This window comes from Pseudophryne corroboree (genome assembly GCF_028390025.1).
Source record: "Pseudophryne corroboree isolate aPseCor3 chromosome 3 unlocalized genomic scaffold, aPseCor3.hap2 SUPER_3_unloc_2, whole genome shotgun sequence".
NCBI classification, from domain to species: domain Eukaryota; kingdom Metazoa; phylum Chordata; class Amphibia; order Anura; family Myobatrachidae; genus Pseudophryne; species Pseudophryne corroboree.
The window spans coordinates 1644697-1716785 of record NW_026967508.1 but is presented as its reverse complement, the minus strand read 5'-3'; the positions used below and the strand labels follow the sequence as shown (position 1 = coordinate 1716785).

Genomic DNA, 72089 nt, shown 5'->3' with positions numbered 1-72089 from the left:
TCTGCGATCAGTTCAGTGCTTGTCGTTCCAGGTTTGACGTCACAAACACACCCAGCGTTCGGCCAGACACTCCTCCTTTTCTCCGGCCACTCCCGCGTTTTTCCCAGAAACGGTAGCGTTTTTTCGCACACGCCCATAAAACGACCAGTTTCCGCCCAGAAACACCCACTTCCTGTCAATCACATTACGATCACCAGAACGAAGAAAAAAACCTCGTAATGCTGTGAGTAAATTACCTATCAGCATAGCAAATTTACTTGGTGCAGTCGCACTGCGGACATTGCGCATGCGCATTAGCGGCTAATCACTCCGTTGCGAGAAAAAAATAATGAGCGAACAACTCGGAATGACCACCAATGTGTTTTATTTGTTCCTGTCGGGTGCCAATGTGGTGTTCTTTCTTTCTTGTGCAATGTTTTTTGCGTCTAGGTTGTACTGCGAATGCTCTTGATGGTGTTTACACAGAGCCACAGTACAGTTACAGACGCACATAACAGTGTACAAGGAATTTGTTGGGCAGTCCTAGGTGATTACAGGAGGTTGGCTTATCAGACGCAGATATGATGTAGTATGGGCATGTAGCTGAAAGTTGTTGATTATAAAGATGGTGTACTGCTCGCATTAGAGGATGATCTGCACCCATCATAGGGCCAGTGAAAGTTTCAGTGGGGTGAAAGTGGGCACCTCAGTCCATGCACATTCACATGCACGGATGTACACCATGGAAGGGCAGTGGAGCAGCATTAACATAAGGTCACAAACAGCAAAAGATGCAAGGACTCCACAACCGAGTCCAACTCAGAATCAAGTCCTATCAAGGGGGTACCGCCCCCTTAGCAGACCACACCCCCTCAGACCCCACCCCCACTAGGGCTGCTTCCAGATATTTCCCAGGCTGGTTTTCCATCACAATCCGCCCCTGCGTGAAGGATATCTTGAGGAGAAAGAAACCTTTCTATGCATATAGGGTCTATTGACCCAGGTGAGTGTTGTTCCATATGAGAAAAGTGTATTATGAACAAATTGAATATCAAGTAAAGATACCTTTATGTGCACGTATCTCACTGCTTAACGGTGAGTTTAAAAGTCTGCCTCTGGAAAGATTGGAGCCGATATTTAGTATTGGATATTATGTGGTGTGGTGATCTCTCCTTATATATACCCACAGAACTTTGCCTACAAGGCTAGGTTGAGAATATCTAGCAGCGCTCGAGGACCGCTCTCCTGTGTTTTTTAAGTATATGTCGAGTAAAGAAGTGGTGTTCTTGTGAGCAGGACTGAGCTGCAGTAGGAAGGCGAAAGTTGCTCTACTCTGTTTTTTCTGTTTGAAGAAAGTGACCGGACGGACCAGGGTCGGATCTTTCTGGCGTTTAGGCGGCATGACACCGGGATGTATACCACACCGCAGTAGTCATTAACGAGAAACCGGAAACAGGAGAATAAATCAACCTATGTCAGCTTGATATAAGCTAAGGGCAGAATCACAGCATCAGGAGTGACGGGGAATTCCAGACATCACTTGGTCGGGTACATCACTACGGGTTGGAGAGAGGAGGATCTCCCCGCTGTCCCCCAGCAATCGAGTGCAGTGCAGTGAAGGGGGGACAATCAGGCAAAAATGAATGAATGAAAAAGGAAGGCAAGCACCTTGGATTTCAAATAGTGATGTCCTCTCTTGAAGACAGTAGAGCAGTTACCCAGGGGTGAAGGGGTAAAGGAGATGCCTCATATGAAGAAGATAAGCACCTGCAACTGAGGAGCTGGGCAGGGATGGGTGAACTGGGCTGTGGAAGAGCCAGACGTCTCCGATGAGCAGCTGCACCTTATACTGCCCGTTTGCCAGGAACCAAAATGGCACCGTCGAGCTCCAGTCCCAGGCCTCAGCACCTCCTAGATCATTGGTGGTGTTAGTGGAGTGGGGCCAGGCAGCTCCGGGGCCTCCGCAGCTCGCCGTAAAGGAGACCGAGAGTCTTAGGCTGGGGGGCGGGCAGCAGCGTCCGCCGCGGTAAGAACGGACGGCGCAGCCATGCACCCACTCTCCTGTTTCCGCGGACCTCTCAGTGGGCACTGCAGCCAGCGACGGGGATGCCGCACCAGGCAGGCCGGCACCCAGCAGGCGAGGGGGCCGCAGGGGAGGAAAACAAGCAAGTTACCGCCCTCTGCCGTCCCAGGGAAGGACCCGCCGCGTCACTTCCGGTCCGGGCGATTTTCAAACTCGAGTCCCCGGCTTCTACCAGGCAGGTAGGCAGCAACCCGCACGGGCACAGGGGGCAACCGCCAGCTCCGCAACCCATCTAGCCCAGTGCAGTGGGGTCCCTATGACCAGATGACGGTAGTCAAGAGCAGGATAAGAGGCAGGGAGGGCTATAAAGACAGTCAGATGGAGGAGCTCGGGCCCAACACAACCACCTCTTTTCACAGCTAGGCCACGCCCCCACAATAATTTTTTTTTAAAGTAAATTTATGACCAGTGCATTGGATGGAAATGTTACCTCACAAAAGGGGAGGTGGTTGTTAGGTATTTAAAAGGTCAACATGAAAAAGGTCACACATATGGTTGACACTTTTTTAGGGTTTTGCTATCAATGTCACAAACGATTACCTTTACTAATCTTGTGGCAAGCAAAGCGAGTCATCCTGCCCACAGTGTGGTGAGTCAATTTGGGGTGAAATGTGTTTAAAAACACAAAATAGCATTGACTTTTTTGGTGTGACCTTTTCATGTCAACCTTTTGACCACTGACCTTTTGACTGTTAACTCTATGATGTCGACCTCCTGTCTATCTAACAGACCACACCCTCACAAAGGACCTTATTGGGGCCTACAAGGCACACACTTGCTTATGTCAAACACTAAATTAATTGGGGGCTTCAGAGAAGTCTGGTGCAGGTGCTGATGATGTGTTGGAGCCAACATTGTGCTACTTCAGCCTATTATCATTGGTAAAGGATCAGGAAGGACCAAGACCATCAGTGAGGAACCTGAGTGCTGGGCCATCCGCATCATGGTGGTCATTCCGAGTTGTTCGCTTGGAAAAAAATTTCGCATCGCAGCGATTATCCGCTTAGTGCGCATGCGCAATGTCCGCAGTGCGACTGCGCCAAGTAAATTTGCTATGCAGTTAGGAATTTTACTCACGTTTTTTTCTTCGTTCCGGTGATCGTAATGTGATTGACAGGAAGTGGGTGTTTCTGAGCGGAAACAGGCCGTTTTATGGGTGTGTGTGAAAAAACGCTACCGTTTCTGGGAAAAACGCGGGAGTGGCTGGAGAAACGGAGGAGTGTCTGGGCGAACGCTGGGTGTGTTTGTGACGTCAAACCAGGAACGACAAGCACTGAACTGATCGCAGATGCCGAGTAAGTCTCGAGCTACTCAGAAACTGCAGAGAGATGTCTTTTCGCAATATTGCGAATCTTTCGTTCGCAATTTTAAGAAGCTAAGATTCACTCCCAGTAGGCGGCGGCTTAGCGTGTGTAAAGCTGCTAAAAGCAGCTTGCGAGCGAACAACTCGGAATGAGGGCCTATATTGTGGAGAAATGGAAGACATCCCAACCGGTGGAACAGTAATTGTGCACAAAAACACACACACCCTGAAACACAATGTTTTATACATTTTATTTTGAAACATGTATTATGTAAATTTGTGTGAGTGTTTCAGCCGATTGGTGAGTAGGGAGGATTGGATGTAGAATCTGTGAGTAGGATTGTATAAACAGTCTGATCTGCTGAGGACTGGACAAGTGTGTGCCCAGCATAAGGCAAACGGTAGACACATCATTCATCAGGCAGAGTCCCAGAGAATGACTCTGTACAGAGGGTTATGGGCTGCTCAGTCGCTCTGATAAGGAAGTTATAATGGATGGTTTTCCACTGATTCTGTGGCTCCAGATTGTTCTGAGAGAATTTGGTACTCAGGGGTACTATACATGGTGCTCAGTGAAGTGGGTTTCCATGTAAACAGGACTGGTCTATCTATGGATCAGTGTCATCGTGGATTGGTTTAGTTTGTGACATGTCTGACGCCAAGTTCCTAGAGGAAACCAGCAGTGGTGTCAGAGGATCTTACAGCCTGGAAATGTGATATCTCATTATGGTATAAGAGGTTTGTTTTCGCCACCCTTGTCAGAGTTTCATAGATAGACACTTATAGGCACACAGTGTAAGATACCTGTGAGGTGTATATATCTGTATATGGATAATTATGAGATTTATGGTAAGAGCTTACCTTTGTTAAAACTCTGATGTACACTGGTTTCCACAGGGAATAACATCGGGGGTTTAGAGTAGGATCTTGATCCGTGGCAACAACAGGCTAAAAAATTTGACTGTTCCCAAGATGCACAGCGCTGCCTCCTCTATAACCCCGCCTCCGTGCACAGAAGCTCAGTTTTGTTAACCAGTCCAATGCAGTAGCAAGTAGAAATGAGACAACAACAGTTAGTAGCCACACAGAACCACATTCTCACGACAGGAGAAGGTACCAGCGGCTAATGCCATACAAACCCAAAGAAGCTAAGTGCGTCAGGGTGGGCGCCCTGTGGAATCCAGTGTACCTCACGGAAAGAGATTTAACAAAGGCAAGTTCTTACCATAAATCTCCTTTTCTGCAGCGGGGTACACTGTAATCCACAGGGAATAACATCGGGGATGTCCTAAAGCAGTTCCTCATGGGAGGGGATGCACTGTAGCGGGCACAAGAACACAGCGTCCAAAGGAAGCATCCTGGGAGGCGAAAGTATCAAAGGCATAGAACCTTATGAACGTGTTCACTGAGGACCATGTAGCCGCCTTGCACAATTGTTCAAGGGTCGCACCACCCAAGAAGGTCCAACAGACCAAGTAGAATGGGCTTTAATGGTATCAGGAGCTGGATGGCCAGCCTGTACATAAGCATGTGCAATCACCATTTTAATCCATCTGGCCAAGTTCTGCTTATTAGCAAGCAAGCCACGTTTGTGAAAACCAAAAAAGAACAGTCAGATTTCCGAACTGACTCCGTTCTTTTCACATAAATACGGAGAGCCCGTACCATATCCAAAGACTTCTCTTTGGATGACAAACCTGGAGAAGTAAATGCCGGAACCACAATTTCTTGGTTAAGGTGGAAAGAAGACACCACCTTAGGCAGATAACCAGGGCGGGTCCTAAGAACCACCCGATCACGGTGAAAAATCAGGTAAGGTGACTGACAGGTTAGGACACCTAAATCTGAAACCCGTCAAGCAGAAGCAATAGCCAGCAAAAACAAGACCTTAAGAGTAAGCCATTTAAGGTGCACCGATGCCAGGGGTTCAAAAGGAGCCTCTTGTAAGGCATCCAGAACGACCGACAAATCCCAAGGAGCCACAGGAGGAACATAGGGAGGTTGAATTCGGAGAACACCCTGAGTGAAGGTATGAACATCAGGCAAAGTCGCAATCTTTCTCTGAAACCAAATTGACAAGGCCGAAATATGAACCTTGAGAGGGGCCAGACGCAAACCTAAGTCCAGGCCCTGTTGTAGAAAGGCCAACTGATTGGCAGTACTGAATTTGAATACATTAACATTCTTAGCAGCAACCATGTAAAATAAGAATTCCAGACCCTATAATCCGAGCCGAAGCCGGTTTACAGGCCTTCAACATAGTTTGAATGACCGCCTCAGAAAAACCCTTGGCCCTTAGGACGGAGGCTTCAAGAGCCACGCCGTCAAAGCCAGTCAGACCAAATCCTGGTAGACACAGGGGCCCTGAACAAGGAGGTCTGGGTGTTGTGGAAGTGTAAGAGGACGCTCTATTGAGAGACCCTGTAGGTCTGAGAAACAATGCCGTCTGGGCCACGCTGGAGCGAGTAGAAGTAGGATTCCTCTTTCTTGCTTGAACTTTCTGATTACCCTGGGCAGAAGTGACACTGGAGGGAACACGTACGGCAGCTGAAAGTTCCATGGAAATGCCAGGGCGTCCACGAACGCTGCTTGAGGATCCCTTGTTCTTGCTCCAAAGACTGGAACCTTGTGATTGTGTCCAGACGCCATCAGGTCTACATCTGGTAGGCCCCACTTGTCCACTAGGAGTTGAAATACTTCTGAATGAAGGCTCCACTCTCTGGTGTGTACGTCCTGATGACTGAGGAAGTCCACTTCCCAGTTCAGGACTCCCGGAATGAACACTGCCAATATGGCTGGCAGATGGCGTTCTGTCCATAGTATCCTTGACACTTCCCTCATTGCCATGCGGCTTCGAGTGCTGCCTTAATTTATGTACGCCACTGTGGTGGTGTTGTCTGACTGTACTTGAACAGGCCTGTTCTGCATCCAAGGCAGGTCTAGTGTCAGTGCATTGAACACTGCCCGCAATTCCAAAATGTTTATCGGGAGGAGTGACTCCCCCCTGGTCCACCGACCCTGAAGAGAGTGTTGCTCCAATACCGCGCCCCAGCCCCTCAGACTGGCATTTGTTAGCACGACCCAGTTGAGATCCAGAAGGGACGACCCCTGCTCAGTTGCTGGTCCTGTAGCCACCAGGACAGAGACAGGCGAACCTCCGGAGTTAGGGAGATCATGCGAGTCCTGATCTGGTGGGGTAAACCGTCCCATTTGGAGAAAATCAACTTCTTGAGAGGGCAGGAGTGAAATTGAGCGTACTCCACCATGTCGAAAAGCTGACATCATGAGGCCCAGTACTTGCATCGCCGAGTGTATGTATCGACACACGTGGGCGAGATAGGAAGTGCCTTATTTTGTCCTGAAGTTTCAGGACATTGTCCCGAGATAAAAACAACCGCTGTTTGTGTGTGTCTAACAACGCTCCTAGGTGCAGCATGCTCTGAGCAGGGACCAGGGATGATTTCTTCCAGTTGATGAGCCACCTGTGGGCTTGTAGGAACTGGACCGTGAGTTTCAGATGACGAAGGAGAACCTCTGGTGAGGTTGCAGAGGATCAACAGATCTGAAAGGAATGAAAGGAAGTATTCTTAGCCTTCGGAGCCGAAGGAGCAGTACTAGGTAGACAAGCAGTCTTAGCTGACACTAAATCAGCAACAATCTTGTCAAGATCTTCCCCAAAAAGTGTGTTCCCCTTAAAGGGTATCATCTCCAAGGTCTTTTTAGAGTCCAGGTCAACAGACCAGGAATGAAACCAGAGAATCCTGCAAGTCAGAATGAACGTAGTAGACGCCTTGGCCGCCAGGACACTGGCGTCAGAAGACACTGTCTAGCACTATCAGAAAAATTAGAAGGCAGTTCTGCTTCAACTTCCTGAACCCAATCTTCAGTAGCTTTCGCCGCCCAGGCAGCCGTTATAGTGGATCTATGCACAGCCCCTGCAAGAGTGTAAATGGACTTCAAGCAACCCTCCACGCGCTTATCCATCGGTCCCTTCAGGGAGGTGATGGTAGTGACAGGCAGAGCCGAGGACACCACCAGGCGTGCAACCTGAGAGTCCACTGGAAGTGGGGTTTCCCAATTTTTACTGATGAGGGGATAACGAGCCAGCATCTTTTTAAACAATGAAAATTTCGTACCTGGGGATTCCCAGGATTCCTGATGTATATGACAACCAGGTGGTCAGAATGAGGTAGAAGTAATTTAGTCACCTTCTGACATTTAAACTTATCTGGTTTCTTAGAGGTAGTAGGAGACATCCTCAATTTGAAGAATAAGCCTGATGGCCTCCAAAAGGTCAGGGACATCCACTTGAGTCAGAGTTTCCCCATCTGAAGTATCTGGATCAGTGTCAGTGGGGTCAGTGTAAGCGCCATCTTCATTGGAAGTATCCGGGACACGCGTGGATTGTGAGGAGGTAAAGGCCCATTTAGAGGACCCCTTGGTCTTAGGCGGGCGAGGGTTAGCTTTTTGTTTAACCAGAGACTGGTTTAATTGCAGTAACTGAGAAGACAGAGTATCTGCCCTTGGTGGATTAACTGCAGGGACAATATGTGGCTGTAATGGCACAGGAGGTCCCATAGGGGGCGTAAGCCTAGATACAAGCGCAGTCAAGCGTGATTTGTGTAACATTTTTTTATTTTAAGGGAGTTTTCACTGGTCACTCAGGAAATCTCCAATGACCAATATTTGCTGGGAAGGGTAAGTCACTTCCATATAATCTCAGTAAATAAAAGGTTATACAGGGGCCCTAAGTTGGATACTAACTTCGCTGACGACAGTATTCGCCAACGTGGGTGTGAGTGGGTGAAAGCACTCGTTGAACTTTCACCGTTGCCTTATAATTGAGTATTTTGGTTTTTTTTGTAGGAATTAGCTGAGAAAGCAATACCTGCAAAATATGGGGGCCAGTTGCTCAAGTAAGGGACGCTCAACCAGGGTTCAGGTTGAGATTCCGCAGCCCAGAGGGTCAGCGAGGTACATAATGTGTGAGAAATATGGATCACACACAGAGGTTTTATGCAATGAATAGGAACGTATGACTGCAGAAGATAGGGTACCATTCCCTAGGGTAGGCAGTTTTGAACCAGAGGTGTTGCAGAATCTAAGGATTAGGATATGTCTAATAAAATCCAGAAAACAAAAGGATTAGACATACAGATTGTTTACATTTATGGCAACAAGAGGGTGATATACAGAGGGAACTAGCTCACGCAGCCGGTTCTAAACCTAGCAGGAAACTGATGGCAACAGCACCACCACCACCGTATATTACAGGGGAGAAAGTGGCTACAGACAATGGCATACTGGTATATTATAAGAGTAAAGTTGATAAATGTATTAATGTTAACCTGTGCAAGTTGTACCCCCCGGTTTAAACTTCCCTCAGGACTACGAACAAGAAGATGAGCACAGCACGATATCGGCACTCTCTCTAGCAGCCACCATACAAGACACCCAAGTGGGCACGGCCCAACCAGTAAGAACAGTAACAAAAGGCTTCCAGCGGAGGGATAGGTGAGGTCGTGTCCACAGGTAAGTACGGTACTGTACATTATGCAGAGACAATAGCACCTCACATTGTAGAGTCAACACAAAACAATGTAATTGAACTAAATCCTGTCAGGGTGATCGCAGTCCCCAATGGGAAGACTGACGCTCAGGGAATCACTCCCATCAGAAACATTGCTATGCATTGTCCCTGGTCCCGGACAGAATTGAGAACAATTATGTCTGAATTTCCTGATCCCAGGAAGGATCTAGCCGCATGTCAGAGGTTTATTAGAGAATTAGGTAACGCCACCGAACCTACAAACAAAGATTGGCGGACAGTGCTAAGGACATGTTTACCCTCCAATATTGACCCCGTGAAATTTATTGCTGACTGTAAATTAGACGCAGAAGTACCTCTCACTGATGAATACACTCAGGAGAATGTGCGACAGATCAACCTGCAATTAGGAGTATATTTCCCTACTGTTGTCAAATGGAATAAAATCTTTTCTATTAGACAAAAAGAAGTTGAAACTGCATCTGAATATTTCCATCGAGCACTGCAGGAAATGGCTAGATACACTGGAGTCGAGGATATTAAGGAAAATGTACATCATAGGGAGGTAGCTGTGTCCGTATTAATGGACGGGTTAAAAGAAACATTAAGAACCAGGGTACAAACCACTCAGCCTAACTGGAGAGGTATCTCGGTGGCTGCCTTAAGAGAGTCCGCTATCGAGCACGATCGGAACATCATTAAACACAGGGAGTCACAGGGGGATAAGCTGATGACAGTAAGTATACAAGCCCTTACAACGAGGCCGCATCAGCCGAAACCCCAGACCCCTGATGGTAAGTTGTATGTAGTAAAATGTTATAACTGCCAGAAGGAAGGACATTTTGCACGAAATTGTAGATCTATAAGCACACATAAGGTATATCGACCCCCTAGACCAGAACACGAACCACACTATGATAAACGTAATTGGGATCAGGGATCGCAGAGAAGTTATGAACCGCATGCAGGGGAAACAAGGAGGTACCCACCAAAGAGGGACTGGCAGATCTCTGAAAAGTCTCAGTTACCCCCCTCACATATTGTAGCTGCCAGCGCGCTGCGGGAGGGTCACCATATACAATAGGGATGGGGCCACACCTGTAGTCTGCAGCCAGTGAAGTTAATTGCTAGCCTTGGTAGTGAACCTGAGGTCACAGTTGATATAGCTGGTAGATCACTACCTTTTCTTGTAGATACAGGGGCGGCCAGGTCAGTGTTAAATTCAACGGTAGCTATGAAAACCACGGGTAAAACAATTTCAGCAATAGGAGTAACAGGAATAGTGCAACACTACCCTTTAAGTAGACCAGCGGAGATTACAATAGGGCCTTTGCAGACCAAGCATTCCTTCTTGCTAGCTGCATCAGCTCCGACTAATCTACTTGGGAGAGATTTATTGTGTAAGATGAGGTGTGTCATATATTGTACTCCTGAGGGTGTTTTCTTAGATATACCCAAGAATCACGTTCAGGAAGTGCAGTATATGTTAGACTCCCCACAAAGGTTAATATCACACTCTGCTGTTATAGACAAGTGTCCATCCAAGGTAGATACCGGAATCCCTCTGGACCAAAGATGGACAAGACACTGGATTAATGGCAAATGTAGCTCCCGTAGAAGTGCAAGTAAAAGATGGTAGGGTAGCTCCAAAAATCCCACAGTATCCTCTGAAGCCAGAGGTGGAATTAGGAGTGTACCCAGTCAGAGTGCTTGCTACAACAGGGCATCTTAGTAAGGACGTCCAGCACTGCCAATAGTCCCATCTTCCCTGTGAAAAAGAGTGGGGGGAGGGGTTACAGGCTAGTGCAGGATCTAAGGGGGATAAACAAAATAGTTGAGAGCCAATTCCCCGTAGTGCCAAATCCAGCTGTCATCCTTATGCAAATCCCCCCTACTGCGACATTTTTCACTGTCATTGACCTCTGCTCCGCTTTCTTTTCAGTGCCTCTACACCCTGACAGCCAATATCTTTTTGCATTTACATACAGGGGAGTACAGTACACCTGGACTCGTCTCCCCCAAGGTTTCATTGACAGCCCAAGTATTTTCTCCCAGGCTTTGCATGACTGTTTACAGTCCTTTCAACCTGAGAGTGGATCAGTATTAATACAGTATGTAGATGACTTACTGCTGTGTTCTGATTCACTCGAATCGTCCTTGAAAGACACGAAACAGCTTCTGTTTCACCTTTCTGATACAGGACACAAAGTTTCAAAGGACAAGTTGCAGTTATGTCAGACCAAGGTAAAATATTTGGGACATTGCTTGACACAAGGACTCAGACACCTCACTGCTGATAGAATACAGGCGATTCGCAACATGACTCTGCCACAAACCCAGCAGCAGATCCGCACTTTCCTTGGAATGTGTGGGTACTGCTGAAACTGGATCCCAGGGTTCTCCATACTTGCTTTACCTTTACAGGAAATGGTCTCCTCGAACAAACCAGATCGGATCTCTCACACAGAGGAGTCCAAACTGGCATTTGAGAGACTTAAACAATGCTTATCACAGGCGCCTGCATTAGGCATGCCAGATTATGGGAAACCCTTGGAATTGTACGGTACGGAAAGTGCTGGGTGTGCGGCAGGTGTCTTAACCCAGAGACATGGTGATGCCAGCAGGCCGGTAGCCTACTACAGTGCACAGTTGGACACCGTAGCGCGGTCTCTCCCCACATGCTTGCGAAGTGTTGCAGCGATAGCTTTGCTAGTGAGTAAAAGCGAAGATGTAGTGTTAGGACACAACCTGACCATCCATACACCTCATGCAGTGTCAGCCTTACTGAATTCTGCCCAAACCAGACATGTCTCATCAGCACGGTTTACAAGGTGGGAATTAGCACTAATGGCCCCTGTAAACATCACTATAAAGAGATGCAGCGCACTAAATCCTGCAACTTACCTCCCAGGTGTGCCTGGACAGGCACAAAGGGTGGAGGATGAGAATGATGGTGCAGGAAGATTTAGTGCAGATACTGACACGCATGATTGTATGGAATATCTGAACCAAACTTTCACTGCAAGGCCCGACATTAGTGACAACCCACTAGAAGGCGTAGATTTTACTTTTTACACTGACGGTAGTTGCCACAGACAGACGGACTCGGGAGAGTTGTGTACTGGATACGCAGTCGTAGATGACAGAGGTACCATAGAAGCTGAACCCCTGGGCCCACCGCACTCAGCACAAGTTGCTGAGCTGGTCGCCCTAACTAGAGCGTGTGAATTGGCGAAGGGTAAGCCAGCCAATATATATATACAGATTCTAGGTATGCCTTTGGATTAGTGCATGATTTCAGGGCCCTATGGCACCTCAGAAATTTCATGACGGCAGCTGGCACACCTGTAGCACATGCATCCCACATAAAAAGGCTTCTAACAGCGATACAAGAACCTGACAGAGTGGCCGTTATCAAGTGCAAAGACCACACTTACAGTCAAGACCCAGTGTCACTTGGTAACAGCCGGGCAGACGAAGCTGCCAAATCAGCAGCCAGCACCCCCATACAAACAGAGATCACATCACTGATGGTATTCAATACACAAAAATTAAGTGAAATGCACAATTTGTGTTCTCCACAGGAAAAGGCAGTCTGGAGGTCAAAAGGGTATGGCCAGGAGTCCTCAGGACTCTGGACAGATGGACAAGGTAAGCCAGTAGCCCCCAGAGCATATCTTCCAAGCTTAGCTGAGGCGGCACACGGTCTGACTCATCTGGACAAAGAGGGTATGTGTAAGCTGGTGAGAGCCTACTGGTGTGCGCCAGGATTCTCTTCTCATGCGGGTAAGAGAGCAACGACACGTCTTATCTGCTTGAGGAAGAATATTGGAAAGTCAATACCAACAGAACCATCCCATATCCCGCCAACAGACGGCCCTTTTCAGGTAATACAGATTGATTTCATACAGTTACCACCCTGCAGAAATTTTAAATATGTGTCAAGTCTGTATTGATGTGTTTTCCAATTGGGTAGAAGCATTTCCGGCTGCCACAAATACTGCTACGTTTATGGCAAAGAAAATTGTGCAGGAATTTGTGTGCAGATATGGTATCCCTAGGATAATTGAAAGCGATAGGGGTACCCATTTTACAGGTGAAGTCTTTCAGGTTATGTGCAAACTGATGGGAATTAATAGCAAGCTGCATACTTCGTACCGCCCACAGGCGAGTGCGAAGGTGGAAAGAGTAAACAGCACTATTAAGAACAAGCTGAGCAAAGTGATGGCTGAGACTGGATTGTTGTGGCCAGAAGCTTTGCCGCTTGAATTGTACAGCATCAGAACCACTCCCAGGTCCCCCCTTAACCGATCACCTTTTGAGATTCTTTTTGGTCGACAACCCCATGTAATGATTGACCCCCAGGATAATTTGAAATGCAATAATGAAGTGACTGTAAAATATTTGGTTGGGATGAGCCAGCAGCTGAGGAATCAGAATAGAAATCTAAAGCTGGTGATTCCTGACCTACCGGACAGTAATTGTCATGACATTGAACCTGGGGATTATGTAATGATTCAAAATTTTCTACGCTCAGGTTGCCTCATTGACAGGTGGGAAGGACCGTACCAAGTCTTACTGACCAGCACAACAGCATTGAAGGTTGCCAAAAGAGAGACTTGGGTCCACTCGTCCCACTGTAAGAAGGTCGCTGACCCAGAGAGATCCCGTGACAAAGAGCAGACTGTAGAGGAAATCGTATCACTGGAGTGTCTGTTCCGGGAAGGTTGAGACGGCACCTGAGCACTGAGAACAATAAGACCAGAGGCGGTTGTCGCACCAGTTTTCTTTTTCCCTCTTATTATTTTCTCCAGCTCCCATTACTCTCCTTTCCTCCCCCTTCTTATTCTTTTCCTCTTCCCTTAACAAGATGGACTTACCCCAAGAGACTGCATTCCGGGTTTTCCTGTTGACCCTGTTGTTGACCAGAGCAGTCTGTTTCGGTGAGAGTACCAGAGAGGTCGAGAAAGGATCTGGAATGGGTTCTGATGGCAAGGACGGATTTGTAGAATTCCAAGAGCAACACAACCATCGAGCAAAGGCGAGTATCAGAAAACGATCTGGTAGTCATGAAACTAAGAGGCACTGTGAAGGGTTATTAGCTGAAGAAAATTGTATTTGTAGGAACTGTGAAAACAGTTGAGGACGGGTGCATACAGAGATGTCAGTCCAGCCTTAATATTAACATGGACCGTCATCCATTGAGTGATTACCACTCGTTAGTGGGTAAGGTCCTTAACCAGACAGAATGCTGGGTGTGTTCACAAGTACCTCAAGGTCAGAGCAAGTCAGGACTAGTACCACATCCTTTAGCAATAGATGAGGTACTCGAATTACGGGGTGGGAGACCGGTGGACAAGAAATTTAATATTTCTAAGCCCCCTAGTTTGAAGCTCCACCAATATCATGTGGATAGATCCTTAGTGTGTTGCAACATTTCCAATTCCCGAAAGCCGGGAAATTGGGATGTGACATTGAATAACCAAACCATGGTCTTTTCGCACAGAGCTGATAGGACACCCGTAGATTCTGAACTTATACGCCAGATAGCCAACAGTGGAAGGTATTTTCGGTATAGGTGTACTCTAGGAAGTAAGACCATGCGGGTTGGAGAAGTCTCTCCAGGGTACTGTGCGCATATCATACAGCCTGATACGTGTACTGAACAGATGAGAGAACTAGGGATAGGATTTTTCACTTGGAAAGTTTGCAATATGGTAATGTCATATTCTGTCCCATATGTTCTCCCCGATGATGCTTATTTTATATGCGGGAGGAAGGCGTATAAGTGGCTTGCCCCAAACTCAGAGGGATTGTGTTACATTGGAAGAGTGTTGCCAGAGGTTATGACCATAAGATGAAAGACGTTCACCGCAGTGCTCAAGCTCCTTATACTCATACTCATTATGAATACATCGTTAAAAGACACCTCATAGATAGGACAGAGCACGCGGCCTCTGATTTGATCCACGAATCCACAGGGATTCAATTCCTACTCGCGATAGATGTCGTCACCCGTACCGCCAGAGGAATTATAAATTATAGGTATATCCACGCGCTAGCGAACCTGATTGATAATATCACCGAGATGTATGATGACACTTTCAGGTATACAGGAAGGGAATTGCAAGCTTACAAAACAGAACTGATCCAACACAGGATGGTCCTCAATTATATCACAGCGGTGACAGGCGGGTACTGTGTCACTTTGGCAACTCAGTATGGTGTGAAGTGCTGTACGTATATTACTAACCGCACTGATGACCCAACCGAGGTCATAGATTAAAAGATGGACGATATCTTGCAGTTGAAGTGGGAGTTCCGAAGAAGACACAACCTTACCCTTACTACTGTGGGTAATGAGCTGACTGGCTGGGTCTCATGGCTGAACCCAAGCAATTGGTTCTCAGGCTTAGGAGAGTGGGCGCAAAATGTTATCATGAGCATAGGAAAGTTCCTCCTGTGTATTCTGGGAATCATCGTAATTATTGGCTTGATATTTAGGTGTGTTCGAATTTGACGCGGCGCAAGCACGGTACCAAAGTAATGAGTTTGAGGAGCGGGGGCATTGTTACTACAACTGATTTAATTCATGACCCATCAATAGAGACAATGTTGTGATAAGACGTGATTCCACGATCCGTTTCTTTCACCCGTTTCTCCTTTGTTTTCCCTCAAGCAAAAATACATCCATTCGGAAAAGACTTTGATGAACAATACATCCATCCAGAAAAGACTTTGATTAACACTTTCAGCAAAGATACACCCATCTAGACAAGACCTCAACCAACACCCAAGAATGATTGCACAAATGTTATGTGAATGTATTTGTGATACGGGTCTTATCTTCATCTCTACAACATTCAGGTAGTGTCACACATAGTCGATAGGTAATATCCATATTATATATATATATATATTAGCTTTCACATATGTTCCCCCTCCATGTATCATCAACTAAATGTGCACCCCATTTGTTGTAACCAGAAGCCGAAAAGAGCTCGGTAGAGTTTGTTAGCCCACTTACAGACCCTTAATACGGGATAAGAAGGATTTAATGTATACTTCGCAATACCTCGAAGCTTATTTAGAACATATACGGCACGATAATACATGCCCCTCAGACATGGATTCATACACACATGCTTTTCACTATCCCACTAGGTCATACATTTCCCACCTACACCTCTCCTCCTACTGTCCAATTATCTGTTGATAATTTGTATTGTATGTTTTTATCCAATCATCTGTAGATATTGTATTGCATATTTTTCTGTTTTCCGTTTAGATAGTGGCAGTTATTGTTGACTGCCAAAGGGTGGACTGTCAAAGTCGAAAAATATCGTATTACATACACTATGTACTAACCACTCACTCGTGCCCGCTGCGCGCGCACTCATCCTGCCGTGCGTGCACATATTCGCAATTTGCGTAAAGTAGCTCCCCACGGCCATGCGCCTTAGCGCGTGGTATGCGCATTTACAGTAGGGTTTGTGAGCGCATAGCGGGTTATTAGAACATTACATATTTAACCCAAATAGTACACTATTTAGGCATAGCTCCATTGCATCACATCAGCAAGTTAGAACAGTTTAAATGGTTCCAAGACAAAGGTATTCGTCTTTACATGATAGGAAGGGACAGACTAAGGTTAGAAGGTGATGTCTAGTATCCAGCTGTAGAGTATTTCAAGGGTAACATTCCAGTGTTGGTTAGAGAAATATCGCATGTTCCAGCGTATAGTTATATGCAAAAGTAGAATATAGGTTTAAAACTGTATTTATTGTATATTATGTATGCGGCGGGAATCCAGAGGATACCACCCCCAAGAGCAGTTAAGATAGACATCGCCCACCTTTTCAAATCAACCTATGACCTCTCCTGTAATGTAAAGATGCATCTCTGCGTCCAATGGACAATGCGATTACAGTAACCATTGTATTTTGTATGGAAGTTGTGTATAAAAAGCCTGTTGTTGCTGGGCCGGTCAGAAGACTCTGAACGCTTTCTACCTGATAGCGGAGGACTGTCCCAGGTTGCGCAAGCGAACGATTCTCACGTATGTACATTTTCTGTAGCCATTGTTCTGTTTTAGATTTCTTGTTAGCCTTGTAGAGTATAATCTGTATTGTTATCCCCTTTTTCTAATTAATCCACTGTGGCCTCAGAACCCAGCGGTTTCCAACATATCGGTGTGGTGTCCTCATTTCTCTGCTAAGGTTTAAAGTGTATTATATTGTCAAACTACATGAGGTTCTAACGTGTATTGGTAAAGTGTACGCACTGCGAGTACTTTGTACCGTCAGCGCTGCACGAGGTTTAAAGTGTTTCATTCATTGCAGTATTTTGCTGCATAAGGTTTACAGTATAAACATACCGTTGCATTTTATGACTAATAAGGTTTAAAATCTATCAACTGATTGTGTGCGCACGGTGTGTACTTTGTACTCCCGGCGCGGCGTCCTGTACGCTAAGTCCGCATACGTTAAGGGACTCTGTACGCAAATAGTGTACACAGTACTTAGCGTGTGTATTAAGTCTAGCGGCCGCAGCGGCTCTATGGTAAAAGTGTATTTAAAAGGTATAGCTTTGTGTTAAAGAAAATATTGACTTTATCAGCCCGTTCACAAAAATGCACATTCCACTTTAAAAAAAAAAAAAAGTCAGATCAGCATTGTCAAAAACGGGCAAAAACTTGTCAGAAATGCCCACAAATTGAACACTGAAGTGTCGGATCCTCTCCGGCGGAGAGGATCCAACACTAATTGAATAATGGGATTTTAATACCTACCAGTAAATCCTTTTCTCTTAGTCCGTACAGGATGCTGGGGACACTTCAAGAAGCATGGGGTATAGACAGGATCCGCAGGAGAAATGGGCACTTTAAGACTTTGAAGGGGTGTGAACTGGCTCCTCCCTCTATGCCCCTCCTCCAGACTCCAGTTATAGGAACTGTGCCCAGGGAGACGGACATTTCGAGGAAAAGGATTTATTGTTAAACTAAGGTGAGATACATACCAGCTCACACCACAAACACACCGTACAACATGGCATTAAACAAAATTCCAGTCAACAGCGTGAACCAGCAACAGGCTGACTATAACAGAAACACAACCTGTGTGTAAACATAACTAATAACTGCAGATAGAGTCCGCACTGGGACGGGCGCCCAGCATCCTCTACGAAAAATCCTATTTTCTCATACGTCCTAGAGGATGCTGGGGACACATCAAGAACCATGGGGTTTATACCAAAGCTCTAGAACGGGCGGGAGAGTGCAGATGACTCTGCAGCACCAATTGACTAAACATGAGGTCCTCATCAGCCAGGGTATCAAACTTGTAAAATTTCACAAAAGTGTTTGAACCCGACCAAGTAGCTGCTCGGCAGAGTTGTAATGCCGAGTCCTCCCGGGCAGCCGCCCAAGATAAGCCCACCTTTCTGGTAGAGTGGCCTTCACTGATTTCGGAAACGGCAATCCAGCCATAGAATGAGCATGCTGAATCGTATTACAGATCCAGCGCGCAATAGTCTGCTTGGAAGCAGGCGTCCCAATCTTGTTGGTAGCATACAGGACAAACAGAGTTTCCGTTTTCCTAAGTTGAGCCGTTCTGGTGACCTAAATCTTTAAGGCTCTGACAACATCAAGAGATTTTGACTCCGCGAAGGCGTCAGTAGCCACCGGTACCACAATAGGCTGGTTCATGTGGAACGATGAAACCACCTTCGGCAGAAATTGTTGACGAGTCCTCAACTCTGCTCTATCTTCATGGAAGATTAAATAAGGACTCTTGTGAGACAAAGCCGCTAACTCAGTCACCCGCCTTGCGGATGCTAAGGCCAATAGCATGACCACTTTCCAAGTGAGAAATTTCAACTCTACCTTCTGTAAAGGTTCAAACCAATGTGACTGAAGGAAATGCAACACCACGTTAAGATCCCATGGTGCCACTGGGGGCACAAATGGAGGTTGGATGTGCAAAACTCCTTTCACGAAAGTCTGAACTTCTGGAAGGGACGCCAATTCTTTTTGAAAGAAAACCGATAAGGCCGAAATTTGTACTTTAATCAAGCCTAACTTTAGGCCTGCATCCCCACCTGCTTGCAGGAAATGGAGAAAACGCCCTAGCTGAAATTCTTCCGTAAGAGCCTTCTTGGATTCACACCAAGACACATATTTTCTCCAAATACGGTGATAATGTTTAGACGTTACTCCTTTTATGGCCTGAAGAAGTGTGGGAATGACTTCACTGGGAAAACCCTTTTTGGCTAGGATCAACCGCCAAGCCGTCAAACGTAGCAGCGGTAAGTCGTGATATACGCACGGCCCCTGCTGTAACAGATCCTCTCATAGGGGAAGAGGCCAGGGATCTCTTATGAGTAATTCCTGAAGATCTGGATACCAAGCCCTCCTTGGCCAGTCCGGAACAATGAGGATCGCCTGAACCTTTGTTCTTCTTATGATCTTTAGCACCTTTGGAATGAGTGGAAGTGAAGGGAACACGTACACCGACTGAAACACCCCTGGTGTCACCAGCGCGTCCACTGCTATTGCTTGAGGGTCCCTCGACCTAGAACAATATCTCTGAAGCTTCTTGTTGAGGCGAGACGCCATCATGTCTATTTGAGGAATTCCCCAAAGACTTGTCACTTCTGTGAAGACCTCTTGATGAAGACCTCACTCTCCTGGATGGAGATCGTGTCGGCTGAGGAAGTCTGCTTCCCAGTTGTCCACTCCGGGAATGAAGATTGTTGACAGAGCGCTTGCATTTCTTTCCGCCCAGCGTAGAACTTTTGTGGCCTCCGCCATTGCCGCCCTGCTCTTTGTTCCGCCCTGGCGGTTTATGTGCGCTACTGCTGTTATATTGTCCGACTGTATTAGGATGGGCAGATTGCAAAGAAGACGTTCCACTTGAAGAAGGCCGTTGTAAATGGCCCTTAACTCCAGAACGTTTATGTGTAAACAAACTTCCTGGCTTGACCATTTTCCCTGGAAGGTTTCCCCCTGTGTGACTGCTCCCCAGCCTCGGAGACTCGCATCCGTGGTTACTAGAATCCAGTCCTGGATCCCGAACCTGCGTCCCTCTAGGAGGTGAGAGCTGTGCAGCCACCACAGGAGTGAGATTCTGGTCTTGGAGGACCGGACCACTTGTCCAATAGGTCCCACTGAAACACTGGCATGGAATCTGCCAAAATGAATGGCCTCGTAGGCCACCACCATCTTCCCGAGCAATCGAGTACATTGATGGATTGATACTCTTGCTGGTTTCAGAACTTGTTTGACCAAACTCTGAATTTCCAGAGCCTTCTCTTCTGGAAGAAAAACTCTCTGTAATTCCGTGTCCAGAATCATTCCCAAAAACGACAGCCGTTTCGTTGGATTTAACTGTGACTTCGGTCCATGTTGCTGCAGAACTGTCAGGGAGAGCGCAATGTCCTACTCCAGCTTACCTTTGGATCTCGCCTTTATCAGGAGATCGTTCAAGTAAGGGATAATTGTGACTCCTTGTTTGCGAAGGAGAACCATCATTTCCGCCATTACCTTGGTGAAAATCCTTGGAGCCGTGGACAGACCAAACGGCAACATCTGAAATTGGTAATGACAATCCTGAATAGCAAAGCTCAGGTAAGCCTGATGCAGAGGATATATGGGGACGTGTAAGTAGGCATCCTTTATGTTGACCAACACCATGAAATCCCCTTCCTCCAGACTGGAGATCACTGCTCGGAGAGATTCCATATTGAATTTGAATTTTCTTAGGTAAAGATTGAGGGACTTTAGGTTCAGAATTGGTCTAACCGAGCCGTACGGTTTCGGGACCACAAACAGGCTTGAATTAAAGCCTTCTCCCTGTTGTGACGGGGGAACCCTGATAATGACTTGATTTAGACACAACTTTTGTATTGCATCGCATACAACCTTCCTGTCCGGAAGAGAAGCTGGTAAGGCCGATTTGAAAAATTGGGGAGGGGGAAAGTCTTGAAACTCCAGTTTGTACCCCAGGGACACTATTTCCAAAACCCATGGGTCCAGGGCCGAACAAGCCCAGAATTGACTGAAGAGCTTGAGACGTGCCCCCACCGGTGCGGACTCCCGCAGAGGAGCCCCAGCGTCATGCGGTGGATTTGGCAGAAGCCGGGGAGGACTTCTGCTCCTGGGAACCTGCCACGGCGAAGATCTTTTACCTTTTCCTCTTCCCCTATTAGTAAGGAAGGAATAACCTCGCCCTTTTTTGTATTTATTCGGCCGAAAGGACTGCATCTGAAAGTGGTGAGCTTTCTTTTGTTGTGGAGGAACATAAGGCAAAAATGACGACTTACCGACGGTAGCCGTAGATACCAGATTAGTGAGACCCTCCCCAAACAAGACACTACCTTTATATGGGAGAGACTCCATAGCGTTCTTAGAGTCAGCATTCCATTGATGAATCCACAATGCCCTCCTAGCTGAAATCACCATGGCATTGGCTTTTGATCCCAAAATGCCAATATCTCTCGCCGCCTTCTTTAGGTAGGCCGCAGCGTCCTTGATATAACCCAGAGTTAACAGGATACTATCCCTATCTAGGTATCTATATCAGATGACAAGTTCTCTGCCCACTTTTCGATAGCACTACTCACCGACACAGATTTCTTCCATGCCTGGTTCTGAGAATCAGATCTATCTAATCTCTTATTAATAAGAGCTACATTAGCATTCAAGGCATTCAACACGTTTACCCAATCAGGAGTCGGCGGTGCCGACAGGGTCACTCCCACAGCCGTTTCTGTCCCTAACACAGTCTCCTCCTGGGTAGAGCACTCCGCCTCAGACATGCCGACACACACGTACAGACACACTGAGCAAAAAAGGGGACAGACCCACAGTAAAGCCTGTCAGAGAAACACAGAGGGAGTTTGCCAGCTATGAAACGTTAATATAAAGCTTCAGACCTGTAGCGCTTTTATATTACTTATATTTGCCCCAAATTAATGTACCCCCCCCCCCTGTTTTGCACCCCGTTACTTGTACAGCAGTGTTGAGAAAGGACCAGCATCTCTGCAGCTCAGTAAAGAGAGAATGGCGCTGAGGATAGCTGTGAAGGCTAAGCCCCGCCCCCTTAATGGGGCGCTTCAGCCCCGCTATTTTTTTTATATAATCACACTGGCGGAAGTTTGTGTCTAAACACTTAATTTCCACTTTGCCAGCGTTAATGAGGAGTTTTATGCTGCCCAGGGCGCCCCCGTCCCCGCACCCTGCAACCTGTAGTGCCGCTTGGTATGGGAGCATGGCGCGCAGCGCAATCGCTGTGCGGTACCTCAGAACAAGTCACTGCAGTCTTCTTTTCTTCTTCTACTCACCTGTCTTCTGACTTCTGACTCTGCAAGGGGGGTGACGGCGGGCTCTGGGAGTGAACCCTTAGGCGTACCTAGTGTTCCAAACCCTCAGGAGCTAATGGTGTCCTGTAGCCAAGAAGCAGAGCCTTAAACTCACTAGAAGTAGGTCTGACTTCTCTCCCCTAAGTCCCACGATGCAGGGAGACTGTTGCCAGCTGTCCTCCCTGAAAATAAAAAACCTAACATAAAGTCTTTTCAGAGAAACTCAGTAGAGCTCCTCCAAGTGCATCCAGTCTGCCTAGGCACAATTCTAAAACTGGAGTCTGGAGGAGGGGCATAGAGGGAGGAGCCAGTTCACACCCCTTCAAAGTCTTAAAGTGCCCATGTCTCCTGCGGATCCTGTCTATACCCTATGGTCCTTGAAGTGTCCCCAGCATCCACTAGGACGTATGAGAAATATACGTTAGTAGACAAAAACGATTGGACACTGACAGAAAATAGATCGAGATGTTATTGACGTCGGTACTTTGTAGGTCCACCCTGTGCAGTGATTACTGTAGACACTCTTCTTGCCAAACTGTCCACAAGTTCCTGGACAACAGCAGGCGGTATGTTTTGCCATTCCACCTTAAGTACATTGACCAAATGTGACAGTGAAGAAGGTCGAGTCGCTATGAATTTGTTCTGGAGGTTCTCAATTGAGATAAGATCTGGACTTTGAGCGGGCCAGTCCATCCGGGTTACCGAATTCTCTGTATACCAGTCCAGTGTCACCCTGCAAACATGACATTGCACAACCTACGATGATCCCCTTTTCATACTTGGTTAGCTCTTCCGGCAAGTCAATTCGTTAGCAAACAATCTAATCAGTGCCCCTCTACCAGTGTCATACCTTCGCAAACGCATGTCCTCTGCAGGAGCTCACCATTTAGCTTGCGCAGGGGTCCAATGACTTTCGTCTACATTACGTAGAATAATGAGCATATAGTAAAAAAAATAATAAATTATGCAAATTTCAGCCATAAAGCTTAAAGTGCAATTACAATTCAATTTCTCATCCTTCAGCTGCTGGAATTTGCTTTTCTTCATTGTGGAGTCTCTGATATTTAACAAGATGGGATCTTTACGTCAATCATTAGAAACACAATTACAACGTAGGTTTGTCCTCAAGTCTGTGGCTTCTCTGATGTGTAATAAGATTTGGTTGGAACCGAAAACGTTTCCCACAGTCAGAACAAGTAAATGGCATCTCACCTGTGTGAACTCTCTGATGCTTATTAAGACTTACTTGGAACCGAAAACATTTGCCACATTCAGAACATGCAAACGACTTACTAACTGTGTGAATTCGTTGATGGTAAGAAAGGCTTGATTTACAGGTAAAACATTTCCCACACTGAAAGCATAGGAACAGCTTCTCTACTGTGTGACTTCTCTGATGTTTGATAAGACACGATTGAAAACGGAAACCTCTCTCACACTCAGAACAGGTAAACGGCTTCTCGCCTGTGTGAGTTCGTTGATGGCAAATTAGACTAGGTTTACGTGTAAAACATTTCCCACACTCAGAACAGGGATACGGCTTCTCGCCTGTGTGAGTTCGCTGATGGCAAACAAGAGTTTGTTTGCGTGTAAAACATTTCCCACAGTCGGGACACGAAAACGGCTTCTCCCCTGTGTGAGTTCTCTGATGCTTAATAAGATCTGCATTCTGTTTAAAGCGTTTCCCGCAGTCAGAGCAGGGAAACGGTTTCTCCCCCGTGTGATTCCTCATATGTCTAGCAAGTTTGGATTGATGTGGAAAACAGGCCCCACACTCAGTGCATAGATATGACGTTTTATCTTTGTGAACTCTGTGATTGGGAATAAGGAAAGACTCGTAACATTTTCTGCATTCATAATAGGAGCATGGCTTTACACCTATGTGAGTTTTCCGATGCCTGACGAGACCCGATTTCTGTGTAAAACTCCTGCCACACACACACAACACCGGTATAGCTTAATAAGTGTTTCCTCTGTATTGTGTGTAACGGTATCCGATTTATCAGGGCATCCGTCACGACTGGATGGGTCGGCTGATGTAATTGCACTGTGAGGTACTGGATGTATACTGGAAGCAATGGGGATTTCTCCTGTAAAATCTTGCATCATGTCTTTATCTTCTAGTTTGCAATCTGGAGCAGTAAGGAGATGTTGCCATGAGTTATTCCTGCTGTTGTGTCCATCTGCCAATATTTCTGTAGAATATATATATACATTTTTTTAGAACAATAGGATTAAAATACATTTCCCCAACATTTACAGCCAATCAATGAAGGACATATGGTCACATGTGTACAAGGAGTACCGCAGGTACTGTCACAGGTTGCACTGTACAAGGAGTATCACTGGTATAATTCCTTTATGTACTCTAATTGGACAGTGCGGATCCCTTTTGGCACCATATAAACGATGATAATAATAATAATAATACTGTCACATGAGGTACTGTACAAGGAGGAGTACTGCAGTTACTGTAACAGGTGTCATTGTACAAGGAGTACCACATGTGGTAAAGTATCACGGGTACGGTCACATGTGATAATGTAGAAGAGCAAAACGGATGGTGTAATGGTTAGTATTACTGCCTCACAGCACTGAGGTCATGGGTTAAATGTCCACTATAACTGTGTGGAGTTTGTATATTCTCCCCAAGTTTGCGCGAGTTTCCTCCCACACTCCAAAAATATACAGGTAGGTTAATTAGCTCCAAACAAAATTAAGCCTAGCGTGTAAGTGTGTGCTTGTACATGTGGTAAGGAATACAGATTGTATGCTCCAATGGGGCACGGACTGATGTGAATGACCAAATATTCCTCATAAAGCGCTGCAGAATATTTGTGCGCTATAGAAATAACTGGTAATAAATAAATAATAAGGTGTAACACAGGTACTGTCATATGTGCTAATGTACAAGGAGTATCACAGGTACGGTCACATGTGGCAAAGTGCATGGAGTGTCATGAGTATTGTTACATAGGGTCTCTTCCCATTAGTCAGTGCTTGTATCTCTTAAATCACAGTTCTCTGAAAACAGATCAGACAGAAGCCTCTGTACTGGGAGACACCAGGAGGGAGGAGACTGGTCAGATCTCTGGGCTGGTAACACAGTGACATGATGTGAGGGGGAGAGCAGGAGTATAATAGGGGCTGATGGCTCCTGATGTATGAGATACACCAGAGAGTGTGGGGAGGAGACTGGTCAGATCTCTGGGCTGGTAACACACAGTGACATGATGTGAGGGGAAGAGCAGGAGTATAATAGGGGCTGATGGCTCCTGATGTATGAGATACACCAGAGAGTGTGGGGAGGAGACTGGTCAGATCTCTGGGCTGTGTAACACAGTGACATGATGTGAGAGGGAGAGTAGGAGTATAATAGGGGCTGATGGCTCCTGATGTATGAGATACACTAGAGAGTGTGGGGAGGAGACTGGTCATATCTCTGGCCTGGTAACACACAGTGACATGATGTGAGGGGGGAGAGCAGGAGTATAATAGGAGCGGATGTATCCTGATGTATGAGATACACCAGAGAGTGTGGGGAGGAGACTGGTCAGATCTCTGGGCTGGTAACACACCGTGACATGATGTGAGGGGGAGAGCAGGGGTATAATAGGGGCTGATGGCTCCTGATGTATGAGATACACCAGAGAGAGTGTGGGGAGGAGACTGGTCAGATCTCTGGGCTGGTAACACACCGTGACATGATGTGAGGGGGAGAGCAGGGGTATAATAGGGGCTGATGGCTCCTGATGTATGAGATACACCAGAGAGAGTGTGGGGAGGAGACTGGTCAGATCTCTGGGCTGGTAACACACAGTGACATGATGTGAGGGGGAGAGCAGGAGTATAATAGGGGCTGATGGCTCCTGATGTATGAGATACACCAGAGAGAGTGTGGGGAGGAGACTGGTCAGATCTCTGGACTGGGTAACACACAGTGACATGATGTGCAGAAGGAGTAAACTGGTACATTCTGCCGATATGTGGATCTGCTTCATCGCAACCCAGAGGTGATGCTGGTCCACACCATTAACAACTGCAGCCGGCAATGTAATACATCCACCTCTCTGTTCTGTAATGATTATTACTCACCTGTGATGATATATTTAGGGATTTCCTCCTCCTTACATTGCTGATCACCACACACATACGTCTCCTCTTCCTCTTTTATATCTTCTACTTTATAATCAGTCCGGTCCTCACCCTAAATTACCACAAAAATAGGATTTTAAAATACCTATCGGTAAATCCTTTTCTCGTTGTCCATAAGGGATACTGGGGACTTAATACGATGGGGTATAGACGGGGATCAAAGGAGCCGGTGCACTTTAAGTTTCTTCAATTGGGTGTGCTGGGCTCCTCCCCTCTATGCCCCCTCTCACAGGCAGTTATAGGTAAAATAGTGCCGAAGGAGACTGGACATACTTGAGAGAAGGAACATAACAAGTGGTGAGATTCACACACCAGCACACCACAACATAAACCGACCAGCAACGGCTGGCAACCAAACAGCAACAGCCGAACAGGTAAACTTATAAATAAGAAACAACCTGCAGAAAGTCAACGCACTGAGGCGGGTGCCCAGTATCCCTTATGGTCTACGAGAAAAGGATTTACCGGTAGGTATTTAAAATCCTATTTTCTTTAGCATTCATAAGGGATACTGGGGACTTCGTACGATGGGGACGTCCCAAAGCTTCCAGAACGGGCGGGAACGTGCGGAGACATCTGCAGTACCGCCGGCCCAAACTGGGTATCCTCTTTGGCCAGGGTATCAAACTTGTAGAACATCACAAAGGTATTCTTCCCCAACCAGGTAGCAGCTCAGCAAAGTTGCAAGGCCGAGACTCCACGGGCAGCCGCCCAGGAAGACCCCACTGATCTTGTACAGTGGGTCTTCAGAGATTGTGTAATAGGTAAGGCTGCCGACACATAGGCCTGTCGTATAGTCAACTTAAGCCAACAAGCAATAGACTGCTTAGAAGCAGGGCAACCCTTTTTCTCTTACACCCTAGAGCAGGGGTTCTCAAACTCGGTCCTCTGGGGCACACACAGTGCATGTTTTGCAGGTCTCCTCACAGAATCACAAGTGAAATAATTAGCTCCACCTGTGCACCTTTTAAAATGTGTCTGTGAGTAATTAATACACCCGTGCACCTGCTGGGTTACCTGCAAAACATGCACTGTGTGGGCTCCCGAGGACCGAGTTTGAGAACCCCTGTCCTAGAGGATGCTGAGGTTCCATTTAGTACCATGGGGATTAGACGGGTCCCTTGGGAGCCACTGGCACTTTAAGAGGTTAATAGTGTGGGCTGGCTCCTCCCTCTATGCCCCTCCTACCAGACTCAGTTTAGAAAACGTGCCCGGAGGAGACGGTCACAGCTAGGGGAGCTCCTAGGAGTTTTTCTAGTTTTATTATTTTCTGAGTTAGTTAGGTACAGGAAGGCTGCTGGCAACAGCCTCCCTGCTTTGTGGGACTTGGGGGGAGGGGTGGAACCAACTCTTGAAGTTAATGGTTCTCTATCTCCGCTGACAGGACACTGAGCTACTGAGGGTGCTGATCGCAAGCCCACGGAGGTGACCGCTCACTCCCGCCACCCCCTAACAGAGCCAGAAGAAAGAAGAGTGGTGAGTACAGCGCTGGCGGCCCGGGAAGCGGGTAGCCGGCGGGAATAGTGGCACAAGGGTGGGAGCGCAGCAGTCATCGCTCCGGAAGGCTCAGCGGCACTTGGTGTACGGCATTGTGAGGGGCGTCCTGGGCCAGCGCAAACACCTTATACTGGTCACAGAATGCTAATAGGGGCTAATCCTGCTGTTAGCAACAAAATACCTCAGGCCAGTATAATACAATTTGTGCGGGAAGACGCGCGCCATTACAGGTGGCGGGACTTCTCCTCAGAGCGGATCCAGCACTCACCAGCGCCATTTTCTCCCTGCAGAAGACGCTGACAGGAGGCGCTACCCTCCACATACACTGGGGAGTCTATACCATACTCAAAACTCAGGCTTCTGGGGCAGAACTCCCGGGGGTAGCCTCCATAAGGTGTACTATAACGTATATTTATTCAAATGTATCCCATACTGGAAAGGAGCCACAGTTTTGAGAAGTCTAGGGACACAGCAGTGACTCTCACCCCAACTACGGCCCTCATTCCGAGTTGTTCGCTCTCTAGCTGCTTTTAGCAGCATTGCACACGCTAAGCCGCCGCCCTCTGGGAGTGTATCTTAGTTTAGCAGAATTGCGAACGAAAGATTAGCAGAATTGCGAATAGAAATTTTTTAGCAGTTTCTGAGTAGCTCGAGACTTACTCCTACACTGCGATCAGTTCAGTCAGTTTCGTTCCTGGTTTGACGTCACAAACACACCCAGCGTTCGCCCAGACACTCCCCCGTTTCTTCAGACACTCCCGCGTTTTTCCCAGAAATGCCAGCGTTTTTTCGCACACACCCATAAAACGGACAGTTTCCGCCCAGAAATACCCACTTCCTGTCAATCACACTACGATCACCAGAACGAAGAAAAATCTTTGTTAGGCCGTGAGTAAATTACCAAACTTTTGTGCAGATTTACTTGGCGCAGGCGCACTGCGAACATTGCGCATGCGCAGTTTGCGACTAATCGCTCCGTTGCGAAAAAATCTAACGAGCGAACAACTCGGAATGACCCCCTATGTACCCTAAAAAGTGTACACTTGCCCACATAATGCATGATATATGAGCGGTGCAACATATGTTGAGACTATTAGGGATGAGGTATCTTATTTAAATGTAATAAAGGAACCCTCGGTTACCTTCCCAGCATTTAGGGAGTTAAACTCCTTATTTGGGAAAAACCTGAGTACACCCAGAGATATGATCCAAATCCCTAAAAAGTATCTAGATTGTCAAAGCTGGGGGTACAACCTCCATAAGGGATTCGGCTGATCGCAGATTGAGACTACTCTCTAATACTGTGCACTGCTACAGGTGTGACTCAGAGACCCACTATTGCGGAGATTTCTGGGTCTATAGTGACGTGGTCAGGCTCCTTACTTGATGATTTAGATTCTATGTGTAGGAGAGACATTTACTTGTTTCTATGTCACATACAGGATTCTGCAGGCTTCATGGCTGGAGGCCATGAAGAAGGAGATTGGCCTGCGTAATGCAGGGACCACTGCTCTGGCAGTTTAGAGACGCAGGGGATGGTGGCTACACCACTGGACTGCGGATACAGAATCCAAGACAGGTATGGAGAGTCCGCCCTTCATAGGTGAGGCCTGTTGGGACACACTGGATACGTGAAAATCCAAGCCAACTGCGGGTAAGTCGACATATCTTCCTTCCGCAGCTGCACAGACCAGAATTTCTACACCTACACGGCAATCCTTTCAAACCGCAAGGTTTAAACATAAATCCAAAGGTTCCTCCACTTCCTTTAGAGGACGTTGGGGAAAATCCAGAAAACCTGCATCGCCAGGTTCCCAGGAACGGATTTCGGGTTCTGCCTTCTCAAAACCTTCGTTTTGACGGTGGACCTCACTGCCTGGGGATCAGGCAGGTGGGAGCGAGACTAAAAAGATTTCAGTAATACATCTGGGCGATATCCTGCCTAGACACCTGGGAAAGGTTAGGTTGTCCAGGGGTGCAGACTGGAGTTTCTAGTAGTCCCGCCTCACAGATTCTTCAAATCATGCTTGCTAGCTGCTCAGGCAGAATGTACAATACCGCTGGAAGTTATGCAAACGTTTGACAACAAATGTCATTATTCCAGTTCCACCTCATCTACATAACAAGGGTTACTATTCAAGCCTAAGGTCATTGAACCCCTACTGGTGGGTGTTCAATTCAGGATGGAGTCTGAGAGTGGTCTCCAGGCCTATCGAAGGTTACACTACGACAATGTCACTTCCAGTTCCAGACACTGCACTTGGTTTCTCCAAGGCCATAGCAGCGATTATGCTCCTACTCCACAAACAGGAAGTGGACATAATTCCATATCTGAACGATCTTAACATCCTCCAGGGAGATGTTGTTACAGAGGGTTACTCTCTCGTATCAACTGTCCCCGGATCTTGGGGGGAGCCTGAATCTTCCAATTTCACATTTAGAGCCGACAAGGAGGCGTTCCTTCCTGGGGATGATTCTCGACATGGAAGTGCAGGGGGTGTTTCTACCAATGGAGAAAGCGTTGGTGATCCAATCAATGGTCCAGGATGTCCTGAGGCCAGCCTGGGCAGCAGTTCATCAGTGCATTTGCCTTCTGGGGAAGATGGTTGCCTCCTACGAGGTTAGACAGTACGGAAGTTTCCATGCAAGGTCTTTCCAACTGGATCTCCTGGACAAATGGTCGGGATCACATCTTCACATGCACCAGCAGATACGTCGGTCGCAGACAGCCAGAATTTCACTTCTCTGGTGGCTGCAAACCTCTCACCTTCTAAAGGGCCGTAAGTTCGGGATTCAGAATTGGATCCTTCTAACCACGGATGCATTCTCAGAGGTTGGGGAGCGGTCAACCAAGGGGAAAACTTCTGAGGAAAGTTGTCAAGTCTGGAAACCATCCTTCCAATAAACATTCTGGAACTAAGGGCCATATACAACGGCCTTCTACAGGCGGCACATCTTCTGCACAATCAAGCCAATCTTCTTCAGTCGGACAATGTCACAGCGGTGTCCTACATATACCGACAGGGCGGAATGAAGAGCAGAGCGGCAATGTCAGAGGTAACAAGAATCCTCCTCTGGGCAGAAATGCACGCGGTGGCACGGTCAGCAATCTTCATTCCGGGAGTGGACAACTGGGAAGCCGACTTCCTCAACAGACACGATCTCCATCTAGGAGAATGGGACCTCCACCCAGAGGTGTTCGCAAAGGTGTTGAGCCGATGGGGTGTCTCTCAGATAGCCACGATGGCCTCTCCCTTCAACAAGAAGCTTCGTAGGTACTGTTCCAGGTCGAGAGACCCACCAGCAGTGGCGGTGGACGCACTAGTACCTCTGTGGGTGTTCCACTCATCCCAAGGATTCTCAAACTAATAAAAAGAACATGAGTTCAAGCGATCCTCATTGCTCCGGACTGGCCAAGAAGGGCTTGGTACGCGGATCTGCTGGAATTACTCCTGGGGGATCCGAGGCCTCTTCCACTTCGCGAGGACCTTCTTCAACAGGAGCTGTTCGCTTATCAAGATTTGCTACGGCTACGTTTGACGGCATGGAGGTGAACGCCAGATCTTAGCTTGGAAGGGCATTCAGAAGAATGGTAATTCCTACACTAGTGTTCACTCTAGGCTGTTTCAGCAGGGCGCCGCGCCCTGCCCGTTTTTTGGCAGGCAAAACCCTCCCTGCCCCTTTTGCGGCGCCCTGCTAGAACAGCCGCCCGCTTCCAGCCCTCCCGGCGTGTATCCATTCACGCATTGGGAGAGAGCTGGGGGAAGCCCAGCACCGACAGAGGTGCTGGGCACGCCCCCAACAGTGACGTCGCCGGCCACAGACGCTCTCTATAGTAGCGTCTGTGGGCCGCCCCGCCCCCTAAAATGACGTAGGTGTGGCCACGCGCCCTAATTTGCGTGGCCGCGCCCCGTTTCGGGCGCGTGCCCATATGCCCCCGGAGTCCGGCGCCATGCCCCTTTTCACTCCTAGAGTGAACACTACCTACACGGATACAGGCTGGGAAGGGAGTAACTTCTAAACATTACCATCGGTTTTGGAAAATGTGTGTGTCTTGGTGTGAATCCAAGAAGTGTCCTACGGTGGTGTTTCAACTGGGACGGTTTTCTCCTCTTTCTACAAGCAGGTGTGGATGTGGGCCTACACTTGGGCTCCATAAAGGTCCAGATTTCGGCCTTGTCCATTTTCTTCCAGAAACATTTGGCTGCTCTCCCGGAGGTTCCGACATTCTTGAAAGGAGTTCTGCACATCCAACCACCCTTTGTGCCTCCTACGGCACCTTGCGATCTTCATATGGTGCTGCAGTTCCTGCGATCGGATTAGTTTGAGCCTTTACAGGAGGTGGACATAAGGTTTCTTACTTGGAAGGCTGTCCCACTGTTGGCATTGGCATCTGCAAGACGTGTATCAGTATTGGGGGCATTGTCGCACAAGAGCCCCTATTTGATTTTCCATGAGGATAGAGCTGAGCTCAGAACGCATCAGCAATTTCTTCCAAAGGTTGCGTCGGTTTCATATGTCAACCAACCTATTGTGGTGCCAGTGGCTACTGACACCTCAATTCCCTCAAAGTCCTTGGATGTTGTGTGGGCTTTGAGGGTATATGTGTAGAGAACTTCTCGTCACAGGTAGTTGAATGCACTGTTTGTCCTTTATGATCACAACAGGATTGGGTGTCCTGCTTCTATGCAGACGTTTTCTCGCTGGACCGGCTTGCTATCCAGCATGCTTATTCTACGGCAGGATTGCCAATTCCAAGATCGGTTCAGGCCCACTCTACTCGTAAAGTGGGTTCTTCCTAAGCGGCTGCCCGGGGTGTCTTGGCTTTACAGCTTTGTCGAGCAGCTACTTGGTCAGGGTCGAACGCGTTTGCTAAGTACTACAAGTTCGATACTTTGGCCTCTGGGGACCTAATGTTTGGTCAATCTGTTCTGCAGGAGCCTCAGCACTCTCCCTCCCATACTGGGAGCTTTGGTACATCCCCATGGTACTAAATGGAACCCCAGCATCCTCTAGGACAGAGGTGGCCAAACCGGTCCTCGAGATCTACCAACAGTTCACATTTTCCAGACCACCTAGCTGGTGCACAGGTGTAGGCATTACTAATGAAGATGTGCTGCATTCATTCCTAACTGACAATTCTACAGATCTCCAGGAGGTCTGGAAAACATGAACTGTTGGTAGATCTCGAGGACCGGTTTGGCCAGCCCTGCTCTAGGATGTAAGAGAAAATAAGATTTTAAATTACCTACCGGTAAATCCTTTTCTCGTAGTCCGTAGAGGATGCTGGGCGCCAGCCCGGTGCTTCGTTTTCCTGCATTATTACTTGGTTAAGTGTTGGTTCAGCTGTTGCTGTTCTTGTTTCATGCTGGTTAGCATGGTTTCTTCATGTTGCATGCTGGTTAGCATGGTTTCTTCATGCTGCATGCTGGTTAGCATGGTTTTTCAATTAGGTGTGAGCTGGTGTAAATCTCACCACTATCTGTGTATTTCCTTCTCTCAAAGTATGTCCATCTCCTCGGGCACAGTTTCTAGACTGAGTCTGGTAGGAGGGGCATAGAGGGAGGAGCCAGCCCACACTATTAAAAACTCTTAAAGTGCCCATAGCTCGCAAGCGACCAGTCTATACCCCATGGTACTAAATGGAACCCCAGCATCCTCTACGGACTACGAGAAAAGGATTTACCGGTAGGTAATTAAAATCCTATTTTCTTTGAATCATATAGCACAAACAGGGAATCAGTCTTTCTGATCCGAGCTGTCCTCTTGACATAGATCTTCAAGGCTCGCACAGCGTCCAAAGCCTCCGGAGGAGCAGAAGTGCCAGAACTAGACAGAACCACAATAGTTTGGTTTAAATGGAATGCAGATACAACCTTTGGCAGGAACTGCTGCAGAGTCCTGAGCTCTGCTCTGTCTTCGTAAAAGACCAAGTAAGGACTTTCAAACAATAAAAACCCCAATTCTGAGACACGTCTAGCAGAAGCCAGGGCCAATAACATTACAGTCTTCAATGTAAAGTACTTGACTTCTACTTTCATCAGTGTTTCAAACCAGGAGGATTGTAGAAAATCCGAAACCACATTCAAATCCCCGGGTGCCGTTGGTGGCACAAAGGGAGGCTGTAGGTGAAGCACTCCTTGCTAGAAGGTCTGAACTTCAGGCCATATTGCCAACTTCTTCTGGAAAAAAACAGAGAGGGCTGAAATCTGGACCTTAAGGGAGCCCAGACGTAAGCCCATATCCACACCAGCCTGCAGAAATCGTAAGAAACGTCCCAGGCTGAATTCCGTAGGAGGAAATTTGTGCTCCTCGCACCAAGAGACATATAATTTCCAGATATGATGATAGTGTTTTGACGTCACAGGTTTTCTGGCCTGAACCATTGTTGCAATAGCCTTTTTGTTAAGGCTTTTGTGAGCTAGGATGTTCCGCTCAACCACCATGCCGCCAAACGAAGTCGTCGTAAGCCTGGGTAGACGAACGGTCCTTGTTGAAGATCTCTTCTCATTGGCAGAGGCCAAGGGTCTTTTACGGACATGTCCAGAAGATCCGCGTACCATGCCCTTCGAGGCCAATCAGAATTGCCTGGACTCTTTGATTCCTGATTCGCTTCAGCAACCTCGGGAGCAGAGGAATCGGAGGAAACGGGTAGACCAGCCGGTAAGGCCAAGGCGTCGTCAGTGCATCTACTGTCCTCGCCTGAGGATCCCTGGTTCTCAAACAATACCATAGAAGCTTCTTCTTGAGCCGAGATGCCATCATGTCTATCTGTGGACAGCCCCACAGATTGATGATTTGTTGAAACACCTGCTGGTGTAGGCCCCACTCCCCCGAGTGGAGATCGTGATGACTGAGGAAGTCCGCCTCCCAGTTGTCCACCCCTGGTATGAAGACGGCCGACCTGGCTCTTGCATTTCTTTCCGCCCAGAGGAGTATCCGTGATACCTCTCGCGTGCAGGCTCTGCTTTTTGTCCCTCCTTGTCGATTGATACAAGCCACGGCCGTGGCGTTGTCCGACTGAACCTGAACAGCTCGATCCCGGAGTAGACAGTCCAAAGGGTAGCGCCTGGAACTGGTAGTGATCGTTCAGCAGGGCGAACTGCAGGTAATTGGAATATGGAGATAAGCGTCCTTTATATCTAGCGAGACCATGAACTTCTGTTCTTCCATACCCGCAATCACTGCTCGCAAAGATTCCGTCTTGAACTTGAAAACCTTCAGGTAAGGGTTCAAGAATTTTTTATTCAAAATGGGCGTTACCGAACCATCCGGTTTCGGTACCACAAACAGGTTGGAGTAGCAACCCTTTCCCTGTTGTTGCAGTGGCACTAGCACAATGACTTGGGATTGGACCAACTTTTGGATGGTCTGTTGCAGTGTAACTCGAGTATCCTCCAAAACTGGTAAGCTTGATTTGAAAAATCGTTGGGGAGGAGCACAGTCGAACTCCAGCTTGTAGCCCAGAGAAATTAGGTCCCTTACCCAGGAATCGTGGCAGGAGCTTTCCCAGACTCGGCTGAAGTGACGTAGTTGAGCTCCCACCTCGAGGTCCCCTCGGGCTGGGGAGGCACAGTCATGCTGAGGCCTTAGTGGAAGCTGAACTGGTGTTGTTTCTGAGAAACTGCGGCAGACGGTTTTCTGGTCTTACCTCTGGTGCCTCTCGCCGCGGTGAAGCCGCCAGAGGCGGCTCTTGATCTGAAGATGGTAGAGCGAAAGGACTGGGTAGGAACGCCTACCCGGCGGGGCCCCAGAGGGGAGGAACATGGATTTTGCCGCAGTAACCTTGGAAATCCACGTATCCAACCCAACCCTGAATAGCCAATCCCCTGAAAAAGGAAGAGACTCTACGCTGCGCTAGGACTCTGCGTCTGCTATCCACTGACGCAGCCACAAAGCTCTGCGCGCCGACACTGCCATAGCAGTGGTCCTAGCATTAATATTGCCTATCTCCTTGAGAGAGTCACACAGGACGTGCGAAGTGTCTCGAATGTGTTTTATGAGAGTCACCGTAGTGACCAGGGACATATCCCCCAAGAGTACCTCCTGAAATTTAGTAGCCCACGTATGAATGGCATGCATCATCCAGCAATTTGCTATGACCGGTCTTTGCGGTCCCCCTAGCGGGGCCCCCGGTTTGTACTCCCCACTCTTCTCACCTTCAGGCAATGTTAGGGGTGTGCGGCATGCTGTGATTGCGACCGCTAAGGCGCAGTGCCCCACTGTACAATATCCTCTCAGGACGGTGGTCCTGCTGCGGGGAAGCGGCTCTGACACCTGAAGAGACCGGAAACCGTCCCCTCCCTAACTCCCCCGGTGCAGGTATGCTGTTGCCCAAACAGCATACTGAAAATAACTAAGTTTTAAAATAAACTGAAGAAAACTCTCTGGAGCTGCAGAGATGTGCATCCTCTCCCGAGGGCACATTTTTCTAAACTGCCTGTGGGAGGGGGCATAGAGGGGAGGAGCCAGCACACCCAGTTGAAGAAATTTAAAGTACACTGGCTCATTTGGACACCGTCTATACCCCATCGTAATAAGTCCCCAGTATGCCTTGTTGATGCTAGAGAAACAATAAAATAACAGTGTAATAATGTGCGTGTGACTAGAGCCAGACATCAGCATCTCCTAAATGAAGGCTTAGCCCATTCTGGCCATGCCACCTGGGAAGAGTTATTACTGTACGATGTCCCTCTGTGGTTTATATGAGTAATAAGGAACATGGTTGTTGATGTTAAACGCTGTCAGGTGGGTGCTGAGTGGAAGGATAGTCTGACAGGTCACCAGAAGAGCCCATGAGGAAACACCAACACTGGATGATAAAGCCGCTCATGGGAGACCTCACACAGAGACAGGCACAGAGCGTATTACACCCCACTGCCTCAGTGGTTACCCTCCTTTCTTATACTCTGGGGCCTAGTAGAGGTTTGTGAGCAGGACTCAGCAGGGGATACTCTGGAGCAGGACACCTGGGGAAAGGGGCCCAGTATTGTGGAGAAACCAAGGCCCCCACTCCCATATTATATATATTATACACAGTGGGAGGAATGGGATAATGCAGATTAAATAAACAGAGATTAAATAAAATAATAACACTGCTACAGCATCACTACAGATCATACAATGAGGAGTCACTGATATTTTGGTGTTTCCACCTACCTGACCCTCCTGTGGGACACTGTGATTCTCCTCTGTGTGATCCTGGGAATACAGAGGACGGGGACATCTCTCTGGGGTATTCCCGTTACTGGCCCCATCTGTAGGAGACACACAGTGACTGAGTACATTGTATATATGGGATTATCAGATGATGTTTATCTAGGTGGTCCTGATACAAGTTATCAGGCGGATATGTTGCACCAGGGATATGGCTAGTGTAAGTGTGCATTAACAGCAATAAGGACTTTGTAATTCAGCTTACATACAAGGGTGGTGCAGATGAAGAGATACGTACATGGCTACATACGGGAGAATACACAGTGCAGGAGCAATTATGGGTACCTTGCGCACAACTCTGCATAAGCCCCTAAGTATCTGCTGGGAAACGGATTATATCATCCTTGAATTATATATTAACCAAGATAAAAGTCCTGTCAAATACACAACCTGTAGGCACTGGATTCCAAGAGACTCACAGACTTAGTAAAATTTCATGATCCTACATTCTCCCTTCCATCATCATCCTCATTCATGATTCTACATTCTCCCTTCCATCGTCATCCTCATTCATGATCCTACATTCTTCCTTCCATCGTCATCCTCATTCATGATCCTACATTCTCCCTTCCATAGTCATCCTCATTCATGATCCTACATTCTCCCTTCCATAGTCATCCTCATTCATGATCCTATATTCTCCCTTCCATAGTCATCCTCATTCATGATCCTACAGTCTCCCTTCCAACTTCATCCTCATTCATGATCCTACATTCTCCCTTCCATCATCATCCTCATTCATGATCCTACATTCTCCCTTCCATCGTCATCCTCATTCATGATCCTACATTCTTCCTTCCATCGTCATCCTCATTCATGATCCTACATTCTCCCTTTCATAGTCATCCTCATTCATGATCCTATATTCTCCCTTCCATAGTCATCCTCATTCATGATCCTACAGTCTCCTTTCCAACTCCATCCTCATTCATGATCCTACATTCTCCCTTCCATCGTCATCCTCATTCACGATCCTACATTCTCCCTTCCATAGTCATCCTCATTCATGTTCCTACATTATCCCTTCCATCGTCATCCTCATTCATGATCCTACATTCTACCTTCCATCGTCATCCTCATTCATGATCCTACATTCTCCCTTCCATCGTCATCCTCATTCATGATTCTACCTTCTCCCTTCCACCTTCATCCTCATTCATGATCTTACATTCTTCCCTCCATTGTCATCCTCATTCATGATCCTACATTCTCCCTTCCATCGTTATCCTCATTATGATCCTACAGTCTCCCCTCCATCATCACCTCATTCATGATCCTACATTCTCCCTTCCACCATCATCCTCATTCATGATCCTACATTCTCCCTTCCACCATCATCCTCATTCATGATCCTACATTCGCCCTTCCATCCATCACAGATCTACCTTCTCTTATTGAGAGACTTCAGTTTGTCCCTCATGACCCTCCTCTGAGGACTAAGCGGCTTGGCTGGTAGTGGTGCCTCTGACAGCTCCCACAGCCAATCAGTTCTTCCCTGATAGCCACCAGCACTAGGACACAATGTTTATAATTTATAAATGTGTTTAATAATATTTATTTTATGTATAAATGTGATTGGTTTCTGCACTACTCGCCTAATACATTCTACTTCTCCATTGTCCATGTAAGGGAACACTGAGATACATTGGGTGCAAAGGGCACTGTCCTGGAGAAGGTACCTCTGCCAACTACAGTTGTCTGCTGCCTCCTTCTCCATTTAGACCCCTCCACTATCTTCGACTAAAGGGATTTTGTTTGAAGTGCCCACAGAGAAGGGGATGATATATCTTACTGCTAATGCAGTTTTCTTTAACTTTTCTTTTGCAGTTGTGGAGTTCTCTGAACTCCAGGGGAGGGAGGTGGTCAGGGGAGAGCAGGAGTCTAACGTGGATTGATGGCTCGTGAATGCTGTTAGCGACAGAACATGGCTAATATGTGACTCTGTTCTGTACTTAGTGATTATTACTCACCTGTGCCGATATCTGTAGGGATTTCCACCTCCTTACACGGGTGATCACCCATCACATACATCTCCTCCTCTTCCTCTTTTAGATCTTCTACTTTAATACCAGTCAGGTCCTCACCCTAAATAACCATAGAGCAATAACTAAGAGTTTAAGAATGTCCGATTTAATGAAATGAGATAAACCCTTTATGGCTTGTGTTATACCTTCCTGATCAGACCAGATTTCCTATTTGCCATGTGTCCTTTATACATTAGTAACCTAGTGAAACAAGCGTAAGCATATACAGATGTGTCCTCATACACCTAACCTCAATACGCCATGCAGCAGCCTGGGCGTCTTTTTTGCTCAATATGAGTCTTAGTAACAACGTGATGTGACTAGGACGCACCAGGAGACTGTGCTGATATGTGACACAAATATCTGTATACGACTGAGTCTGTAACGAAGCACAACTGGAACTTGGTATGGAAAAAAGCTGGAGACGATGCATGGTAGCACTACGCATGCAGATTCAGAGACTCAGTCAAGAGGAACTATTTGGTGCCACTGCAGCAATAATGTATGAGAACACATCTGTACAGTAAGATGGAGGGAATAGCAAGTTATACATGATGGAAAGGGACCAGTGTAGCTCTATTACACAAGTATCACCTGTCCCCTCTATTCAGACATCTGTAGCTCCGCCCAGATCTTGATGGAAGTTGATAAAGGTCAGAAAGATCACACTGAGCTGCTGTGACATCACTGACCTGGTGTATGAAAGGACCAATCCACACAGTGCTTCTGTACAGCAAGCCTGCCAAGCTGTCACTCAGTCTCTGCCTGCTGACACAGAGAGGCTCCTCCTACCCAACATGCTACCCCGGAGAGCAAGAGAGAGCATGGTGACCATTTGTAATGTATGGATAAACACTACAGGTATTCTATGTACACTGTACAGCGGAAAGTCAATTAACTTGCTAATCAATCAGGGCTTATCCCAAATTAATTCAGAAAACAATGAAAATACCATTTGATAACGTCAGATTTAATTAACCGAGGTTAAATAATAGAATCTCAGGTTATAATACGGATACCAGGGCCGGACTGGGACTAAAAATAGGCCCTGGCATTTTTGAAGCACACAGGCCCACCTCTGTGACTCCTCCCCTTACTATCCCTGACTCCTCCCACTTATTAGTCTATGTTCTTACAAATATATTTAATATTCTAACAACATACAAGCGTATATCATTCTCTATTAAAATATACACAACCAGTGGTTGAAGTGGAAATTTTTAAGTGGAGGTATGGAATTGTGAGGTTTGTAATTAAGCGCGCGCTCCGGAAAAGGGGGCGTGGCCACTTAAAGGGGGCATGGTCACTCAAAAGGGGGCGTGGCCTTCAGTGTAGTTTACCACACCATACACCCCTTATACGCATTATGCACCACAATAGTAGGACCCCTTATACTATCTAGTACTGCTACCCCTTTCACATTATACCACACAGTATGAGCCAAAATTTACATTATATGCCCCCGATAGTGCAGTGCCAGGTATACAAATGCCCCCACAGTGCCAGGTATACAAATGCCCCCACAGTGCCAGGTATACAAATGCCCCCACAGTACCAGATCCACAAATGCCCCCACAGTGCCAGGTATACAAATGCCCCAACAGTGCCAGGTATACAAATGCCCCCACAGTGCCAGGTAAACAAATGCCCCCACAGTGCAAGGTATACAAATGCCCCAACAGTGCCAGGTATACAGATGCCCCCACAGTGCCAGGTATACAAATGCCCCCACAGTGCCAGATCCACAAATGCCCCCACAGTGCCAGGTATACAAATGCCCCCACAGTGCCAGATCCACAAATGCCCCCACAGTGCCAGGTATACAAATGCCCCCACAGTGCAAGGTATACAAATGCCCCCACAGTGCCAGGTATACAGATGCCCCCACAGTGCCATGTATACAGATGCCCCCCAGTGCCAGGTAAACAATTGCCCCCACAGTGCCAGGTATACAAATGCCCCACAGTGCCAACCAATTGCCCCCACAGTGCCAGGTATACAAATGCCCCACAGTGCCAACCAATTGCCCCCACAGTGCCAGGTATACAATTGCCCCCACAGCAGCCAGTGCTGCAGCTGCTTACCGCTGCTGCACTGCTGCTGCTGCTGCTGGTCCTCCTCCTCCGGGCTGTGAGGGACGGGGTGAGTGCGCCGGGGGTGAGAGGGCTGTGAGGGACGGAGGTGAGTGCGCCGGGGGTGAGAGCGCCGGGCGCCCGCCAGCGCAGCTGTGTCTGGCGCGGCGGCGTATAGCGTTCAAACCAGCCGCCGGTTCGTGAGCCAATCAGAGCTCGCGGACCGGCGGCTTCTGATTGGCTGCCGGTCCGCGAGCTCTGATTGGCTCACGAACCGGCGGCTGCTTTGAAGTCCGCTTTACGCGCCGCGCCAGACACAGCTGCGCTGGCGGGCGCCCGGCGTTCTCACCCCCGGCGCACTCACCCCCGTCCCTCACAGCCCTCTCACCCCCGGCGCACTCACCCCGTCCCTCACAGCCCGGCGGGCGCTCTCCAATCCTGATAGCTGAGACACGCTGCCGCCGGACTGAGCAGCAGCGCGTCTCAGTGACCGCTGGACCGGCCCACGTGGCCATCGGCCCTTCTGGCATTTGCCAGAAGTGCCAGATGGCCAGTCCGGCCCTGACGGATACAGTATCACTACAGATCATACAATAAGATATATTGGTGTCTCCACCTACCTGACCCTCCTGTGGAACACTGTGATTCTCCTCTGTATCATCCTGGGAATACAGAGGACGGGGACATCTCTCTGGGGTATTCCTGTTACTGGCTCCATCTGTAGGAGACACACAGTGACTGAGTACACTGTATATATGGGATTATCAGATGACGTGTATCTAGGTGGCCCCATAGCTGCTCTCTCCATTACACTACATGACAGTCTCCTCTTACCCAGTGATGTGAGGGGCCGGTGATTCTCCATCATCACGTCCTTGTACAGACCCCCGTGTTCCTCTATATACTCCCACTCCTCCATGGAGAAATAGACGGTGACATCCCCACACCTTATAGGAACCTGACACACACAATGATACAGTCAGTGAGGTGGAGGCACCGTTCTGAGGCTCTGGGTCCTGCTCAGTCCTCCTGACACATGGGTACAGCTATTTTTTTTACTGTTGTGTTATCCTATGTATCAAAAAGAGAAATAAGATCATTGCAAAAAGAGTAGACAGGCATCCCTTACTTACAGTTCCTGTACTTCTGGCCAATATACAGTTACAATTATATAGGTCAGGAATTCTTTAGTATTATAAACTCAGACAACGCTCAAGTACAACAAACATTAGAACAAGATGCACAGGAAGAACATAACCAGAGACCCCACTGCTTCATGCTGTAGAGACATCACTATCCCATAAGAACGCCACCCCACAATATACCGTAGCTGTGTAATAGGAGGATGTGGTAAAGCCATAAAGAGCAGATCAAATAGGTGTTATAGGAAGACTGTACGGAGTGTGACTGCATTACTCCTGCATTTCCTACACAGTGCCAGCCTTACAAGGAGACTCCCAGTAAGCCCTGGTAGGTGGAGGCGTTAATTATGTGGGATAGGTAGGTAGGAGGTTTAAATGATGTGAGATACGGCGGTGGACTGGGATTTAATTTGCGGGACCCCCTTACCTGCCTTCAATGCTGGCCACTCAGTCCTGGGGTGTTCCAAGCTGAGCGGTGCTAGGGTGCTGCTTGATTCCCGCCAGAAGCACCTGTGTAACAACGCAATGCTGTACACTGGGTTTGGCGCCAGCAGGGGTGATGGAATGGAAGTTAAAAAGTACAAAAAAAAAGAAAAAGAAAAAAAAAAGTATTAAATGAAAGCATGAGGCTGCTTAAAAGCAAACCCCTGTTCAGAGGTGCACCAGCTTCCTGCTGGCACCAAAAAGAAAACTGACTGGCCTGAGCCAGGAGGCGGGGTTATAGGGGGAAGGACCAAGCATTTGGGGAAATCTGAAAGCTTAACTGTTTGGTGCCCAGATCTGACCTCACACCTATAACCCGATGTTATCCCTGTGGAGCCCTATGTAACCCGAAGAAGAAATAACACTAAAGGGAATGAGGAGAAGTCTGGGATCTTGAACTATAAAGCATTGGATACTATCTAGTTATGTCCAGAATGATAACACCAACAACATATATAATGCTTAGATGACATCCTAGACCGGACACTTGTTGCTGCGTCATTTGTGTTACTTCCCCATCCTTTACACTGTAACATACTGTAATATACATTTATATTACTAGGCTCTTCTCATAACATATATCCTTCCAAGTCCCAGTGGTACTCCGTCACCATTCTTACTGGTCCCTGGTGAGGTTAGCTGCTCTTCACTCCTGGTAAATAGATGCCAACTGGCACTCCCAGAATCCAACACCTTACTTTTTTTTTTTTTGTTTCATTCCTTTATTCGTGCAATATTACATTTCATGTATGTTGTTAAAGCAGGCAGAATATTTACATTTGGAGAGATGAAGATACATGTAGTGTTCCCTCTAGGCTGTTTCAGCGGGGCGCCTTGCCCTTTCTGATTTTAAACGGCAAAAGGCGCCCTGGCCTTATGGTGGCACCCCGCTACAGCAGCCTCCCCTGTGCCGTTACCACCTGCGGGCAAAAGTTGTGGTTGGTGATCACGGCCAGTGAATACATGGCATCTAATAACAGTGGGGCGAAAGCTAGGGGGTAGACCAACCTTCGGTGCGTGCAGAACTGCCCCCTCTCCCAGACAGCTGTAAGTCACACGTATAGAAGAAGCTGTCAAGTAAGAAACTGGTACTGAAAATAATATTATTGTTATTCTTCTTCTCATCATTTACTCTGCTAATATAAAATATGACTGTGTATATGAAGGAGCATGACAGCGATAGGGAAGAAATTATTATATTTTACATATACACACACACATACATACATACATACACATATATTTTACAGAATTCTAGCCTGTCTAGCAGGGGTTGGGTATGATATGCCCATCCACGGCATCCCAATGTTGAGAATCCCAACAGGGACTAGGTAAGTATTATTTGCCTTCCCCCAATGTTCCCCTAACCCTCCCTTCCCACAGCCTAAGCCTAACCACCACCGCAGTCTATCCCTAACCCTCCCCAGTGGTGCCTAAACTTAACCCCCTCCCTGCAGCCTAACCCTAACCCCCCACCATTTCCCCGTGGCCAAAACCCAAGAGACCCCATCATACTTACGTTTGGGATGTCAGCGGTCAGTATTCCAGCGTCGGCATTCCAGGCGATGTTAGAGTTCCGGCGCCGCTATTTTGGTCACGTGTCAGGATTTCAGCTCTGGGCATTCGAGCACTGGCATCCTAACCGCATTCCATCTGGCAGTTGCAGAGTCCTCCTGGAAATTATATAATATGTGACTGTATATATGATGGAGCAGGAGAGATATACACATTATGATACATAATATCCCCCATATGTATAGATAATGTGGGAGAGGTCTGGAGACCCCTCACACTTCCCCTATACATCACTGATATTCCTACACAAGGCTTTTACATACAGCACAGAGACCTGTCCCCAGGACACCAGAGTCTGCTCTACCTGTATCATAACACCAAGACACCCGAGTCTGCTCCACCTGTATCATAACACTAGAGTCTGCTCCACCTGTATCATAACACCAAGACACCTGAGTCTGCTCCACCTGTATCCTAACACCAAGACACCTGAGTCTGCTCCACCTGTATCATAACACTAAAACACCTGAGTCTGCTCCACCTGTATCATAACACTAGTCTGCTCCACCTGTATCATAACACCAAGACACCCGAGTCTGCTCCACCTGTATCATAACACTAGAGTCTGCTCCACCTGTATCATAACACAAAGACACCTGAGTCTGCTCCACCTGTATCATAACACTAAAACACCAGAGTCTGCTCCACAGGTAACATAAAAATAGGACACCAGAGTCTGCTCCACCTGTATCATAAGAGGACACCAGAGTCTGCTCCAGACGTGTTTTAATACCAGGGCACTTATGCTGGCTACACGTTTTACCGAAACATTACACAACACTCTGCTCCACTAATTTAGTAAATCCCATCATTTAGCTGCTGCCGCCGCCAGTCACATCCCCGTATTCACTACTCCCCGCTGCAGCAGATACACAACAAATAACTCGCACCCGGAAGCTGTTATCAGGGTCTTCCGGTCTGTGCGTTCCAAAGAAGGAAAGGCTACAACGACATGGCCGAAGCTGCGTGTGCAGAAAGGGTTGAGTCTAAAATCAAGTGGGCTAAAGGACCTGGTCCCTCTGGCCACTTTGTTTTAGCCTATTGTATATAGATTAGGCTATATCCAAGTGGTTGAAAGGACCAGGTCCTTTAGCCCACTAGGTTCTAGTCCATTTTATATAGGTAGGCTATATCCAAGTGGTCTAAGGGACCTTTTAATTTTCAGGCAGTTTTCACAAAGGACCAGGTCCTTTAGCCCACTAGGTTCTAGTCCATTTTATATAGGCAGGCTATATCCAAGTGGTCTAAGGGACCTTTTAATTTTCAGGCAGTTTTCACAAAGGACCAGGTCCTTTAGCCCACTAGGTTCTAGTCCATTTTATATAGGCAGGCTATATCCAAGTGGTCTAAGGGACCTTTTAATTTTCAGGCAGTTTTCACAAAGGACCAGGTCCTTTAGCCCACTAGGTTCTAGTCCATTTTATATAGGCAGGCTATATCCAAGTGGTCTAAGGGACCTTTTAATTTTCAGGCAGTTTTCACAAAGGACCAGGTCCTTTAGCCCACTAGGTTCTAGTCCATTTTATATAGGCAGGCTATATCCAAGTGGTCTAAGGGACCTTTTAATTTTCAGGCAGTTTTCACAAAGGACCAGGTCCTTTAGCCCACTAGGTTCTAGTCCATTTTATATAGGCAGGCTATATCCAAGTGGGCCAAGGGACCTTTTAATTTTCAGGCAGTTTTCACAAAGGACCAGGTCCTTTAGCCCACTAGGTTCTAGTCCATTTTATATAGGCAGGCTATATCCAAGTGGTCTAAGGGACCTTTTAATTTTCAGGCAGTTTTCACAAAGGACCAGGTCCTTTAGCCCACTAGGTTCTAGTCCATTTTATATAGGTAGGCTATATCCAAGTGGTCTAAGGGACCTTTTAATTTTCAGGCAGTTTTCACAAAGGACCAGGTCCTTTAGCCCACTAGGTTCTAGTCCATTTTATATAGGCAGGCTATATCCAAGTGGGCCAAGGGACCTTTTAATTTTCAGGCAGTTTTCACAAAGGACCAGGTCCTTTAGCCCACTAGGTTCTAGTCCATTTTATATAGGCAGGCTATATCCAAGTGGTCTAAGGGACCTTTTAATTTTCAGGCAGTTTTCACAAAGGACCAGGTCCTTTAGCCCACTAGGTTCTAGTCCATTTTATATAGGCAGGCTATATCCAAGTGGTCTAAGGGACCTTTTAATTTTCAGGCAGTTTTCACAAAGGACCAGGTCCTTTAGCCCACTAGGTTCTAGTCCATTTTATATAGGTAGGCTATATCCAAGTGGTCTAAGGGACCTTTTAATTTTCAGGCAGTTTTCACAAAGGACCAGGTCCTTTAGCCCACTAGGTTCTAGTCCATTTTATATAGGTAGGCTATATCCAAGTGGTCTAAGGGACCTTTTAATTTTCAGGCAGTTTTCACAAAGGACCAGGTCCTTTAGCCCACTAGGTTCTAGTCCATTTTATATAGGCAGACTATATCCAAGTGGTCTAAGGGACCTTTTAATTTTCAGGCAGTTTTCACAAAGGACCAGGTCCTTTAGCCCACTAGGTTCTAGTCCATTTTATATAGGCAGGCTATATCCAAGTGGTCTAAGGGACCTTTCAATTTTACATGATAATAAAACTGTACTGAACTAATATATATATATATATATATATATATATATATATACTATGTGATTCATCGCGCCCTACGGGCGCTCTTCACACCGTCATAAGGGGCTACGCCCCCTTAACCCTTGCACACCCTTGTGGTGTGCAATATTTTTATTATATAGAGTATTACATCCAATCATAATTGTGTGAGTGGTTAAATATTGCACGGACAAAGGGCGTGCAATGGTTAAGGGGTCGAAGCCCCTTGCAACGGCGTGAACAGCGCACGCAGGGCCTGGTGAATCACCTAGTAGGTTCTGTGGTTGTGGGAGTGGCGGGTGCGGGGAAGATGCGGATGGGTGCCGTGGGAGGTGGGGTTGCGGTGGTGATGCAGGTGGGGGAAGGACTGGTGCGGTGGTGCTACAGGTGGGGAAGGGTGCGTGCGTGCCACGGGTGGTGGTCCGGAGCCACTACGGGTGGGTGAGGAGCAGTTGCGGGGGTGCCCCAGGTGGGGGAGGGGCGGATACGGTGGTGCGGCGGGAGGGGCGGGGCGGATGCAGGGTTTCAGCAGGAGGGTGAGGGGGCCCGGAGCTACTGCGGGTGCTGGAGGGGGGGTGTGGGGGTGCCACGGATGGGGCCGGAGGTACTGTGAGTGGTGGAGGGGTGAGTAATGCTTATCCTGCTTATCCTGTCATCAGCTAAGCTGCTGTCCTCCCTTTGGCAGTGGCTCTCCCGGAGACTCGCACAGCAGCCAGTCACTATTGTTATGGCCAGTGTCCCAACGCGCAGCATTACAGGGAAGAATATGCACTCAATAAACAACAGCTCCCAGCAGCCCTAAGAGCCGGAATGCTTTTGCGCTAAGGGCTGCTGGGAGCTGCAGTTTATTTAGTGTGTCTACTTCCTGTAATGCGGTGCATTGGGACACTGGTGCTAACAATAGAGACTGGCTGGCAGAACTGAGTGACTGGCTGAATGTAAAAGGTGAGTGTGTTGTGCAGTGTCAGTGACACTGCACACAGGTCCGGCGCTAGCCGCTCAGCAAAGGGATGCAGTGCAGGGAGGCACCAGGAAGGAGAGGCATTCTCCCTGCTCTGCATCCCTGTTGTGAGCTGCTGCTGCTATCCCTGCTGCCGGCTGCTGTCACAGATGCAGCGGTGCCGGAAGCACAAAACCTTTTCTCCCCCTCGGTACCTGCATCACAAAGCCTCCTCTCCCCCTCGGCGCCGTCAGCACAAAACCTCCTCTCCCCCTCGGCGCCGTCAGCACAAAACCTCCTCTCCCCCTCGGCGCCGTCAGCACAAAACCTCCTCTCCCCCCTTCCCTCCCCTGTGTGACATTCAGTGGCTGGGAGGGAGGCAAAGTCGGTGGAGCTAGATGGGAGTAATGGGTGGAGCTACACGGGACCATTCTGCAGCAGGAGGATGAGCTACTACAGCTTCAGCCAGCCAGACGTCATTAGATAAGTGTCTGGAAAGAGAGTGAGTTCATGTATATACAGTGTCTGTGTATACTGTATATATGTGTGACTGTGTATGTGTGTAATGTATGTAGACTATGTATGTTTGTGTGTGTTTGTATATATATGTGTCTGTTGTGTGTGTATGTGTGACTGCTGCATAATGTTTGTAAGCGTCACTGGTACAGGGGGCGTTACGTGTGTAAGCAACACTGGTACAGGGGGTGTTACGTGTGTAAGCGGCACTGGTACAGGTTGCGTTACGTGTGTAAGCGGCACTGGTACAGGAAGCGTTACGTGTGTAAGCAACACTGGTACAGGGGGTGTTACGTGTGTAAGCGGCACTGGTACAGGTTGCGTTACGTGTGTAAGCGGCACTGGTACAGAGGGTGTTACGAGTGTAAGCAACACTGGTACAGTGGGCGTTACGTGTGTAAGCGGCACTGGTACAGGTTGCGTTACGTGTGTAAGCGGCACTGGTACAGGGAGCGTTACGTGTGTAAGCGGCACTGGTACAGGTTGCGTTACGTGTGTAAGCGGCACTGGTACAGGGGGCGTTACGTGTGTAAGCAACACTGGTACAGTGGGCGTTACGTGTGTATGCGGCACTGGTACAGGTTGCGTTACGTGTGTAAGCGGCACTGGTACAGAGGGCATTACATTTGTAAGTGTCTCTACTACAGCGAACTAATTCAGCTAGTGAACAACTTGGAATGACCCCCATAGGACGCTGCAGTAAAACGATGTTTTTTCCCTATCTACAGTGTAGAGACTTGCTGCAGATGCAGTGGCATACCCTCCAGCTGCACCTTTTTGACAGGTACAGTCCCTTTTTTTTATGGTCTGTACTGTTTTTTGACTCTCCAAGCCTCCATTGAAAGTATAGGAAAAGGTGCGTTGTCATGGCGCTGTGCCCGTTGCCACGCCCCCTTTTCGAATTAGTATCAATGTTTATGTGTAAAGTGTTGGAGGGTGTGTTGCTGCAGATGCAGGGGGCCTATTTTGGGTTGTTGGGCTGGAGCTGCAGCTCCATCAGTCCCATTGCTAATCCTGCTCTGTCAAAACACAGCAGCCAAAGGGCAGAGACTTCCATTGGATGTAACCTGTGTGGGAGGGCGTTTCTCGCCCAATCAGCTGTTGACTGGGTGTGATAGACCTGCTGCTAACCCAATGAGAGCTCCTAGCCACGCCCAGCGTTAGAGACCCAGGCACAGAATCACAGGACTATTATATAGGAGATATATAAAACAGCGCGGTCCTAGTTCGGAGGTATATATCTGAATATTCGTACAATATATACTGTAAGATACACTTCTTGTTGACTAACGCCGTCTGTAAAGAGACATGTAGAATACTTAAGTGTTTGTAAAGTCTTTGCGCTGATTACAGGTGGCTTTACAAGGTAGACCTTGCCCTGCAGTCACTGAGACCAGCTGCAGCTATACCAAAGATGGCGCCCAGCGTCTCAGTCACGGAGTGAGGGAGAGTGAAAGCCAGCTCAAGGGCAGGAAATCCACTCAGAGTTGGCACACTGGGCCAGGCCAAGCGCCGGCTCCCCTATGCTGGTACTCACCACCTGTTACTACGTAGTCTTATTAAATTGTGCGTTAGTACACCTAACTTGTACTTCTATGCCCTAGCAGATATAGTGGGGTACCTGTGCATAACAGTGTCCATGCCAGCGTCCCAGTCCGTCTCCCTAGACTGCGAACAGAACATGATTTAGTAGCGGGTCCCGCCTGGCTGACCCTCTTACCTCCTCCCCGTGGCAGCAACGACAACCCTGAGAGCGTCTGCTACCGTGTTCCTAGAGTCGGAGTGTCTCCACTGCAAGTATCCGGGAACTGAGCCATGGGAGTATGCGACACTGCTTGGAAGGTGATGGAGCCGCAGCGCTGAATGTCACTCTGACATGTAAGTGCTGCGGCCCTTCAAGTCTTCTTAGAAAGCTTTTTCAGGCTGCGCAGCGCAGCGCACCAACTCGAAAACTGAGCTCAGTGCCTGGAGGCGGGTTCTAGAAGAGGCCCCTAATGCATCCTGGGACAGCTAAAGTTGAAGCCTTTTGGTGCCTGGATCAAGATCCCATCTCTACACTCCCCGATGTATTCCGTGGAACACAGTGTACCCCGCTGCAGAAATCGCTTAAAAATAAAATACAGGTTTTTATGTAACAGAATAGGTAAGAAGCCGGGGGGGGGGGGGGGGGGGGGAGTTGAATACTTTAGCAAGGCACTGTTACTAGCCAGTTTTATATGATTAAGCAACCTTCAAATGCAACATCCAAGTAGATTAAATGGTCAAGTTGGATGATTCAGATTTGCATGCACACTTGTGGAGAGATCTGTGTGTAGATGCTGCACAGTACATGTTTATATTTCTCTGTCATTCTTCCACCACAGGGCCAGTGTTGTGCCCCAGATCCCCCCTTATTCCTCAAATTAGTCCCCCACGGCAGCAGTTTATTCCTTACACTGCACAAGCTCTTAAGATTTGACTTCTAGACATACTTTGCAGTATAAGATCAAGGTAAAGTGAGAAGTAGGGATGATCCTAAGCACTGGTACTCAATAAGTTGTAATAGGTTGTTGGGTTAATCCTCAATCCAACCAAAATTAGTTTGTATACATGAATTTGTAGCAATAAATGTTGACGTGCATCCATGAGTCTAATCACTGTTTATACACTTGCATTGGAGCTTGAGGTGTTGATTCATCGGTGCATGCTATTGAGACTAAATATGGGCATACACTATACAATTATCTTGCATATAATCTGTGGGGTTTATTATGATTTGCCACGGGTTCCCGGTGTTTAACATACTGGCGCTGGGATCTCTTCCACCGACATGCTGACAGCGGGTTGAGCGCAAATGAGCCCGTTGCGTGTACGCTTGCGTGCAAATTCTCCCTCCATGCCGGTCGTTGACCCCCATATGCTGGGTGTTGTGATTCCGGCGGCGGTATAGATTGCTTTGATCCTGACAGCTGGCATACTGAATACCACCCTAATCTGTGGTTGGAATGAAAACATGGTCATGGATGCAAGCATCTGACAATCAACCATTTGCTAACAAACTCTGTAAAATGGACAACATTATTGATTTAACCAATTTGTATAAAAGACAGGTTTTGTTTATTTTCCAGGAATAAATGGTCCATTGTCAGTTGCTCTAATCCATTCCCAGGTTTTCATTCCAACCTCCTATTATCTGCCAGATAATTTTATAGTGTATGCCAGTTTACAACTGCGTATTTCTGCTAATCTTGCAACCAATTGTTTTTCAGAGTCATCCATCAGCAACCTTGATAATCCTACATTGTGCGTATTAATACACACCAAATTCTCACACATAGATTGCATCAACCCCATTAAGATGTATTTCTGTGTGTGAACATTGCCTCCATGGTGACAGCCAGAACTAGTTCTGCCGGGCTCAGAGCCAGATTCATAAGTGCATCCTATTATTGCTGCATGCAAGCTGGTGATATTTACATTCTGTGCATGCAACCAATTCGCACTGCACTTGCATTCCAATGGTTACTATTCTAAATTGCAAATCCAAATATCATTTGTCTCTAGTAAATTTTTATCTTAAAGTAATAACCATTGGGATGCAAGTGCAGTGCGAATCAGTTGCATGAACAGACTAAATATTGTCCGCCTGCATGTCGCATCAACATTTTGCATTTATGAATCAGGCTATGAGCCTTCCGTAACTATCATACTGTATGGATGTAAATAGATAGGAACACTTTAGTTCAAATAGATTTTTACAAAATGATGCTGTAAAATAGATTCCATCGGTGGTGAGGAATACAGATATTTCTTAGTAGGGATTGCTATAAATCTCTGTTATCTCAAAGATTGATATTTATATACCTGAATATTTTTTTTATGTACCGATTTTTTAGGCATGACGTAGACTGTATTTTTCATAAAATCACAATGCTGCAGTGGTAAATTTTACTTCCCTAGCTTCAGCTGCAGTAATTCCACAGTCATCCTCAGTAACCAGAGGGTCACTCAGAAGGCTAATGTTCATGCAGTGATAAAATGCTTATGTCAAAGTTGAAATATATCATGATGCATATCCTTTTGTACTAACCCCATGCACATGCCCGCTGGGCGTGCACTCGCTCTGCCGTGCGTACGCATATCCGCACTTTGCGTAACGGAGCTTCCACGGCCATGTGCTTTTGCGCGTGGTATGCGCATTTACGGTAGAGTTTGTGAGCGTGTAGCGTGCGACTCGATTGTAGCATATTTAACCCATATAGTGCGTTTTGTAGTTAATATTCCCCTAGACCATGTCAGCGAGTATGATTAGTTTAAACTGTTCCTAGACAGAGAGATTCCTCTTTGCATGATAGGAAGGATCAGATAAAGGTTGAAAGGTGGTGTCTAGTATCCAGCTGTAGGGTATTTTAAGGGTAACATTCCGATGTTAGTTAGGAAAGGATCGCTCGCTCTTGCGTATAGTTATGTACAGAAGTAGATTATGAACATTCACTGTATTTGCTGTAAATTACACATGCGGTGGGAATCCTTAGGATACCTCCCACCTGAGCAATTGGGGAAAGACACAGCCCACCTGTTCAAATCCTCCTACGACCTTTGCTGTAATGTAGAGACACATCTCGGTGTCCAATGAACAATGAGATTACAGGGACCATTGTATTGTGAATGTATGTTGTGTATATAAAGACCACTGTTGCCTTGCCAGCCTCATGTTTCTGAATGCTTTCTACCTGAATAGCTGAGGACTGGACTCCAGGTCGCGCATGCGAAAGATTCCCCACGTATGTATATTTCTCTGTAGCCATTTGTTCGCTCTTGTTTGCCATTGTTCATGTTATTCTCTGTTATTATGTTAGATTTCTGTGTTAGCTTGTATTGTATAACTTGTATTGGTTTTCCCCTTTTTCTCTAAACAATCCACGACAGTGTTAGAGCTGCTGTGGTTTTAACCAAACTCGGTCTTTTGTTTCACTTTCCTGCAAAGGGCTCTCTTAGCGTCTTAATCGCTCAAACAGCATACACATTGTTAATGGTTTTAAGCTTTACATCATTGCAGTATTTGACTACTTAGGTTTAGAGTATAAGCATATTCTTACTGTGTTTTATTAGCAAGGTTTAAATGTTATCGACTGTGTGTGTGCCAGCTGTGTGTATTCCGTACACTCAGCGCAGCGTGTGTACGCCAAGTGCGTACCACGTGCAGGACTCTGTACGCAAATAGCGTACAAAGTGCGTAGCACGTACACGTGGTCTAGCGGCCATAGCAGCTCCATGGTATTAGTATATAGCTTTATGTTTAAAGGTAATATTTGACATTATCACTTAATCTTAAGAAATCAACTGAACACAAAAGCCAACAGTAGTCATCAAGTTACAGAACACATCTTCTTAAGCATTTGCATGTGCATTTTTTATAATGTCCGTTGTGAACAAAGTTATGGTGGCTGTGAAGGACATATAACTTATAATCATGGCCAATCCTCTATTATATGTAGTTAAGAGATGTGCAAGTGAGCTACAGCATGAACATTTTTTTCTTTATTAATTTTTCATAACAAAACACATTTTTCTAACAAACCAGTTATAGTATTGAAGTCATATAAAATTTAATACATTTTAAAAAAAATTATTCCTAAATTTGTTATTTGTTTACTAACAGGCATGCAAGACTGCAATAGTTATTGAATATCAAACTTCGAAAAATGTTACAGCACATTTGAAGTGTCAATGAGATGAAAGCATGGTGATACAAACCCCACCAAATGCTATTCCCAGCAGCCTAGAGAAGGGGTACAGAGCTTGTTGATGCAGTGATTTCCTTTTGTCCACTTTGATCTAGTGTGTAGTTTGTATTATATAATCAGGCTATATTTAAGTTGGCTAAAGGTCCTGGACTAATTCAGTTATCTACTTTCTTTTTTACTAAATACGGGGCTGTACAACACTAAAAAATGAATTATTTAGTGCATTCTGTGCACAAAAATTTCTTTTTTGTAGTAACCCTTTTATCATGTTTCTGTACACCAGCACAGGAAAAATGCAGCCACAGTTTACACTGATGACACTGAATCATGTCTTCATCTGTCAAATAAAAGTTACATGTACAATGAAGTGTCATCTGAACTTTTTTCTTTTTTTGCTTTGATTTGAAACGTGTGTGTGGAAACATTTCGATTTTTTCATTTTCAAGGCATTTTATGAGATGCTTCCTCATCTCATCTTGCTCAAATTTGATTGTAGACAATTTGAAACAATTTGCAAGAGCTACACAGTTTGCTAACGCAAACAGACCACAGTCATTGATTCCCATCTGTTTCTGGCAGCACCGAAAATTAATCTCAAGCACTTGATTAACCCCAACAAACAGTGGCAAATATAACTGTTTGAGCTGTTTTTTTAGTGCATCTGGGACACCTGAAAAAGTTAGGGAATCGTAAACAGTAACTGTATTCCTAACTCTTTGAGATGTGACCCAGTGTGCCCCAAGATGGTGAATTTGAAGCACCTGGTCACTATCACAAGCAGTACCAGAATTTTGTGCAAGGATCAGGGTATCAATAAAACCTGCATATGAAGGATGGCTCTGCGAGATCAAGTACTGACAAACATTTATTATATTGTCATCAAGCCATGCTCCACTGCTTATTTCATCTCTATCTTGGTATGTCAGCTTGATGCCATTTATGGTCAACCAAGTCTCTGTTTGGTTAACTGGACTGACAGCTTCCAGTTCATCATCTACAGGTTGAGAGATATCTATCCTCACCTCAGCTTTTTGCATTTCTGCCTTTACCCCAAAACGCTGGGCTCCTGTCTGTTTAGGCTTTCCATACTTCCTTTTTGGAAGTGGATTTATACTCTCTGTTTTGTTTGTTTTTGTGGGGGATTCAATTAATGGAATTCCATGATCCTTTGGTATAGCTGCAAAAACTTTCTCATAATTTTTAGTACAATCAACCAAAAATTCCATAAGGAAATTTTTATCTTTAACCAAATACACACAATCAATGCTTTGTTTTAAAGCTTGTACACATCTTCGAGTGACTCTTGTTCTTCTTCGTGGAGGTAATTTGCTGGGTTTTAACATGGATTTTAAAACCAGTTTATCTACATTCTCTTCAGTTTGTTCACGCTTTGTACGCCCCCCAAAAAAGTCTTTGTCTAGAGTAAATAGTCTGTTTTCTGCATACAGTGGATTAATATTTTCCCACTTCCAGGTTGTATTGCAGCGCAAAATGGCACACATGTGCTTGCAAGGCAAAAGGAACCTTAACCAGTCAATACAGGTACAAGATGGACAATCACTTCCTAAATTTACATTGTACTCCCTTTCTCTATCTGCCTCACTCTTTACCATGAAAATGCCTTTGTCAATATTCAAACAGGTAATGTGATCTTTATCCAGATTGCTAAACCACCGTTTTAACACATGTAGCACAAATCCCCTTGGACGATTCTGTAAGAAAGCTGGCAATTATTTCTTATATTTTCTGTACATTTCTGAGAATTGCACATTCAACTGCACATACCTAGAGAAAAGGAAAAGCATTTTAAGATATATTTTTCATAAATATGAAAATAATCATAAATTTAAAAAAAATATTTTTTCAAAGCCTCTTCTTTTAAAATTTATATTTCCCCCTCCTGCAGCTGCATTCCCCCATATTCCCCACTGCCGGCAATGATTACCTGGGCTGCACGAGGATGTGCTCCAGCCATGGTGTACCCCTACCTCACTGCTGTTACTGTTTCAATGAACACCACAGCTGCTATCACGGTGTAAACAGTTTGAAGTGATCTCAATAGATCCCTCTGCTGCACAAGCTTCCATGTAAATGGCTGTTTGTTAATAGATTCGGGGGCTGTACACCATTTCAAAATGTTAAACAGTTTCACTGTAAAAATTTGTAAAATATTTCATTGTCAAAACTTGATAAATATCAAAATTTCTAAATCCCATTATTTTAGTATGGGTTATGTGTAAATTATTGCGGCAAGTCAGTTACTGGGAGATATGAGCAATATCTCAGCCATTACAGCCTTTAGGAATGATTCTGCTATGAAATAAAATGGGAAAAAATGGGTGATATTTTATTTAAATAAAACCCTGTTTAGTGTTGATGAACATGCCCCTAAATGCTTTGTTGCCTACACATGATGTGTTCATGAATAAAATGTATAATATTTTCGAGGTTAATAATTATGATGAAAAATTCTATGGTATAGACAGACAAAATAATCTTACACTTTTTTAAAAACATAATAATACATAAATCCTATTTAAAACAAAACAGATTTTACTGCTCTATTCTAAATATAGCTTGGTGTGTTTGTTTTGGCATTTACATCTATTTAATATCTAAAGTCACATAAGCATAATGACATATAGACAAAAACAAACAATTAACAATACAGTTGCTTATTCTAATGTGAAAACACAAACTATAAAATAAAGTGAAAATTAATCTTACTTTCTGTAGCCATCAGGGAAGAAACGTGAATAAAGAACACTGAACAGTTCACTAAGTGTGCAGTTTTTGTAGCCCTGAAGATAAGAATGTTTTAGCGTTTCATTTTGTCTCTCCAATCCATTATTGGTATTGATAACCACATGAATTGTTTTATTTCTGTAAACGTGTGCCCACATCTGTTATTGGGAATAAAAAAAAGAGGATTTTTGTACTTACCGATAAATCTATTTCTATGAATCCTCTAGGGGACACTGGAGTCCTATACAGTAGTGGTGTTATACAGTAGTGGTGTGAAGCTAATGCGGGAGCAGACACGGGGGAGAGCAGCGCCGGAGGATGTATCACAGCCGCCGCTCACGGCAGCGTCCACCCGGCTCCAGCAAGCGAGACCTTGCTTGCTGGAGCCGGGTGGACACTGCCGTGAGCGTCGGCTGTGACACATCCTTCGGCTACACTGCTGTAGCCGATGCTGTAGTGCTGCTCTCCCCCGTCTGCTGGCGTCTCTCCACTGTCCCATCTACCTCATCTTAATTCAACTTTTTTTTTTAGAGTCGAATTTAGATTGCATTGAATAGCCAAGGTCGCACCCATTTAGATAACAAAATGAATGTCTGAATGGATCTGACTTCAATTGAATATACCCCTTAAAGTGCCCATGGCTCCTAGTGGAACGGTCTATACCCCATGTCACGAAATGCAACCCCATTATCCTCTAGGACGTTAGAGAAACTTTATTTAAATTAACCAAAAATTTAAATATAAATATAACATGATGTCTGGACTCATAATCCCAAATCTAAGATATGTAACTTCAAAATACAATTGCCATTCCTATTATAATTTAATGTACTTCTACTATTAATTTAATGGAAAACTTTTTCTTAATATTATATTCACTCCAGATTTCTAATTTTAATATAAAGGTCAAATTATAATACATTATGAAGGTAGAATTGTAGCAGATTTTTTGGGTGTATATTATTTAAATATTTTCTATAACAATGTTAAATTTTAGGATTTACTTTAATTGCGGGTAACCATTTGGATGAAAACCACTGCCTGAACAAATCACACTTTTTCCAAGTGTCACTTTCCGTAAGTGATTTTAATGCCTCGTGGTGTTCTTGCATTGTGTGAGCCTGAGCAATGCCACGGAGCATGCTTAAGATTTCCAACTGCCTGGTTGAAACCCCATGATCTTTTTTTCTAATCCATTCTGTCCAAGCCTTTTCCCGATGGAAATCGCATAAGGTAATGTTTGTTCCTAAAGTATGATAAGATAATAGAGTTAATTACTGATCATAAATACAAATTATTATTTTTTAAAAATCATTTTATTGACAGGAAAATTGTAAACAGAAAAAGTTAAAACATCAAGACAAAAAGCAAATAAAATCACATTACAGACAAGAAAATTATGCATGGTGAACAATTGAAAGGCTAGAGGGTGCAAGAACAAAACTATAGCTTTTGTGCATGTTGAAAAATAGTGAAGCACAAGTGTAGGTTTAAAAAGGGTGGCCAGTATATAATACTGTCATATTGTACCACGTAGTGAGTCGAAAAGTCTGACGTAAAAGTGTTTCTGGAGATAGTGTTGTAATGTAATGTAACCCAATGTCAAATAAAACTGCAGTTCGTTTTTCTTTTTGTAGGGAAACTTCAGACAAATCCATTGTTAACAAGTAGGATAACCTGGGGAATAGAAGAGTAATAGGTACCGAGTCAAGAGATATCCATTGTGATACTATAATTTTTTTAGCTGTTGCGTCCAGCTTGTTGAGTAGTTTAAGATTAACACTGGACAGATCTCGATTAAGCAGGGACTATACCCCAAAAGGCCCACATATCACTGATAGTAAAGGATAGATGTAAATCGTGATTGAACTTTATAGGGCAGACCAGAAGGAACGAACTAGGGCACATGACCAAAGACAGTGCTTAATGTCGGCATCCAGGTCACCACACTTAAAACAAGCCGACGTGTCCGCTCTTCCCATCAAAAATTTGAGCCTGGACATGAAATACACCCTATGTACAATTTTTGGGTTCATCTCTACATATGAGAGAGACTAATTGTTTGTTCAGAGTTTGGTAAGCTGAGAGGATGGATTTCATGGTAAGACCAGTGAAATCGCGTTCACATTTTAACAATCCCGTGGTGAGTAATGAGTGGGGATCCTGGATTGTGTCGTATGGCACTATCAAGCTCAATGGATATACCCCTATTTCCCAATACAGATAGTACTGAGTTAACGTAACTACAGGTCTGTAGGAAGGGAAACAGAGGTATCAACATTTTTATTAATAAAAGCAAAACATTTTTTATAAGCCTCACCACTCATAAAATATCACAATTCGTAATTAACATGTAATTTTTTAATAACATCTTAAATAATTCCAACTCCCTCCTTTCATACCTTTTCTATCAGTATAAATCTAGTCTTTCTTCTTGGTCACTCCCACTAATACTCGAAAATATATTTTTAAAAATTAATTTTATATTTTAGGTGTTCTATGAATCAATTTTATTAATCTTGAGATTTTCTTCCCATTTGAGAAGAGGCATCACCCCTTTCTTTAAAACAGCCTACACTAAAAAAAAACACATATGTGGAGACAGTGTTGTACTAGGTCATGTAAGGTACACCATTGAATATAGTGGTAAGGGCCCTAGATAAGTATATTGTCCAGCCACCATAGCATGTGTTGTTAACCATTAAATAACATATAAATCATTCTACAAATAACAGTTCCCTTTATAAAGGTAGGTGAGAGTGGTGTGTAAAAAGTCAATGCACAATATGATTGGCAAGAAGGATAATACCCCATATGTGGAAGAGGTCTGTGAGATTAATATAGGCCAATTCAATGTTAAGCCAAGAAGTAGAGTCTGAGTTAAAATAGGAAGCAACAAAGTGATAGAAATGTGAGTTCAAGTAGTATAGATTTATTTCAGGAAGACCTCTACAACCTCCATGAATTCACCTTCCCAGGGTTTTAAACTGCAATATATAGGGGTCTATGTTTTCAAATAAAGCAGACTATGGGGTATATGCAATTAGCGGCGAATCGTGGCAAATTATCGCCATTTTTTAATTCGACAAAATTCGACAGGTGAATTCCGGCAGGTGGCTGCCGGAATTCACCATATTCAATGAAAAACGGATTCGACAGTCCCGCGGGCGAAAAACGGCCGATTTGCCGGATTTTGCAGCGATTTTAAAAACCGGGAAAAACCCGGAAAAAAATGGCGTGGGGTCCCCCCTCCAAAGCATAACCAGCCTCGGGCTCTTCGAGCTGGTCCTGGTTTTAAAAATCCGGGGAAAAAATTGACAGGGGATCCCCCGTATTTTTAAAACCAGCACCGGGCTCTGTGCCTGGTGCTGGTGCAAAAAATACGGGGGACAAAAAGAGTAGGGGTCCCCCGTATTTTTTACACCAGCATCGGGCTCCACTAGCTGGACAGATAATGCCACAGCCGGGGGTCACTTTTATACAGTGCCCTGCGGCCGTGGCATTAAATATCCAACTAGTCACCCCTGGCCGGGGTACCCTGGGGGAGTGGGGACCCCTTCAATCAAGGGGTCCCCCCCCCAGCCACCCAAGGGCCAGGGGTGAAGCCCGAGGCTGTCCCCCCCCATCCAAGGGCTGCGTATGGGAGGCTGATGAAAAATGACAGAATATTGTTTTTCCCAGTAGTACTACAAGTCCCAGCAAGCCTCCCCCGCAAGCTGGTACTTGGAGAACCACAAGTACCAGCATGCGGGAGAAAAACGGGCCCGCTGGTACCTGTAGTTCTACTGGAAAAAAAATACCCCCAAAAAAACAGGAGACACACACTGTGACAAGTACAACTTTATTACACACTGCCGACACACATACATACTTACCTATGTTGACCCGCCGACCGGCACGTCTCGTCTCCGACGATCCGGGGTACCTGTGAAAAAAATTAGACTCACCTGATCCAGGGTCCGGGAGATAATCCACGTACTTGGCAAAAAAAGAAAACGACAAACCCGTGCCAGCGGACTGAAATGGGTCCCATGTTGACACATGAGATCCCTTTCCCCGAATGTGCCGGGACCCCACGTGACTCCTGTCACTGAGGTCCCTTCAGCCAATCAGGAAGCGCTACTACGTGGCGCTCGCCTGATTGGCTGTGCGCTGTCTGAACTCAGACAGCGCATCGCACAGCGCCCTCCTCACCGCTAGCCGCAAAGTTTCCACCATTGAATATAATTGAGAGGCTTTGCGATGCGCTGACAGCTCAGACGCGCACAGAGCCAATCAGCAGAGTGCAAGGACGTTGCACTCGCTGATTGGCTGAAGAGACCTTTCAGTGACAGCTGTCACGGAGAGGTTTCTCTGCATTTGGGGAAAGGGGTCCCATGTGTCAACATGGGACCCCTTTCAGTCCGTGTGGTACGGGTGTCCGGTTTGTTTTTTTGACAAGTTCGTGGATTTACCTCTGGACCATGGATGAGGTGAGTATATTTATCTTTTCTTTTCAGGTACCCCTGGATTCTACTTGGAGAAGAGGACCGATGTCGGCGTGTGAACATAGGTAAGTATGTGTGTGTCGACGTATGAAATAAAGTTTTACTTTCACGGTGTCTGTCTCCTGTTTTTATTTGGGGTTTTTTCCCCCAGTAGAACTACAGGTACCAGCGGGCCCATTTTTCTCCCGCATGCTGGTACTTGTGGTTCTCCGAGTACCAGCTTGCGGGGGAGGCTTGCTGGGACTTGTAGTTCTTCTGGAAAAACCAATATTCTCTGAATTTTCACAAGGCTATCAGCCCCCCATCCGCAGCCCTTGGATGGGGGGGGGACAGCCTCGGGCTTCACCCCTGGCCCTTGGGTGGCTGGGGGACCCCTTGATTGAAGGGGTCCCCACTCCCCCAGGGTACCCCGGCCAGGGGTGACTAGTTGGATATTTAATGCCACGGCCGCAAGGCACTGTATAAAAGTGACCCCCGGCTGTGGCATTATCTGTCCAGCTAGTGGAGCCCGATGCTGGTGTAAAAAATTACGGGGGACCCCTACTCTTTTTGTCCCCCGTATTTTTTGCACCAGCACCAGGCGCAGAGCCCGGTGCTGGTTTTAAAAATACGGGGGATCCCCTGTCAATTCCCCCCCCCCCGCATTTTTAGAACCAGGACCAGCTCGAAGAGCCCAAGGCTGGTTATGCTTTGGAGGGGGGACCCCACGCCATTTTTTTTCTGAATTTTACCATTCCATCTAAAAAAATATATATTATTTTTAAAAATAAATAAATAATACTTGTGCCTCCAAAAAAGACAAACCAAGTACCTAATCCCTTCTAATATACATAGATATGCTATTATCAATAAAAAAAACACACAAAAAAACATGTTTTAATTTTTTTTTATTAGTTTCACCCATCAAAGTGTGGCGGATTGAAAATGACGAATTTACTTTCTAAAAGCACTGTTGTCGAATTTGCAAACTTCAATTGAATACACTTTGGTAGAATTGCAGCACTTGTATCATTGCAGAAAAGTTGAATTTGACAAAAGTCGAATTTCAAAAAGTCGTATTTTGAAAGTCCGTTTTTTGGACGGAAAGCACTGAATTGCATTGACGAATTTTTTTTTTTGGCGAAAAATTCCCGAAATTCTACAATTTCGGGAATTCAACCGCAATTGCATATACCCCTATATATTTTGATTATTATTGAGGAAGCTAGCAGGTACAGCAACAGTAATAGTCTTGAAAAGATAGAGCCATTTTGGTATAACAGTCATCTTGACAGCTATGATCCTACCCTGCCAAGAAATAATAATAAGAATTTACTCACCGGTAATTCTATTTCTCGTAGTCCGCAGTGGATGCCGGGAACTCCGTAAGGACCATGGGGAATAGACGGGCTCCGAAGGAGACTGGGCACTCTAAAGAAAGATTAGGTACTATCTGGTGTGCATTGGCTCCTCCCTCTATGCCCCTCCTCCAGACCTCAGTTAAGGAAACTGTGCCCGGAAGAGCTGACATTACTAGGAAAGGATTTGGAATCCATGGTAAGACTCATACCAGCCACACCAATCAAACCGTACAACTCGTGATAACTATACCCAGTTAACAGTATGAACAAAAAACTGAGCCTCATTCAAAAGATGGCTCAATACAATAACCCTTAAGTTAAGCAATAACTATACACATGTATTGCAGAGAGTCCGCACTTGGGACGGGCGCCCAGCATCCACTACGGACTACGAGAAATCGAATTACCGGTGAGTAATTTATTTTCTCTGACGTCCTAGTGGATGCTGGGAACTCTGTAAGGATCATGGGGATTATACCAAAGCTCCCAAACGGGCGGGAGAGGGTGGATGACTCTGCAGCACCGAATGATCAAACTCAAGGTCCTCCTCAGCCAGGGTATCAAACTTGTAGAATTTTGCAAATGTGTTTGAACCCGACCAAGTAGCAGCTCGTCAAAGCTGTAAAGCCGAGATCCCTCGGGCAGCCGCCCAAGAAGAGCCCACCTTCCTTGTGGAATGGGCCTTTACTGATTTAGGATGCGGCAGTCCAGCCGCAGAATGTGCCAGCTGAATCGTGCTACAGATCCAGCGAGCAATAGTCTGCTTTGAAGCAGGAGCACCCAGCTTGTTGGGTGCATGCTGGATAAATAGCGAGTCAGTTTTTCTGACTCTAGCCGTCCTGGAAACATAAATTTTCAGGGCCCGGACTACGTCCAGCAACTTGGAATCCTCCAAGTCCCGAGTAGCCTCAGGCACAACAAAAGGTTGGTTCAAATGAAACGCTGATACCACCTTTGGGAGAAATTGGGGACGAGTCCTCAATTCTGCCCTGTCCATATGGAAAATCAGATATGGGCTTTTACATGACAAAGCCGCCAATTCTGACACACGCCTAGCTGAGGCCAAGGCCAACAGCATGACCACCTTCCACGTGAGATACTTTAACTCCACGGTCTTAAGTGTCTCAAACCAATGTGATTTCAGGAAATCCAAAACAACGTTGAGATCCCAAGGTGCCAATGGAGGCACAAAAGGGGGCTGAATATGCAGCACTCCCTTAACAAACGTCTGAACTTAAGGCAGTGAAGCCAGTTCTTTTTGAAAGAAAATAGATAGGTCCGAAATCTGGACCTTTATGGACCCCAATTTTAGGCCCATAGTCACCACTGACTGTAGGATGTGCAGAAATGGACCCAGCTGGAATTCCTCTGTTGGGGCCTTCCTGGCCTCACACCAAGCAACATATTTCAGCCATATGCGGTGATAATGTTTTGCTGTCACATCCTTCCTAGCTTTTATCAGCGTAGGAATCACTTCATCTGGAATGCCCTTTTCCGTTAGGATCCGGCGTTCAACCGCCATGCCGTCAAACGCAGCCGTGGTAAGTCTTGGAACAGACAGGCCCCCTGCTGTAGCAGGTCCTGTTGGAGAGGCAGAGGCCATGGGTCCTCTGAGATCATTTCTTGTAGTTCTGGGTACCAAGTTCTTCTAGGCCAATCCGGAACGATGAGTATAGTTCTTACTCCTCTCTTTCTTATTATCCTCAGTACCTTGGGTATGAGAGGAAGAGGAGGGAACACATAAACCGACTGGTACACCCACGGTGTCACTAGGGCGTCCACAGCTATCGCTTTAGGGTCCCTTGACCTGGCGCAATATCTTTTTAGCTTTTTGTTGAGGCGGGACGCCATCATGTCCACCTGTGGCCGTTCCCAATGATTTACAATCAGCGTGAAGACTTCTGGATGAAGTCCCCACTCTCCCGGGTGGAGGTCGTGCCTGCTGAGTAAGTCTGCTTCCCAGTTGTCCACACTCGAAATGAACACTGCTGACAGTGCTAGGACGTGATTCTCCGCCCATCGAAGAATCCTTGTGGCTTCTGCCATCGCCATCCTGCTTCTTGTGCCACCCTGGCGGTTTACATGGGCAACCGCCGTGATGTTGTCTGACTGAATCAGCACCGGTTGGTTTTGAAGCAGGGGCTCTGCTTGACTCAGGGCGTTGTAAATGGCCCTTAGTTCCAGTATATTTATGTGTAGGGAAGTCTCCTGACTTGACCACTGTCCTTGGAAGTTCCTTCCCTGAGTGACTGCCCCCCATCCTCGGAGGCTTGCATCCGTGGTCACCAGGACCCAGTCCTGTATGCCGAATATGCGACCCTCGAGAAGATGAGCACTCTGCAGCCACCACAGCAGAGACACCCTGGCCCTCGGGGACAGGGTGATCAACCGATGCATCTTAAGAGGCGATCCGGACCATTTGTCTAACAGATCCCACTGAAAGATCCTTGCATGCAATCTGCCGAAGGGAATTGCTTCATAAGAAGCCACCATCTTTCCCAGGACCCGCGTGCACTGATGCACTGACACCTGTTTTGGTTTCATGAGGTCCCTGACCAGAGATGAGAATTCCTGGGCCTTCTCCCCGGGGAGAAACACCTTCTTCTGTTCTGTGTCCAGAAGCATGCCCAAGAACAGTAGACGCGTCGCAGGAATCAGCTGCGACTTCGGGATATTCAGAATCCAGCCGTGCTGTTGCAACACTTCCAGAGATAGTGCTACGCTGACTAACAACTGCTCCTTGGACCTCGCCTTTATAAGGAGATCGTCCAAGTACGTGATAATTATAACTCCCTTCTTCCGAAGGAGTATCCTCATTTCGGCCATTACCTTGGTAAATACTCTCGGTGCCGTGGACAGACCAAACGGCAACGTCTGGAATTGGTAATGACAGTCATGTACCACAATTTTGAGGTACTCCTGGTGAGGAGGGTAAATGGGGACATGCAGGTAAGCATCCTTGATGTCCAGTGATACCATGTAATCCCCTTCGTCCAGGCTTGCAATAACCGCCCTGAGCGATTCCATTTTGAACTTGAACCTTCGTATATAAGTGTTCAAGGATTTCAATTTTAGAATGGGTCTCACCGAACCGTCTGGTTTCGGTACCACAAACATTGTGGAATAGTAACCCCGGCCTTGTTGAAGGAGGGGTACCTTGATTATCACCTGCTGGAAGTACAGCTTGTGAATTGCCGCCAGTACTACCTCCCCTCGAGGGCAGCAGGCAAGGCTGATTTGAGGTAACGGCTAGGGGGAGTCGCCTCGAACTCCAGCTTGTATCCCTGTGATACTACTTGCAGAACCCAGGGATCCACCTGTGAGCGAGCCCACTGGTCGCTGAAGTTCCCGAGACGCGCCCCCACCGCACCTGGCTCCACCTGTGGAGCCCCAGCGTCATGCGGTGGACTCAGAGGAAGCGGGGGAAGATTTTTGATCCTGGGAACTGGCTGTCTGGTGCAGCTTTTTCCCTCTTCCCTTGTCTCTGTGCAGAAAGGAAGCGCCTTTGACCCGCTTGCTTTTCTGAAGCCGAAAGGACTGTACCTGATAATACTGTGCTTTCTTAGGCTGTGAGGAAACCTGAGGTAAAAAAAAATTGTTTCCCAGCTTTTGCTGTGGATACGAGGTCCCAGAGACCATCCCCAAACAATTCCTCACCCTTATAAGGCAAAATCTTCACGTGCCTTCTAAAGTCAGCATGTCCACTTCCGGGTTCCTAATACCCTCCTGGCAGAATGGACATTGCATTAATTCTGTATGTCAGCCGGCAAATATCCCTCTGTGCATCTCTCATATATAAGACGACGTCTTTAAATATGCTCTATGGTTAGCAAAATAGTCTTCCTGTCCTGACAGGGTAATAGACCACGCTGCAGCAGCACTATCCATGCTGAGGCAATTGCAGGTCTCAGTATAGTACCTGAGTGTGTATATACAGACTTCAGGATAGCCTCCTGCTTTTTATCAGCAGGCTCCTTCAAAGTGGCCGTATCCTAAGACGGCAGTGCCACCTTTTTTGACAAACGTGTGAGCGCCTTATCCACCCTAGGGGATATCTCCCAACGTGACCTATCCTCTGGCGGGAAAGGGTACGCCATCAGTAACTTTTTAGAAAATACCAGTTTCTTATCGGGGGAAGACCACGCTTCTTCACACACTTCATTCACTCATCTGATGGGGGAACAAAACACTGGCAGCTTTTTCTCCACAAACATAAAACCGCTTTTTTGTGGTACTTGGGTTAATGTCAGAAATGTGTAACACATTTTTCATTGCCGAGATCATGCAACGGATGTTCCTAGTGGATTGTGTATATGTCTAAACCTCGTCGACACTGGAGTCAGACTCCGTGTCGACATCTGTCTGCCATCTGAGGTAGCGGGCGTTTTTTGAGCCCCTGATGGCCTTTGAGACGCCTGGGCAGGCGCGGGCTGAGAAGCCGGCTGTCCCACAGCTGTTACGTCATCCAGCCTTTTATGTAAGGAGTTGACACTGTCGGTTAATACCTTCCACCTATCCATCCACTCTGGTGTCGGCCCCACAGGGGGCGACATCACATCTATCGGCATCTGCTCCGCCTTCCACGTAACCTTCCTCATCAAACATGTCGACACAGCCATACCGACACACCGCACACACACAGGGAATGCTCTCACTGAGGACAGGACCCCACAAAGTCCTTTGGGGAGACAGAGAGTATGCCAGCACACACCAGAGCGCTATATAATGCAGGGATTCACACTACCCACAGTGATTTTTCCCTTATAGCTGCTATAATACACAGATTTGCGCCTAAATTTAGTGCCCCCCCTCTGTTTTTAACCCTTTGAGCCTGAAAACTACAGGGGAGAGCCTGGGGAGCTGTCTTCCAGCTGCACTGTGAAGAGAAAAGGAAAATGGCGCCAGTGTGCTGAGGGAGATAGCCCCGCCCCTTTTTCGGCGGACTTCTCCCGCTTTTTTATGGATATCTGGCAGGGGTATTTTACAAATATATAGCCGCTAGGACTATATTATGTGCTTTTTATGCCAGCAAGGTGTTTAATATTGCTGCTCAGGGCGCCCCCCCAGCGCCCTGCACCCATCAGTGACCGGAGTGTGAGGTGTGCATGAGGAGCAATGGCGCACAGCTGCAGTGCTGTGCGCTACCTTGTTGAAGACCGGAGTCTTCTGCCGCCAATTTCCAGGACCATCTTCTTGCTCTGCAAGGGGGACGGCGGCGCGGCTCCAGACGACCGAGGATGGGCCTGTGTTCGATCCCTCTGGAGCTAATGGTGTCCAGTAGCCTAAGAAGCCCAAGCTAGCTGCAAGCAGGTAGGTTCGCTTCTTCTCCCCTTAGTCCCTCGTAGCAGTGAGTCTGTTGCCAGCAGATCTCACTGAAAATAAAAAACCTAAAATATACTTTCTTTTCTAGGAGCTCAGGAGAGCCCCTAGTGTGCATCCAGCTCAGCCGGGCACAAGATTCTAACTGAGGTCTGGAGGAGGGTCATAGAGGGAGGAGCCAGTGCACACCAGGTAGTCCTAAAGCTTTCTTTAGTTGTGCCCAGTCTCCTGCGGAGCCGCTATTTCCCATGGTCCTTACGGAGTTCCCAGCATCCACTAGGACGTTATAGAAATATTAATGACCCTTATGTTAGGAAAGAACTTACCCTGAAAGATTTTAGATAAAGCCTTTATTTCTTCTAAACAGAAATCAACCATCCATGTATCTGGTTTCCATTTAGGGTTCCAATCTTTGAACATACTCAATGCCTCTTCAATGCTGGTGGATGTTTCTTCCTGTGTTACGAAAGTGCCCACTACTAAATAACACACATTAGTACGGACACAGAGGAAAAAGAGTGGCAATGCATAACGTGTTGTTCTGTAAGTGGCATCCAACAAAGTTATGCGCCCATACATTTCTAACAATTTTTTTTGCCATTCAGATTGATAACAAAATAAAAATTTTGGCTTTTCAGGTTCTTCATCTGTGCTTAAATTTGGTCTGAAATAAAAATTATCTTTTGGCGATTTATGTTGCCATTGGCTGACCAATTTATTCAAATTTTCCTGGTCTAACAAGGAGTTTCGACCTTCTTGCCTAGACTTTCCGATTAAATTGGAAATATCTTTCCGAGTAGGAAAATATCTTCTCCTTGTCAGTTCAACTGGATCATCATCATGGAACAGCTCTCGATTAACAAATATTTCGGTATGCTTTATGATTTCGCTTACTGTTCGTAATCCACCCCTGTGCAACTCCACTACCTTGTCTTTCACTCGTTTATCAAGTTTCTCTCTTACGTTGGCTACCTGGATTACAGAAACAGTAATTTTATACTGTGGTAAACTATAATTTGATATTATCAATGCTATAGTGATACTCTGATAAACTGTATATTACCTCTCCACTTGTAGCATGATATTCATGTTCAGAAATGTGTGGAAATTTAACAGTATAACTATGATCCCAAATAATTTTTTGGGGATCCTTTTCCAGTTGCCTTTTTATTTTTTTAGATGCAATCTTTTTCCTTCTTTCAGTGTTATGTAGGATCTACATTAAAGAATGTTAAAAAAAAATTATATACATATATATTATAAATATTGATGGAAAAGCAGCCCAATTTTAACCAATTTAAAGGTTTACTTAACATCTTAAAATGTTCACTTCTTTTATTTTTAAATAATTGAAGGTTGCCTTGTCTAGCTTGCAGACAGAGTGTACACACATTACTACTGCTACAGCACTATGCCAATTTAAAAAGGCTGTCAACTGGGGTCTTCCCCACTTATAGCCCAGAATTTATTTTCTCCATGTGACCACAACATCTGTGCCATCTGCAGAACCCATGTCACGAGTCTAAGCGCAATGCGGCCTTCTCTGCCTCCATGAACTCATTGTATCTTACATTCCTGATACTGCTTATTAACACTGCTAAATTTGAATGGCTCACAGAGGTTAACCCATACAGAGGGTGTGTCCCTATAAGCTGCCATGATCGTGTCTTCAAAGTTGACATTGTGGAGGCGTCAAGACCTTCTGTTCCCAGCCTATAGCTGTGCAATTCCTTCCCTATATCATCCCTATTGTCATTCAACTAATACACTCTACTGCCTGCTCCTTTTTTTGCTGTGACTGGTCCCAGTCACTCTGAACAGTTACTGGCTGCTGCTCGTGCTGTGTCTCCCTGCTGGATACCTCACTTCTGCTGTTTTCCATCCATTTTACTGAAGCAGTCTGGATCAAGTGAATTGCCCCATTTTTTAACAGTCTCCCCTCATTCTGCCTAAGGATGTGATATGTTCACTCCTCGTCTACCACCCATGTTTCCTACAGGTTTATTCCTGATATGCTGTTTCAATACTGTTGTCTCTCCAAACTGTTCCGTCTCCCAAATGCTTGTTTACTTTTCATATGCATGTCCAGTTTTTCAAACACAGATTGAATTGGATAATTTGCATATTTTCCTCTCATTCGTTGTTACCCCATCTCAGCATGCCTCAAAAACAGTATAAAGCATCACTACCACCACCAGTGAAGTTTGTAGATTTGAGGTATAATACACCCTCCAGCCAGGCACTTTCTGTAGGTGACACACTACCCTCTTGCCTTGCACGGGGAACCGCTAGCTTAATTGAGCAATCTTGGGTCAACTCTGACTCCTATAATAATTATAAACATCTGTTATCTTCTATAAGCATTAAAAAACAAACTTTAAAATGATCTCAATGATCATATCTGAGAAGTTAAGCCGGAACTCTTGGCTATCGTGACTCACAAAAATGATTTTGACACAATGTATCTTAGTCAGTAAGGATCACAAGTTATGCTTTACATTCCATTGCATTCTGTAACCTCTTTTCAGACTTTAACTTCTACCTGTATGATGTGTGGAGGTCACCAAATACAAGGGCCCAGGACTATACCTTTTTATTTCCTATCCATAATTCCTACTCAATGATTGATTTTGCTTTGTCCATGAACATGTAAAAATGCCTATAAGACTCTGCTGTTAAAACATTAATTATTCTTTTAGCCATCTCCCACCCGTTATTCATATTTAACTCTCCGGATTTCTTGCATGTCCTTGTCCCTTAAGATAGCTCCTCCGGGCTATAATGTGGTATTAGATTCCCAAATGATTTTACCAACGCCAACTCATCACAACTGTTTTCTGAACTTAAATTTTCCATGCCCTGTAAAAATTATTTTCTATATATCAGTTATAAAATTTTAGAGGAAAAGTAAAATAAAAACACTTGCTCTTTGACCCTTAACTCATGTTAAAATGCTCGGTGTCCGTCAGTCTCCCACTGCCAGATTGATCACCACCTTATATTTTGGCCTTTGCATAGCCTCAGTGCCCACATTTTATTCTAATATGTTTTTGGAGGAGGACCTTTGGGGATTCAGAAGATAACTTAAATTCTGTATTTGCAATGGCTACATTATTTTTTTATGGTCCTCATTGCCATTTTTCTATGATTTATTACACAACTATAGTAGTGACTCCTATAATAAGTTGAAAGCATATACATTTTGAAGCTTTACCAATTAGTATTTTATATAAATTTTGAGGTTTTTTTTTCCCATCCTTTTTACTTGGTAATTCATATCCCTCTATTTCTTTCAAAGGTTTTGATGTTAATGTTCATCCTCTTCTAGATAAATTGGTGATCCTTACAAAGTGTTGGTTCTCTTATTATATATCAGAGTAAAGGCGTCTGGCTACTATAAAAGGTTACTTTAAAGTTATTTATCTATTTAGAACTATTCCATACAGTTTGCCTAAATCCAACTTTGATAAATGCCAGACCTTAATGACCTGGCATTTTTCCTAAAAGACAGGGTGGGCAAGCTCTCCTGTACATTGTTAGACACCGTTTCATTGCTCAGCTGTGGAACATTCCTATTGTAGGAATGTCCAAAGTGCTGGGTTACTTTTGAAAAGTCTGCATGCACGGGCTATCCGTTAGTTGATCTCTGGATCACCCATAATCTTATACTTATAATACTTTCTACCCTTTCCTCTATTAGAGCTTCTTTTAAGGATCTTTGACAGGTTGGTTTCCAAACACAAGACATTCTCTCTGCCCACCACCAATGTCTGCATAACATTACAAAAGCTATATTTGGCATTGCCAGAAAATGCCTTCTTAATGGCAAACAACACGCCTGGGTTTATCTAGCCACTTCCTGTTACCAACCCCAAATGCTGTCTTCCTGTCAATAACTGAAAATAACATGGGAAAATTAACCTGATAATTCAATTACTGTTTGCGTGCATTGCATCCCAAATGCA

At 46.0% G+C, this 72089-nt stretch overlaps 1 protein-coding gene across 1 annotated transcript; it reads right to left on the bottom strand.

Moving 5' to 3' along the window:
* Positions 1 to 23377: 23377 nt before the first annotated feature.
* Positions 23378 to 39343, bottom strand: LOC134983619 (oocyte zinc finger protein XlCOF6.1-like). The gene is made up of 6 exons (XM_063949295.1): positions 39311 to 39343; positions 39111 to 39225; positions 37084 to 37181; positions 26368 to 26479; positions 24377 to 24467; positions 23378 to 24200 (listed from the first exon to the last, which is right to left on the bottom strand). The coding sequence occupies exons 1-6, from the start codon at positions 39341 to 39343 to the stop codon at positions 23378 to 23380; spliced, it is 1272 nt and encodes a 423-aa protein (XP_063805365.1).
* Positions 39344 to 72089: the final 32746 nt, after the last annotated feature.

Bases quoted from the DNA above. Each gene is read 5' to 3' on its own strand.
- LOC134983619 (XM_063949295.1), bottom strand. From the start codon at position 39,343: ATGGCAAATAGGAAATCTGGTCTGATCAGGAAG. The intron at 37,182-39,110 runs GTGAGTAATAAT...TGTCTCCTACAG, and splicing joins CCCTACAGATATCGGCACAG to ATGGGGCCAGTAACGGGAAT. The intron at 24,468-26,367 runs GTGAGTAATAAT...TATATTCTACAG, and splicing joins CCCTAAATATATCATCACAG to AAATATTGGCAGATGGACAC.